The sequence below is a fragment of the Dama dama genome, chromosome 6 (genome assembly GCF_033118175.1).
Source record: "Dama dama isolate Ldn47 chromosome 6, ASM3311817v1, whole genome shotgun sequence".
NCBI lineage: Eukaryota > Metazoa > Chordata > Mammalia > Artiodactyla > Cervidae > Dama > Dama dama.
In genome coordinates, this window is record NC_083686.1 from 47473405 (window position 1) to 47545493 (window position 72089).

Consider the following 72089-nt stretch of genomic DNA (forward strand, 5'->3'; position numbering starts at 1 on the left):
ACATATTAACATATATATATGGAATCTAGACAAATGGTACTGATAAATCTATTTGCAGGGTAGGAAGAGTCTCAGACATAGAGAATAGACCTATAGACACAGCAGTGGACACAGGAGAGGATGGGATGAATTGAGAGTAGCAGTGAAATACATTACCATGCGTAAAAAAGACAGCTAATGGAAAGTTGCTGTATAGTGCAAGGAGCTCAGCCTGGTGCTCTGTGACATCCTAGAGGGATGGGAGGGGGTAGGAGGTGGGATGGAGGTTCAAGAGGGAGTGGACATGTGTATACCTATGGCTGATTCATGTTGATGTATGGCAGAAACCAATACAAGATTGTAAAGTAGTTATCCTCCAATTAAAAAAAAATTTTGTTTTTAATTTTAAAAGAAAAGAAGTGAGTCACCAAGTTTACCCCACCCTCAAAAAGAGGCCAGTTAGGTCCCACCTTTTGAAGAAAGTACCAAATCACTTGTTGACACATTTTTAAAACCCTCATAGCAAAACTGGAAATAGAACTGCCATATGACCCAGCAATACCACTCCTGGGCATACACACTGAGGAAACCAGATCTGCAAGAGACACATGCACCCCAATGTTCATCGCAGCACTGTTTATAATAGCCAGGACGTGGAAGCAACCTAGATGTCCATCAGCAGATGAATGGATAAGGAAGCTGTGGTACATATACACCATGGAATATTACTCAGCCGTTAAAAAGAATTCATTTGAATCAGTTCTAATGAGATGGATGAAACTGGAGCCCATTATACAGAGTGAAGTAAGCCAGAAAGATAAAGAACATTACAGCATACTAACACATATATATAGAATTTAGAAAGATGGTAATGATAACCCTATATGCAAAATAGAAAAAGAGACACAGAAGTACAGAACAGACTTTTGAACTCTGTGGGAGAAGGTGAGGGTGGGATGTTTCGAAAGAACAGCATGTATACTATCTATGGTGAAACAGATCACCAGCCCAGGTGGGATGCATGAGACAAGTGCTCGGGCCTGGTGCACTGGGAAGACCCAGAGGAATCGGATGGAGAGGGAGGTGGGAGGGGGGATCGGGATGGGGAATACGTGTAAATCTATGGCTGATTCATATCAATGTATGACAAAACCCACTGAAATGTTGTGAAGTAATTAGCCTCCAACTAATAAAAAAAATAAAAATAAAAGCTGCATTAGCGTTAAAAAAAAAAAAAAAAAACCTTCATAGCGACATCATGTTTCGCATATGGCCATGTGCTCGATACGTTTCTATTAAATAGATCCAAGGAACCTCCTTAGGTTGTGACATAGAACTTTTGGAAATTCTCTTATAATCTTTATCTCTGCCCCCAAAGATCGAACAACATGCAGGGCCTTCTCCAGTTCTAAGATGTATGTGTGCCTTCCTAGGCAACACTCAAATCACCATACCCTGTGGAGATGATGCTGTTGGCTGAATTCTCCCCATCACCCACTGCTTGGTGGTGGGAAGAAAATTCTCTGTGGGACCCCTCTGTGTGCAGAGATGTGTTCCCTGACAGATGTGGCCTGACTGGAGACATTAATGGAGTGTGTCCTGACTGGAGACATCAACAGAGTGTGTCCTTTACAGCCAGGAAGTGATATAAACACAGAGTAGAGACACGATTCTATCACAGCTCAGGGCAGGATGGCGATAGGCATGCTGCAGCTGCTGACTCAGCAGCTGTGTGTATACAGTATTCTTCTAACAATTAGACTTAATCCTTAAACATCTTCCCCCTGCTTTGTCTCAACAGGGATGTAAAGCTGCTTGATTTTTGTAAGTAATCCTTCCGGCTCATTAAAAAAAAAAATCCATTTCCTATTTTTAAGCATTAAAAACTTAAGACATTTTTGTTATTCTATTTCTCATAGTAAAACTTTCTTAGATTACCCCACATTCTATTTTTTTATTTAAAAAATTAAGAAAAACAATTTGGAGAAATGCTTGTATTTCGCAACATATGTTATATTGATAGGCTTCCAGGTGGTGCTAGTGGTAAAGAACCTGCCTGCCATTGCAGGAGACATAAGAGATTCGGGTTCAGTCCCGGTTGGGAAGATCCCCTGGAGGAGGGCATGGCAACCCACTCCAGTATTCTTGCCTGGACAAAGGAGCCTGGCGGGCTACATTCCATGGGGTTGCAAAGAGTCAGTCACAACTGAAGCGACTTAGCACACATGTTATACTGATAGTATTTCCCACTGGGTAGATACTGTATTTTTCCAAAATTGAGGGGTTTTTTTGTGTGTATCTTCCCACTTTAGTTCATCTCTTCTTCTTATCCTATAATATTTTTCTTTTCCTTAGGACTATTCAGTCAGTGAATTCTTATTTTAAATAGTTTATAGAAAGTATTTGGGAGTACTCATATGAAAATGATGATTGTTCTCAAAGTTGTGCCCCTCTTTGTAGGATCCAAATCTAAAAAAAAAAAAAAAGAAAAAGTAATTGATATGTAAAAACTATCCAAAAGATAGGTTCTTATGTAAAATTTCAACCATAATCTATTGTGGCTCACTTATCTATCATAAAACCTGCAGAGATGTGATTAATTTATAAAACAGCAAATGAAGAGGGGAAGAAAAGGATTCATGCCTCTGGAAAAGGCATATTAAGTTTAACCTTCAAAGTACTCATTCCCTGATTACAGATCAGTCCACAAACACAGCTGTTTAAGAATTATTGGCTGATAATATTTGTGAAAAATAAGTCTGGATTTTCTCCTATGCTCAGTTGGAATAATATCCATTTTACAGTTGAAAGGAAGTTATTCATGTTACATGTGTGGATCTATAAAATCTATTTTGGTACATTTGCAACTTTGAAGTCTTCTACAGTGCTCAGGTTCTACAAATTGATGATTTACTTTACCAATGAATACTTAGGTAATTATATAACTCTGGTTGGTATGATGAAATACAAAAAGCACTGGAAAGGAAGCCATGACTCCCTTTTCTTCATCAGCAATTGCAATATCCAAAAAGCCTCAATAATGTAGGAGATAGGAGATCTGTATACTTTGTCATCACAAAACAAAAATAAGAGATATTAAAATTTTGCATAACCTTTTTACTATTCCACAACGAAACCAAGTACTAAGGAAGTAATCAAGGATATACCCAAAGATGTAAAGAGTCCCTTGGAGACTTTCTGTAATAATGAAAGACTAAAGGTACAAAAACCCAATTGGGTAACTAAGTTTGGTATAGCCATATAATGGAATATTATGCGATCATTAATAATATTTTCAGAAGAGTACTTTTTTATAGAAGGAAGTTCATCATATACTCTTTGGATGAAAAAAATTAGATTAACAAATAGAATGAACATATACACACATGTATGTTTCATAAATTTACAAAGCTGGGTGATATACAGATACACAAAATGTCAAAGTGTTAGTCAGTCATTTCCGACTCTGTGACCCCATGGACTATAGCCCTCCAGGCTCCTCTGTCCATGGAACTCTCCAGGCAAGAATACTGGAGTGGGTAGCCATTCCCTTCTCCAGGGGATCTTCCTGATCCAGAGATCAAACCCACTTCTCCTTCATTGCAGGCAGATTCTTTATAGTCTGAGCCACCAGGGAAGCCCATATAGATAAATATACACATATATTTGTGTGATATATATAGATACATATGCAGATAAAAAAGCAAAGATGTATCCAAAAATATTACCAGTGATAATCTTTGAATTGCTGATTTCCCCCTAGAACATAAGCTCCACAGGACAAATATGTGGTCTTATTCACCACGCTGTCCCCAGTTTCCAACATATCTTGATGCTAGCATGGTACTGGCATCATGATAGTCAATGGCTATTTGCTGAATTAAGGAATGGGATTTTTTTTAACTTGGTATTCTTTGGCTCTTTCTATTTTATAAATTTTCATATGTACACATTTTTATAATAAGAAATTTTAAAGCAGGCCTTCTACTTATGCTTCTGTTATTTTCATATTTAAACTGAGTGAGAAAGCAGATCAAACCCTTTCACAGTCGGCTTGGACCAATCTGCAGATGTGATTAGCCAAAAACCCTTTATTTGGACTTCTTAACACTCCTGATATGAGAATAAGGAAACAGGAAAATTTTTTTTTCTTCTCAGATCTTTGAGCTTCCACTTAAGAAGTCACCTCAGTCAACAAAGGGTTTCCCTGATGGCTCAGTTGGTAAAAAATCCATCTGCAATGCAGTAGACCCCGGTTTGATTCCTGGGTCGGGAAGATCTGCTGGAGAAGGGATAGGCTACCCACTGCAGTATTCTTGGGCTTCCCTGGTGGGTCAGCTGGTAAAGAATCTGTCTGCAATGCAGGAAACCTGGGTTCTAATCCCTGGGTTGGGAAGATCCCTTGGAGAAGAGAAAGGTTACCCACTTCAGTATTCTGGCCTGGAGAATTCCACGGACTATACAGTCCATGGGGTCGCAAAGATACAGACAGGACTGAGCGGCTTTCACTTAGTCAACAAAAGGAGGGAAGATTTCTATTTTACTCCTGCTGTTACTGCTACAGATATTGTTGCCACCATTGCAGCTACTGGCTCTGGAGCATTTACCAGGCACTATTTTAGGAACTTCGTGTGTCATTCAAAGCTGAAAAACCCTCAAGAGTCAGGCACTAATGTTTTTCCCATTTTGCAAATGAGATTTGAAGTTCTGAGATGAGAGGTTAAGCAACTTGTCCACAGTTGCCCAGCTGTTCACTGATAAGGCTGAGGCTCGCAAGTGGGCAGCTTCACCCCAGGGCTCGAGCTCTCCACAAGCACATCGCAGTTACAAGGGCAAGGTCAAATACAGCGACTGAAGCCAATCCAGGCTGGGCTCGAGCTCTCCTTAAATCCACTGCCTACACTACAGTACAGTTGTGTCTTGTTGTAAGGAGAGACAAGGAAAAAAAGAGAATACCTAAATGTCACTTTCCCCCCATACAAAATGAGGTCTGAGATGTTTCTATAGCTATTAACTGGTAAAAGTAGTAGAAATGTCAAATAATACTAACAATGTATTGAATATATGATTCATTCTGAGCCTGCTTTGAGATAGATATTGCCTTTCATTATCCAGTCACGGGAGAAGCACAAAGTACTTACTCCAAATCACATGCTTTTTGGCAAACAGATTTCTCAGATAACCTCTATTTAAAACTAAACGGCACCCAATATGTTTCACAGGGTGGAATATCTGTAATGGAAATGAGTGATCCGTTCTCCATAGTCGCAATCATAATTGCACATTAGAATAACCTGCAAAGGCTTTTTTTTAACCCAAAGCCCAGGTATCACCAAGAGGCTCTAATGAATTGGTCTGGGGTGGGACCAGGCAGAGGGAGTTATTAAAAGCTCTCCAGGTGAGTGTTAGTGCAGCCAACACTGAGAATCACAGCAACCCCGTGATGCCAACAGGCTTCCTTCCCATTTGTTGGCTCTGTCACTGACTAGCCACATAACCCTGGTGAAGTTCTGTCATGTTCCTCAGCCTGAGCTTCCTTACCTCCAAAATGGGCATAACGAGAAGACCGATCCGAAGAGGATTATGGAGATAGCACCTGACACACCCAGGACAGGGTCTGGGTCGCAGCAACCCTTTAATATTAGCATTTACAATGGCGATGTGGGACCATGTGGTCGGTTGTACCTGAGGCTGGGACTTCAGCACGTTTCTTTGTCTCAGAGAGCGGGGACCATAACTTCAGCCCAAGTGAGATGTTATAAAGTTTACCAGGAGCTCCTTACGTGAATAAACCTCTAAAATCTAATTGGCAGCTCACTGTGAGGTACTATTTATGACCCTAGAGGGGATGCATGAGCTGATAGCTCTAGTTCACATAAAGGAACTCACTCACCTGGGATTGAAGTGAATTTTCTCTGGAACTTCCCTATGGTCTGTGACCACTTTCTGGTTGTCTCTATAATTAATTGGGTCATCAGGAATCCTAAATTTGGCTACCTGAATTTCAGAGTCACTCAGTTCAGCGTGGGAGATTCTTGCATAACCCAATCTGTAGCAGAAAGAGAAATGGTTTGTAAAGATTTTATCATCATACTGAAGTCTGATGAGATCTGGCAGATAATACTTGCACTAATAAATCAGTTTCCTATTTCTAACTGTATATCACTAGAATGAACTTGATTTACTACTCTAAATATTTACCAAAATATTTATTTTATGATATAAATGGATAAGGAACATGCACATAGATTTAATTAACATAATTGGCAACCTTACTCTACTTTTTTATAGTAACTAACAAATATTCTATATATATAAATTGCCTCTCACATAATTGTTTTGTGTCAGTGGCAGGAATTCTCCAGAATTCCTGGAGAATTTAGGAGCAAAATCCTCCATAATTTAGGAGCATAGTCCTAAATTTTTTTTTACCTTAAAAAAAAAATCCAAAGACCACATGCACATTTTCATTCACAATTAAACATCTAAAGAAAAGATTTTTAATGGCTGAAAGCATCAATTCTTCAGTGCTCAGCCTTCTTTATGATCCAAAGAACTGGACTGCCAAAGAATTGATGCTTTCAAACTGTGGTGCTGGAGAAGACTCTTGAGAGTCCCTTAAACAGTAAGGAGATCAAACCAGTCCTTCCTAAAGGAAATCAACCCTGAATATTCATTGGAAGGACTGATGCTAAAGCTGAAGCTACAATACTTTGGCCACCTGATGCAAAGAGCTGACTCATTGGAGAAGACCGTGATGCTGGGAAAGATTGTGGGTATGATCAGAAGGGGGCTACAGAAGATGAGATGGTTGGATGGCATCACTGACTCAGTGGGTATGAGTGTGAGGAAGCTCTGGGAGATGGTGAAGGACAGAGAAGCCTGGCGTGCTTGCAGTCCATGGGGTCGCAAAAAGTCGGACATGACTTAGCAATTGAACAACAACGTCTGAAAAACTGCACGTTTTTAATGTCTGGAAAAAGAAATGTACATCCTGCTTTTGCTTCAAGCTTTCAGTTCTCCAGGAATTTCAAAGCACTTTGTAGATGTTATCCAAATAGTTATCAGAAGCTCAGATGGAAAAATGGGGGAACCATGAACAGCCAAGAATTAGTTTTATTTATAGTTTGCCTCTTTAAAAGTCAGCTTCAGTCTGACTTTTATTCAAAGAACAAATATATTCATTTGTTCATTATTCAAAGAATAAATATATATCAAGTCCCTACTACATGGAGGCATTGTTCTAAGTATTGGAAACAAACAGTAACTAAAACAAATTTCTTGCCCTCATAGAGTTTCCATTCTAATTGAGGAGGACAAATATATGTATATATGTATGGTGATAAGTACCCAAGTACTGTGGGATAACAAGCAGAGGACAGAGGACAGAAAACACTTGTGGCAAAGATTATTATTCTATAATGAATGGTCAGAGCATACCTTTCTGACAGAGTGACATTTGAACAAAAAGCTGAATGAAGTGAGGGAGCAAGCCACACAGGTATTGGAGGAAGGGTGTTCTTGGGAACGGGAACAGCAAATGCAAAGGTCCTGAGGTCAAATGTACTTGGTTTTTCTGAGAACCAGCTCCACAATGACTGGAATGGAGGGTCGAAGGGGAACCTGAGTTTGCATGGGGTAGCAGATGATGCAAAGCCTTCCTAACAGACTTCAGAGTTTCTCTGAGAGTGAGAGGGGGCATTGTGCAGAGATGCAGTGGCTATGGTGTAGAGAGCAGACATCAAGGTAACAGTCAAAGAAGAGAGACCAGTTAGAAGGGCACAGAGATAACTTAGATGAAAGACCAACAGGGGCTTGGGCCACAGTGGCAGAGGGAGGAACACCTCTGTAGCCCCATCCAGAATAGAGACAGAAACCCAGAGCTGGAAGAAGTGGAGAAGCAAGCCTGCCCACACGGCAGATGAGAGCAGCACAATCTCAGCGTCAGACGTGGGTCTGAGCTGTCTGACAGGTTAACGCATTTGTCTAAACGCTCAAGTCCCAATTCTGTGTAGCTCCCTGTAATTTAGCATTACTCTGTCATAAATCTAGGTCATTTATTTCCCAAATCTCTAAGATCAAAGTTTAACCCATTTCAAAGATTCTGCCTTCAAAAATCCACTGAAGATAAGGAACCTGACAATCTAAATCTTCTACCAAAGCAGAGAATCTTTCACTGTTGTTCAGTAAGTATTTATTAAGTGCCTACTGAGAGCAGGGCATTGAATTAGATGATCCAGGTAAAGTTTATAGAATTGGTTTTCTGGACAGAAACTGAATAACAGTAGTCCCTAACTGCATTAATTTTGATATTTTCAAAATTACCTTCCCATCTGTTACAGACTAAATGTGTCTCGTCCCCCCAGATTCATATGTTGAAGCCCTAAACCCCACCCCCTGCCCTGTGCAGCCACATTTTGACCTCTAAGGAAGTAATTAAGTTAAATGAAGTGGGGTAGGTCCCTGATCCAATAGCATTAGTGTCCTTATAGGAAGCATATTGGCTTCCCTGGTAGCTTAGTGGTAAAGAATGCACCTGCCAATGCAAGAGATGTGGGTTCAAACCCTGGGTCAGGAAGATCCCCTGGAGAAGAGAATGGCAACCCACTCCAGTATTGTTGCCTGGGAAATCCCACGGACAGAGGAGCCTGGCGGGCTGCAGTCCCTGGGGTTCCAAAGAGTTGGACACACCTTGGTGACTAAACAACAACAAAAGGAAGAGATCACGGAACATGCGTGCTCTTTCCCTCTGTCCCCAAAACCATAAGAAAATTAATTTCTGTTGTTAAAGATACCCAGTCTATTGTACTTTTGTTATGACAACCTGAGCAGTTTAAGATACCATCTCTCACAGTCACAGTCACTATATGTGTGTGTGTTTGTGCACGCACATTGCGCTCAGTTGCTCGGTCATGTCTGACTCTTTGCCACCCCATGGACTGTAGTTCGATAGGCTCCTCTGTCCATGGAATTTTCCAGGCAAGAATACTGGAGTGGGTTGCCATTTCCTACTCCAGGGGATCTTCCTGAACCAGGGATTGAACCCACATCTCTTGAGTCTCCTGCATTGGCAGGCAGATTGTTTACCACTGTGCCACCTGGGAAGCCATATGTATGTATTTATATGTCCAAAAATACTGCCATCCCACTCTCCTAAGGAGAAAAGGAAGGTTTGGGGCCACAAATATACAAACAGAGCCCAGTGATTAGTTATTATGGGCACTGGTACTACAAATACCCCTGTTAGTTGGCAACTAACAATTTTTACATTTTGAACTTATACCTATTTCAATCTATATCATAAACTGTTTTCTAGAGACTCTAATGGCCAACATCCGCTGGATCATCAAAAAAGCAAGAGAGTTCCAGAAAAACATCTATTTCTGCTTTATTGACTATGCCAAAGCCTTCGATTGTGTGGATCACAATAAACTATGGAAAATTCTGAGAGAGATGGGCATACCAGACCACCTGACCTGCCTCTTGAGAAACCTGTATGCAGGTCAGGAAGCAACAGTTAGAACTAGACATGGAACAACAGACTGGTTCCAAATAGGAAAAGGAGTATGTCAAGGCTGTATACTATCACCCTGCTGATTTAACTTATATGCAGAGTATATCATGAGAAATGCTGAGCTGGAGGAAGCACAAGCTGGAATCAAGATTGCCAGGAGAAATATCAATAACCTCAGACATGCAGATGACACCACCCTTATGGCAGAAAGTGAAGAGGAACTAAAAAGCCTCTTGATGAAAGTGAAAGAGGAGAGTGAAAAAGTTGGCTTAAAGCTCAACATTCAGATAACTAAGATCATGGCATCTGGTCCCATCACTTCATTGCAAATAGATGGGGAAACAGTGGAAACAGTGTCAGACTTTATTTTTTTGGGCTCCAAAAGCACTGCAGATGGTGATTGCAGCCATGAAATTAAAAGACACTTACTCCTTGGAAGGAAAGTTATGACCAACCTAGATAGCATATTAAAAAGCAGAGACATTACTTTGCCAACAAAGGTTGTCTAGTCAAGGCTATGGTTTTTCCAGTAGTCATGTATGGATGTGACAGCTGGATGGTGAAGAAAGCTGAGCACCGAAAAATTGATGCTTTTGAACTGTGGTGTTGGAGAAGACTCTTGAGAGTCCCTTGGACTGCAAGAAGATCCAACCAGTCCATCCTAAAGGAGATCAGTCCTGGGTGTTCACTGGAAGGACTGATGCTGAAGCTGAAACTCCAATACTTTGGCCACCTCATGCGAAGAGCTGACTCATTGGAAAAGACCCTGATGCTGGGAGTGATTGGGGGCAGGAGGAGAAGGGGATAACAGAGGATGAGATGGCTGGATGGCATCACCGACTTGATGGACATGAGTTTGAGTAAACTCCGTGAGTTGGTGATGGACAGGGAGGCCTGGCGTGCTGCGATTCATGGGGTCGCAAAGAGTTGGACACAACTGAGCGACTGAACTGAACTGAACTGAATATCCCCATTAAAGTAACCACTTTAATATGAATTTAAACAGAAGTAGTATTTTCAATCTGAGATATCAGTCTCTTCTTTTGGTATTAAACTGCCCTTTGCTTTGTTTAAAGAAACACTGCCTTCAAAACAGATTTACAGTTACATGCTTGAATTTTGAGATTTTTCAGCTGTACTATTTTGGAATTTTATATATATGGATAATGTTCACTTTTTTATATGGGGTGATCTTTTTTAAAAAATATAATCTACCTAAAGAGCTCACCACAACATAGCAGTGGCTCTACCTTACCCAAGATTACATGATTAGAAGTCAGCAAAGCTGGCATTCAAGCCCAGGGTTCATGCTGTTTCTACCATGTCATACAGTCAAAAATGGTGCCATTCCTAACATGTTTTGACAGTTAACAGTTACCATGCTTAACAGCTTACACAGTTTCCTCTTTGTATAATTAATGTTGATTTGCTTAGCCATTAACTCTTTCTCAAATCATTAGGCCATGCCCTGAAGAAAATGTTAAATTGGGTAACTAACCAAATCAATCTTTATGAAAAGTAACAAAATTAATTAATTGCTTCCATAAAGTTTTTCCTTCCAGGATAGACCCAAAAGATCACAGTAATAACAGATTCAGAAGAACAACTCTCAAACACCTATGCTTACCTGATCAGCCCTCGATACATAATGTATTCACACCATCTGTCTTGATCTGTGCTGTCAATATCCTAACGATGGAGAGAGAAGAGAATGTTTAAAGCATTAAAAACAGTGCTCTATTTTTAATTGCCAGGGAAATGTGTGAACTGCAGTAATAAATATGCCTTTCTTTGTACATGCTATTTACTCCACCTGACTCCTACTGATGTTTTAAGGTCCAAATTATTTATTCATTCTACAGATACTTCCAAAACACCTACCTTTTCCCCTTCTAGCCCCTGTAAAACAGGAAGGTGGTCTAGAGAGGGAGTTAAGCAAGTAAATTGGTAATTACTACAGAGCACGTGGCTCCCCACAGCTTCCCGAGTCTCGCATCCCAAGCGGAACTGAGTACCTGCTCCTCGGTCATCCTGTGTAGTCCTGCAGGTCCACCAGCTACACCATTCTGCTTAACTGTCTACAGTCTCCAGTCTCCCCTGCCTGAGCAGAGAGCCTCTTAATCACCTTGGCTCCCTGGTGCTTAGCATGAAGCCTGGCATCTGGCAAGAGTTCAGTCTGTATTTGTTAAATGGACTCATTGGAAAAACACACATTTTGGGAGTAATCATGAGTCTCTTAGATGTAGAAAGCTTGAGACCAGCATTATTTTTCAATAGAAAATCAGAACACAAGCATTTTTTGCTATTATGTATTAGGAAAACTCTAAACAGGGAGCTTTTATACTAAAGAAAACTTCATTTTCTGCTTTTAAAAAATATACCTTACTTTTTACTATTTTGACTAAATTTTACTATTAAATATAATTTAAATATATTTTTAAATAACTAAAAGAATACACACAATTTATTATGTATTTATAAATTTTTTTCTTAAGACTGGTAGTGGACACATAAATGCTAGTTTTTTTTCTTTGGCCCCTCTGTGTAGCTTGTGAGATATCAGTTCCTGACCAGGGGTTGAATCCTTGGGCCACAGCAGTGAAAGCCTGGAATCCTAACCACTAGACCACCAGGGAACTATGGATTCTTATTAATTAATCTTTACTATTATTTACATATCACATACATACAATATGACTTTTGTATGTGTAGAACCTAGATGCCCATCAGCAGATGAATGGATAAGGAAGCTGTGGTACATATACACCATGGAATATTACTCAGCCGTTAAAAAGAATTCATTTGAACCAGTCCTAATGAGATGGATGAAGCTGGAGCCCCTTATACAGAGTGAAGTAAGCCAGAAAGATAAAGAACATTACAGCATACTAACACATATATATGGAATTTAGAAAGATGGTAACGATAACCCTATATGCAAAACAGAAAAAGAGACACAGAAATACAGAACAGACTTTTGAACTCTGTGGGAGAAGGTGAGGGTGGGATATTTCAAAAGAACAGCATGTATACTATCTATGGTGAAACAGATCACCAGCCCAGGTGGGATGCATGAGACAAGTGCTCGGGCCTGGTGCACTGGGAAGACCCAGAGGAATCGGGTGGAGAGGGAGGTGGGAGGGGGGATCAGGATGGGGAATACGTGTAAATCCATGGCTGATTCATATCAATGTATGACAAAACCCACTGAAATGTGGTGAAGTAATTAGCCTCCAACTAATAAAAATAAATAAATAAATAAAAGAAAAATTATAATAAATTTTAAAAATTAAATTTTTAAAAATTAAATTTAAATGGTTAAGACTCTGCACTTCCACTGCAGGGGGCACAGGTTCAATCTCTGGTTGGGGAGTTCCACATGGCACACAGCAGGGAAAAAAAAAAAAAGAAAAAAATTTTAATATTTTAATGATGAAAAAAGCAAATATATTTTAAAAGTACTGCTCTGGCTTGCCTTGGGAAGAGATAAAAATTTAGTCATTTACCTGTATGTAGTGGGAATAATCAATTAGGAATATGTTTTACTATCTTTTTATTTTACTAGATTTTTTTTAAAAGATGCTCTCAAATTTTAAGACTGCAGAATTTAAATACTCATTTCTTAAAGAGGAATATCTATTCACTCAAGCATTTATGATTAAAACTCCTCTCTGCATTAATAAAGTTCCTAATAGATAAAATTATATAAGAATCTGCTGCCAATCTTGACACAGTTTCTGACCATGACAGTGGAACCCAACAGAGTATTAAATTAAAATGAAATAAAATTCCTCTTCCCTGCACACACACACACACACACACACACACACACACACACACACACACACTCCCTCTCTTACTAGGATACAATCAATTCTTTCTTAAACTTGCCAAATATCATCTTGTCTAATATTCTCCTATACTTTATAGACCATGTACTTACATGTTTATCTAATACGATTTTATACAGTCAGACATACATAATACAAATATATAGCTACCCCTTATTGAGTGCATCCTATATACAAAGCTGAGGGCTTTTTAGACATTATCTTATCTTACATCCTCATGACAACCCCATGATAGGTATTATTATCCCTACTTTACAGATGGTTAACCAGAAAGGTTAAGTAACTTGCCCCAAGGTCACAAAGCTGGTAAATGTGACACCAGATAGGCTAGTGTATGAAGAGATTACATGGAGAGAGAGGCCCACCCAGCAGCCAGCAACCAGCACCAAGGCCCAGACAAGTGAGTGGGGAACATGTCAGAACCCCTAGCCACAGACACCAGCTGACTACACGAGTAAACTCAGGCAAGAACAGAACACCACTCAGCAGACCCACAGAGTCATGAGGTTATTAGGCCACTGTTCTTTTTAAGCCACTAAGGTTTGTAGCTTTCACAGTGATACACAGCAATGAATAGCTAATGCAGCGCCTGTGACTCTACACTCCAGATTTTCCTCTTATTCTTCTGATCTCTCAGTTCAGTTCAGTCGCTCAGTCATGTCCGACTCTTTGCGACCCCATGAATTGCAGCATGCCAGGCCTCCCTGTCCATCACAAACTCCCAGAGTTTACTCAAACTTGTGCCCATCAAGTCAGTGAAGCCATCCAGCCATCTCATCCTCTGTCGTCCCCTTCTCCTCCTGCCCCCAATCACTCCCAGTATCAGGGTCTTTTCCAATGAGTCAACTCTTCGCATGAGGTGGCCAAAGTATTGGAGTTTCAGCTTCAGCATCAGTCCTTCCAATGAACACCCAGGACTGATCTCCTTTAGGATGGACTGGTTGGATCTTCTTGCAGTCCAAGGGACTCTCAAGAGTCTTCTCCAACACCACAGTTCAAAAGCATCAATTTTTCGGTGCTCAGCTTTCTTCACAGCCCAACTCTCACACCCATACATGACCACTGGAAAAACCATAGCCTTGACTAGACAACCTTGGTTGGCAAAGTAATGTCTCTGCTTTTTAATATGCTATCTAGGTTGGTCATAACTTTCCTTCCAAGGAATGAGCGTCTTTTAATGTCATGGCTGCAATCACCATCTGCAGTGCTTTTGGAGCCCAAAAAAATAAAGTCTGACACTGTTTCCACTGTTTCCCCAACTATTTCCCATGAGGTGATGGGACCAGATGCCATGATCTTAGTTATCTGAATGTTGAGCTTTAAGCCAACTTTTTCACTCTCCTCTTTCACTTTCATCAAGAGGCTTTTTAGTTCCTCTTCACTTTCTGCCATAAGGGTGGTGTCATCTGCATGTCTGAGGTTATTGATATTTCTCCTGGCAATCTTGATTCCAGCTTGTGCTTCTTCCAGCCCAGCGTTTCTCATGATGTACTCTACATATCAGTTAAATCAGCAGGATGACAATATACAGCCTTGATGTACTCCTTTTCCTATTTGGAACCAGTCTGTTGTTCCATGTCTAGTTCTAACTGTTGCTTCCTGATCTGCATACAGGTTTCTCAAGAGGCAGGTCAGGTGGTCTGGTATTCCCATCTCTCTCAGAATTTTCCACAGTTTATTGTGATCCACACAGTCGAAGGCTTTGGCATAGTCAATAAAGCAGAAATAGATGTTTTTCTGGAACTCCCTTGCTTTTTCAATGATAAAGCGGATGTTGGCAATTTGATCTCTGGTTCCTCTGCCTTTTCTAAAACCAGCTTGAAGTTCACGGTTCACGTATTGCTGAAGCCTGGCTTGGAGAATTTTGAGCATTACCTTACTAGCGTGTGAGATGAGTGCAATTGTGCGGTAGTTTGAGCATTCTTTCGGATTGCCCTTCTTAGGGATTGGAATGAAAACTGACCTTTTCCAGTCCTGTGGCCCCTGCTGAGTTTTCCAAATTTGCTGGCATACTGATTGCAGCACTTTCACAGCATCATCTTTCAGGATTTGAAATAGCTCAACTGGAATTCCATCACATCTACTAGCTTTGTTCCTTTTGTGTTCTCTATAATAATGTGTCACCATCATAAACCCTCCCTCTGACCAAAGCCAAAATTAGGAGTCCACCTTGACTCCACTTCTGCCTTATCCACTAGGGCAGAGATTAACTCATCTCCCTAATATATGCCTTGTCCCATTCCAAAGTTGTAGGATTTTTAGCTAGGTCTAAGAGTATCAAGATTCAATATTGCAGCGCATCTCGGTGCTCTATGATGACCTAGATGGGTGGGATGGGGTAAGTTAGGAAGGAGGTCCAACAGAGAGGGGATATATGTATGATTATAACTGATTCACTTCACTGTACAGCAGAAACCAACACAACATTTAAAGTAAGTATATTCCAACAAAAAAAAAATTTAAACAAGAGAATCAATCTAGCACAACATTGTAAATAAACTATACTTCAACTACAAAAAGAGAAAAAAAATTAAATATTGCATCTCTCAGGCTTCCCAGGTGGCACCAGTGGTGAAGAACCCACCTGCCAATGCAGGAGACATATGAGACGAGGGTTTGATCTGAGTGGGAAAGATCCCGTGGAGGAGGGCATGGAAACCCACTGCAATATTCTTGCCTGGAGAATCCCCATGGACAAAGGAGCCGTGGGCTACAGTCTATATGGTCACACAGACTTAGACACAACTGAAGCGACTTAGCACACATGCACGTACACTGCATCTCTCAATTTCCTGAACAGTGAGATATGGCCAACGACTAAATTCTAATCAACGAAATGTAAGTATGAGTGTTGGAGTTTGCCTTAGAGAGAACTTGTATACGCTCCTGGCCCCTTCTTGATCCCCTCCTCTATCTTGCTAACTAGAACAAGGATGTGGCCATCTTGGAACATGAAGCAAATTTGGGCGTGGAGGCCTTGTAATAAGGAGCCTCAAAATAGAAGGAGCACATTCTCAATATCCCCAAGGACCATCCTCGCAGTAAATCACCTCGCAGACATTCACATAAAGAAACATACCTCTCTTATTTAAGCCACTGTCATTTTGCTTTCTCACATACAGAAAACTTGCATCATGCCACACTCTCTCACCTTCTCTTTAAGCACTTGATGAGATGGATAAGCCTTTTTGTTTGCAGATATTCTCTCAAGACAATGAACTAAGAAGAGACATGTAAAGGACCAAGAAATTTACATAGGGTTTAACTAAATATAACAATTACATTTCTCTTTATAAATTAATGCATTTGGGACTTTCCTGGTGATCCAGTGGCTAAGGCACGTCACTCTCAATGCAGGGGGTCCCAGTTCGATTCCTGGTCAGGGAATGCAATCCCACATGTCACAGCAAAGATCAAAGATCCTGAGTGCTACAACTAAGACCCAGTGCACCCATATAAATAATTTTTTTTAAAAAAGATCCATTGCTATTTTCTAACAAATAAATAAAAATAAAATAATGCATTTAACATTCTAGTGTATATATATATATATATCTCAAGGATTTAACTGTCAGTTTCCCAGAGCATGATTATATCTGGATACACCAACAAATTCAACCATTTGAGACCTGAGGAGTTAAGGACAAACTCAGTGTCATTTAGTGAGGCCCTGATCAGCCAGCCTTTCTATATGACATATTATCTTCTACCCTCATCATGATTAACCTGCACAATGTGACCGATTGTATTTTCTAAACATGGCTACAGTAATCCACCTTCCATAGAGTATTCTTATGTGAATTTGACACTCGCCTCACCAAGAGATGGGGTTTATGTTTTGTTCACTTGAATGTAAGCAGGCTTGTGATGACGACAGACATGATACTATATGACTGACAAGGTCGTACAAGACCATACAGCTTCTTCCTGGGTCTCTTGGGACACTCACTTTTAGAACCCAGCCATCATGCAAGGAGGAAGCCTAAGAAGCCTACAGAGAAGAACCAGGACTCTGAGTCCAAAGCCCCACCAACTTGCCCCTTACGAGTCATCTGCAAAGTGGCTCCTCCGTCCCCAGCTGAGCCACCTCTCTGTGGCACAGACATGAGCTGTCCCCACTGGGTCTTGTCCAATTTGCAGATTCATGAGCAGAGAGACGAACACTATTTAAAGCCAGTATGTTTTGGTAGTTTTCCATGCAGCAGTTAGATAATCAAGATACATATTAAAATGTTGGGTTGGGTTTTTTGAAACCTGAAGAAGCAACACTTTATTTAAGAAACTGGAACACCTATTAAGGTTGTGTTACCTTCACATTGCCGTGTTTAATGAGCTGTAGATAATCTCTGGAACCAGGTGCTGATGTGATATATCCCAGGAATATCACTTGCTCAGAGCTATTTTTCAGTAGTTTCGAAACAGCAATAGCTTGAAGTTTCCTGTCGAGGTCATCTCTGAAAAAATGCCAAAATATACCTCTTTATTGTATGTGCAAAACAATTCAAAAAAAATACTAGGTACCTAAGTTTCCAAATAATATCTTCAAACAGTGTGCAAACCCAGAATAATTCCTATTAGGACACATTAACTTCAGTTCAGTTGTCGTTCAGTCATGTCTGACTCTTTGCAACCCCATGGACTGTAGCACGCCAGGCTTCCCTGTCCATCACCAACTCCCGGAGCTTGCTTAAACTCATGTTCATTGAGTTGGTGATGCCATCCAACCATCTCATCCTCTGTCGTCCCCTATCCTTCTGCCTTCAATCTTTCCCAGCATCAGGGTCTTTTCCAAGGAGTCAGTTCTATGCATCAGGTGGCCAAAGTAAAGGGGTTTCAGCTTCAGCATCAGTCCTTCCAATGAATATTCAGGACTGATTTCCTTTAGGATGGACTGCTTGGATCTCCTTGCAGTCCAAGGGACTCTCAAGAGTCTTCTCCAACACCACAGTTCAAAAGCATCAATTCTTCAGTGCTCAGCTTTCTTTATGGTCCAACTCTCACATCCATACATGACCACTGGAAAAACCACAGCTTTGACTGTTATGTAAATGAGTAAGACAGCTATTGTGCTTCAACTGAGCAGCTAATAAAATTTTTACTAAGAATGATATAACCTTTCCCCACAAATCATTTGGAATCGAGTGGACTTAAATAACTAAAAGCAGCATTTGTTCAACTTTTCATCCGAGGAAATTATATTAATAATCTTAAGACTTGGTCATTGATATTAGAGCTAAAGATTAGGAGTTTAAAAAAATCGAGGAGTAAGAAGGAGAATCCTAATATTCACAGAACACACCAGGCTTGTTAACCTACTCAACTCTTTCAACTGAACACTTTCTAAAAGCCTCCATAGCTCTCCTGGTCAAATACTAGCTAAGCATGCTGCTTTTATTATGTTGAGCACTCTAAGTGTGTAACTGACAATCAGGCAGGTACATCAAGCTTTTGGGGGGTTATCGTCAGTCTGGGGAAAAATAGGGACATCATAGTTGGTATGATCCAGAGAGGAAAAGTGAAACCACTCTAGGCATTTCAAACGAAGTGAATTTAATATAGCGGATTGGCTACTAGGTGACAGGAAGCCAACTAGGACTCAGTGAGGCAACTGGAGTTGAGTGAGAAATGACTACCACCTTGAGGGCCAGAGGGACAACAGGAAGAGGTGATATTCCCAGAATCCACAAGCCAGTACTAGCTGATGGGAAATGGTACTATGGAGAAGGCTACTTAGAAGGATCTGCTACCACTGAAGGAGGAGTTGGAGCCACAGTGGAGACTCAGCTGCTGCCATAGACAACAAGGAAAGCAGAGAGAGGGAATGAGAAGTACTCTATCTCCTCCCCTCCTCCAGCCCTCCAGCCTTGCATTAGTGCATTCCATTGGCTCAACCTATTCAGAAGCCAGAAGGCAACAGACTCTGGGAAATGTGGTTTCCAGCACTCTGTAGCTGGAAGGGAGATGAACCAGGAATGGATCCAAGAGCAAACAGGCAGTAGACCAACACAGGCATTTAGAGAGTAAGACAGCTAATGTGCACACTTGGTTGCTCAGTAATGTCCGACTCTTCGCAACCCCATGGACTGCATGGCCTGCCAGGCTCTTCTGTCCATGGGATTAGCCCGGCAAGAATCCAGGAGATCCTCCCAACCCAGGGATTGACCCCAAGTCTCCTGTGGCTCCTACACTGGCAGAAAGATTCTTTACCACTGAGCCACCTGGGAAGCAGAAGACAGCTAATACATGACCATTAAGAAACAGCAGTGGGAAAGGAAGACAGAGAGAGATCACCAAGGACTGAGAAGATTGGAAAAAACTCACTGAAGTAGAAGACAGGACTACACTTATCCATTCTTATGCACAGACAGCTGAGCACTATCAAAAGATGTCTCAAGAAGTAGAAGAGTAAAAGAATGACCATTTGTTGAACATCTTTGCCCAGATCCATTGCCAACCCTTCTCTATGCCCTGGAGGATGAACCCAGCATATTTCTTCTCATGGGCTCCCTTGTCTGCTAATTTCCAGTGAGGTCTGGCCAAGTGAAGACACTAGCAGGAGATGAACAGGTAGGAAGAGAGAGAAGTTGGGATATTTCTTCCCCAGGAGCTGCATTCTTCATGCCCGGTGGCCCTTTTCTGGTTCAAGATCAAACAGGGCTCTGAGAACACTGTTTCTCTCTCTGTCCCTTCAGCCTTAAGTATCATAATGATTCTCCACTGTTAACTAGTGTTTGAGTTCCTTAGCATCTCTTACCTATTCCCCTGACCCTTCCAACATCTTTGTAAGTAGCCCCTTCATTAGGTCTGCAGTGAGTTCTGTTCCTCCTGACACCTTCTGACAGCTGGGATTCAAATCAAGTCTAGAGCCTGCCAAAGCTACTGCTCCACAGATAGAAAGTTTTCATTCAAATATGTTTTAGCAATATATTATTGGAAAATAATCTATGAATTTGGCTTTACATTTTCTCAGGAGACAAATTTCATCCAGTGATAATAATTAAAATGTGTATATATATATATAGCTATAAAGAAAGAGGAGGGGCTAGGAGAGAGGGAGAAACACAGGGCGACTGAATGCATGTTTTATGTTTCCTCATCTGTGGATGTGGGCTGAAAAAACTAATTTTATCTGATTTTCAGAGACAAGGGAGCTATAACTCACTGAGTTTACCTTACAACAGAACCAAAACTATAACTACAGACTACAGGTTCTGCACGCGTTTGTACATTTGTATATTTGTTCTTCTTTGTACATTTCTGCCTGTTATGGGGGGAAAAAAACACAGTAATTAAGTGGTGACTCAGTTAATTACCTAAAATAATACCAATTTTAGTTATGGTGTATACCTAAATAATTAAGGAATGCCACTGTTTTCTGTTAATTGGTTGTAAAGACATTTGTATAGTCGGTAATTTTAGAAATCCCATTGAATCAACTGATAACATGCATAAGCATTTTGTAATTCATTCTTAATATTAATCTGATTTCATATTTATAAGCCATAATGACTAGAAAGTGAAATCTTTAAATATTTATTCAGAATTAAAAATTTTCTGTAGTATTATAGAAAACAACGGCAACAGAAATATGTAATGGTGGCTTTACAAGCTATCTGAAGTGTGAACTTTCTCATGTCACTTGTTGGGCATGGCCGAGGCTCTAAGGGAAAAGACTGCACCCAGCACTGTGCTTGGGACATGACAGATGCTTGATTTGTGTTTGATAAATAATCTTTTAAGCTGCCCAATGTACCACACATTTAGAGGTGTCCAATTTAGTTTCATAATAATGGCCAGTATTAATTGAGCAGTTACTCTAGTCTTATACTTTTCATGATAAAACTATTCATAAATATATCTTATTTCATTCCCACAAGAATCCTATGAGATAGGATTATTGCTCCTAATTTAGAGAGAAAACTCAGACTTAAGGTAGTTAACACATTTGGTGATGGATACACCTTGAATTAGGATTCAGACCAGATTGTCTGATTTCAGGTTCTGGAGTTTCCTGTTCTTTGCCATTTAACCAGACTACTTCCCTCCCTGAAGTGACAACTCCTCAATAGACGTTTGTTCTTATCATTACTGCTATTGTTGTCATCATTATTAAATCACGAGAGTAAGCTAGCAAGCAAAGGTACATTGTTAGTTACAGAGAGTTAAATATATGGTTAATAGAGTTAGAAAAGGTAGTTCTTCTCTGCTCTTTTCCAAACAATTTGAGGGCTGTCTTTTGTTCTCTCTTCCCTCTCCAGTCTATTCTTCACATTTCAGAGGAGGTCAGAAGGAGTTAAAGGAGACAGCCAGGGGAAAGCAAAGGGAAAAGGGGAAGGAGTGTGCTCAACTATTTCTTAGGTTGAGACCTTGCCAGCTTTAAACACAAAAATGCCTATTTTTCAAAAGATAAACCCAATTCAACTGCAATTTAAGCTCAGTGGAGTGATTGCTGAATGCCTATACTTGTGACATGAAAATTGCTAGGAGAAATAGAAGGCATTTCTTTAAACAGTTTTTTACAGAGATATGGACTGTCTATACCATCCATGCTCCAAACACCTTCTCATTTCTAAAAAGACCAGCAAGAGTCCAATTAGCAAAGAGTCCCCATTAATCACATTTGAATGTCTGGCTTATATTACTTATGCTCTGACTTTATTTCACAAAAGTCAGGTGCACTTTCAGAGATGCACATGACACTCTGAGGAAAAGAGAGGTGACGGGAAGTAAGAAGAGCAGACACACTCATCTTGTTTGGGTGAAACTCGCGCACAACGTTGGGTTTTTTGTACTGTTGTTGTTTCAGTCACCAAGTCGTGTCTGATTCTTTTGGGACCCATGGACTGTAGCCTGCCAGGCTCCTCTGTTCATGCGATTTCCCAGGCAAGAATACTGGAGTGGGTTGCCATTCCTTCTCCAGGAGACCTTCCTGACCCAGGGGCCAAACCCACGTGGCCTGCGTCGGCGCTGAGCCGCCGGGGCAGCCCTCTGCTGTGCTGTCGGCTTCATCCAAACGAAACAAATGTGGCTGTTACCTTTGTTTGTGCTTTGTCCATGCTCTCTACCTCGTGGTAAAGCTCTGTGACCTTTTGGGTCATGCAGACAGACAATGCCCATTTGCCATATTTTATAGCACTAAGCACGTCGCATGTGTGTTTTCAGTGACTATTAGAGAATGTTCAGTATCGTTGTTAGTCACTCGGTCGTGTCTGACTCTTTGCGACCCCATGGACTGTAGCCCGCCAGGCTCCTCTGTCCATGGGATTCTCCAGGCAATAACACTGGAGTGGGTTGCCATTTCCTTCTCCAGATGTTCAGTATGGTAGAATATAAATTATATACCTTTATCTTGGCTTTAATAACATAATGTTGGCATTATTTGTGATTTATTCAATGCTAAGCCACTGGTTGTGAGTGTTATTCTTTGTAGATAAAACTCATTCCCCATTCCTCATGTCACCTTGGAGGGGAACCAACTTAGAAAACCATCTTGGCCTCTCTCCTCTCATCCTTTACTTCTTGGGAGGATTTTTCTAATAAATCAAGTTTGGAAGAATGAACTAAGAACGCTTGTCTCAAACCCTTCCTATCTCTTCTTGGAACCTGCCGGTTTGCCAACAGGGAGTTTTCTTGTGTTATTCTCTTCACTAAGGGGAGAGTGTGACAGGGCGGCCTCAGTCCCTGCCTCATGGTTCTGCTGCTTTGGGGGAGCTGGCATCATGGATTACTGGAGGGATGGATATATTAGCAGGTCCATGTGGCCACACTTAAGCCATGTTGTCCAAACAGGTTTATCAGAATCAAAAGAGATGTTGATCTCCCTGCCAGATTCCTCTGCCTACCTCTCAGCTGATTGGAAACATGAGAGGAAAAGAAATGTCATTTAGTAGCTCAAATCCCTCTGGTACTTCCAACTGGAGTAATCCTTAGAAAAAGGGAATTCCATCTTTCTGTAGTCTGGTTTACCATGGGTTTCCAGCACTTGCAGGCTCTGAGTTAGGTCTACCTGATTCCTACCTGTGTGACCCTGGTTGGATAAGTCATATAACCTCTCAGCTTAGTTTCTCTGTTAAATGGGACTATATACTGTTATACAAAATGTAGATTAAATATAACGGCGCACTTAGCACAACACCTAAGAGCTGGCTAACACGGCCATCACTGCTGTCTTGCACACCATTAAGGACTGCACGCATCTCAAATGTTTCTGTGCCTGATTTTTTTTTTTTCCTTTTTTTTGGCCACAGCGTGCAACTTGTGAGATCTCACTTCCCAGACCAGGGTCTGAACTCAGGCCCCAGCAGTGAAAGCCTGGAATCCTAACCATTAGGCCATCAGGGAACTTCTATGCCTGATTTTTAAAACTAAAAAAAAAAACACCAGAAAACCACTCTGAGAATAATAATTTAAAAAAAAAGAAAGGTCAATGCATGGAAATCAAAATAATGTGTTAATAATATTTTTTGGCATTTGTGCACTATGAGAAAGACCAAAGAAACCCACTCATAATTGCCAAAGTGGGTCACAACAAAATCCACCAGTTTGTTGGAAATGTTGACGGTCAGCGTGATGGCTGGTGCAATCTCGCCCTCTGGTGATGGAAGAAGGTGATGCTCCGATTTCACAATTGGGTATCTTGACAAAACCATAATCCTGTATTTTAATGGAAAGAAACATGTGCATCACTATTGGTCCCACCATCTCATGCCAACAGGACTAAGAATATGTGTTCTTAGGGATGCGCACACGTCAAGCATCTCACCAGGGGTACTGAGAGCAACAGTGTGGTGAAGACGGACGGGACCTTCTATAGAATGATTCACTGCAAGAGGACTATTCAGCATGTCTCACTGTGTCACCAGGCACAACGCTATCAACTCTGTCTCATCAGTGCCATGGAGACACGAAAAGGGCGGGATTAGGGCCACACAAATGGACACACTCCATGTTACTTGCATTATTAGTCTGGCAACTGATCTGCATAAACAATTCTAATGTTAATCAACACATTTAGGAATGTACAATCCTGCCAGCCAGGACTCAGAGCAACAATTTACAAAATTAGAAATTACAAATGGTCCAATAAAGACAGGAAAACATGTTCCACCTCACTCTAAGTCAGAGAACTACACATGGAAAGGGTGACCGGAGCTCAGACCTCAGCCGGCTTCTCCTCCCTGGCTTCGCACACAGTCTGGCCCCTCGTGAAGTTTCTCACACAGAACCATCTCTACAGTGATGGTCCTGAACGCACATGCCCAGCTTCTGCTGGCCACCTCGGCCCTCCAAGCTGCCCACAACTGCCCAATGAACATCACTTGACTGTCCCAGGGCATCTCGAGCTTAGCACAATCCTGCTGTTCCCCTGGTCATTCCCGTCCCATTAAACAGCATCACCTCCTACCAGGGACTCAAGTAAAAAGCCCAGGAGCTGCCCTTGTCCCTTCCTGGCATCCAAACCACCAGGAAGCCCTGGGAATGCCCTGATGGTTCAGCGCTAGGACACGGTTCTCTCACTGCTATAGGCCTGGGTTTGATCTCCGGTCAGGGAACTAAGATCTCACAGCTTGACCAAAAAAAAAAAACAAAAACAAAAAATCAAACACAAAACCCCCCAAACCCCCAAATCAGGAAGTCCTGTCAGCTCTGCTCCAAAAGAGCTCCTGAGTTTGCCCTCTTCTCCATCTCCACAACTCCCACTGTCATTTCTACCTGTGTTAGCACCTCTGCCTCATCACCTGTCTCCCTGCTCCCACTCTTGCCCCCAACAATCTGGTCTTCCAGGAACAGCTGGAATGATCTTCCAAAAACATATACCAGATCAGACTGCTCCCATGTTTAAAATCCTCCAGCGGTTTTCCATCAAAACTGAGTTAAGTCAGTGCTAAGCATGGTTTATGGACCCTGTAAGGCCAAGGGCCCACTCCTGACCTCCTTTCTAACTAGCTCCCCCTCAATCCCCGTGCTCAGGCACACCACACGTGATCTGCCTCGAGTCCACACTGGCTCCTCCCATAGCTGTCCTAGTCCTCCCCATTGTGGGGTGGGCAGAAAGACCCCTCCTGACCACGCTGCCCACAACATCATCACCCACTGCCCTGCCTACCCTGCCACTCTCCTTTTCTACACAGCACTCACCACTATCTCAAATTATCTTGTTTATTTCTGTGTGTACATGATTATTTTCTGTCTTGTCACACTGGACTGTAAGCTCCATGAGGACGGCATGCGGGGCAGACACGTTTAGTGCTGTAACCTCAGTTCCTACGTGGAATGGTTTATACTAATGAAGAACTGAAAATATCCGGCAACAGAGAGACTGTTGAAACAATGATGGAATATGCCTATCTTCAGCACCTCCTCATCCCCCAAGAAGCATCACTGGGACATACTCCTAGGGATAAGGCATAACAATATCAACAATAACAACAAGCCTGTAATCAGTACTACATGATTAAGGGCCCAAAAAATTTCTTAACGGCATTAGAATCATACAAACCACTCCAAGCTTATGTTGCCTACTCTTTTATATGTTCAGGATTCATTCTCAAGGTACACTCACCCCCAAGTGTGATCCCGTGCACTTGGACCAAAGTCAGTGTAGAAACCCAACTTCTCCCCTAACCACATGGTCAGGTCATTGTTTCCAATATAGGGCTTAGAAGCATCACTCTCCAAAATTGTTATGAAATCTGCACCTGTTCAGCAGGGAAAAAATGGACGTGGTAATTAACCACAGCAATGTAAAAGCAATTATCAAAACTTGATTCTTGTAATCCCCTACCTTTAGTCATAGATCAAAAAACCAAGTAATTCCTAATGAGTTACTAAAGTGAACTGGCTCAAATCTGAGCTAAAAACATATTTACCATATTTAGAATGTATGGGACACCTTGTGGAAATGGGGGAAAAGATCAAAACATAACTTTCCAAAATTTTCAAATATTCACATCTTTTCCAAAATTTCAAATATGCTTAATGCCTTTCTCAAATATCTGATTTATGTTTGGACACAAAATAGCGTACAATAGTGTTTTATTCCTGGGCAAACACTTCCATGGTACTGACACAGAGGTGAATTTATTCAGATACCCTGGTTGGATGTGCTGCAGAAGCCTGTAATCAGTACTACATGATTAAGGGCCCAAAAAATTTCTTAACGGCATTAGAATCATACAAACCCTCAGCTATTTCTCAGAAGACAAGCTTATCTTTGGGAATAACTCCACGCAAGAGACCTCTAGTTGACCTAAGAGCCAAACACCCACATATTTTAAAGGAGGCTTCATCCAAAGATGAGCGCCCCAGGGAACGGAAACAAGTAAAACTGGCCCTCAGGCTCTTGAAAGCAATTTGCTTTGCAAATAAGCATCACTGCACCCCATTCTGCCTTTAAATCTGACGGTTTTCTGGTCCTCAACAGCAGGTTCCCAAGCGACAGGAGCCCCCAGCAGGGGCATCTCCAAGAGCAAAGGCATGACAAGACTCTTCTGCAGACACCTGGAATGAGACCTTGTCCTAGAATCACTATTTAAAGACCCAGAGGAATCGGGTGGAGAGGGAGGTGGGAGGGGGGATCAGGATGGGGAATATATGTAAATCCATGGCTGATTCATGTCAATGTATGACAAAAACCACTACAATATTGTAAAGTAATTAGCCTCCAACTAATAAAAATAAAGGAAAAAAAAGAAAAAAAAATTGCTTTCAAGCAAACACAGATGTGGATACAGAAGCTTCATCCTCCTGTAGCCACCCACCAAAGTAAAGCCTTTTTAAGAGACTAGTTTATGACCCAGAACATCCTGCTCCGATTACTTATGATCTTGCATAAAATGAAAATAACAATAATAGTTTCTCAAAGCCTGAAATTAATTCCAGTACAACTTACCCGTTTGATTGAGCAGTTGAGCTGATCTTTCTAGACTAGACCATCCGTCATTGTCAAAGCCAAACCTGAAAGGCCAGATGGCAGCAGAGACCTCTGTGGCTGGTGCCTGAGGAATTGTTTTAATGATAATTTAGGACGACTGAACAATGGCAGTTTCAGTGAACCACTTTTCTCCACCTCTGTCTACCCAAATTCATTTTTCAGCAAAGGAATTTTCAGGCATTTGCCCACAGCTAATGCATAATCAGGGCTTCCCTGGTGGCTCAGACAGTGAAGAATCCGCCTGCAATGCAGGAGACCTGGGTTTGATCCCCAAGTTGGGAAGATCCTCTGGAGAAGGGAATGGCTACCCACTGCAGTATTCTTGCCTGGAGGATTCCATGAACAGAGGAGCCTGGTGGGCTATAGTCCATGAGGTCTCAGAGTCGGACATGACTGAGCGACTAACATGCAATGCATAATCATAAGGAGATATTTGCTAGTCGGTGTTATCATAATAAAGTTGTGAGTTTCTAGGTTAGGCTTGGAAGTTAGGAGGAATGTTTGGAAAGGGATATTTATAACAGCAAAGAATTAGAAACAATCTGGCTATTGTTTCAGTAGGAAAAATAAGAAAATGAATGAAAAAAAAGATCATACATATACTGGAAGACTACTCAGCCCTAATGAATGATTTGGGGTTGGGGTTACCCTTGCATTAGAGAAGAAAGGGATCACAGAAGGGTACACAGCGTCCTTTACCATTTCTGCAGAGTGGCCTGCCAATTCTGCACTGGCAAGGCTGAGGTTCAGGAGCATAGCCCCCTCTGAAAATTCCTCTTTTGAGTCCATGGGCCCAGTCAGAGAATGCGGTACCCAACCCTAACTATTTCAAACTAACTCCAGCTGACCAACAGCATGGATCCCATGAAAGAGTACGGCCAGATTAGACCAACTATACTACCACAACTGAGAAAAACAAAGTGGAACATAAAAATTCAGGTTGAGAGAAGAATGAATGCCACCTCTTGGCAGAGGAGGGCCAAGCGGCTCGGTGTGCTGCAGCAGGCCTCTCATCTCTACACAAGAAAGATGACTCCATTTAGCAACGTTCTATAAAGAGAATGGAGCCATCAGCAAAGACTTCCAGAGGCATGATTACTTTTTCACATCACTACATACCTATGATTCACTCTGGCTTTCATCACTCCAAAATCTGTTATTCTTTCATTATTCCCATGTCAGTAAATGTCACCACACTCCACCCAGTTGCTCAAGCCAAAAGCATAGAAGTCATCCTCGATTCTTCCCTTCCCTTCATCCATCTACATCTAACCCATCAGTAAATCCTATCAGCTCTACTTTCAAAATATATTCTAAGTCTATCCACTCCTCTCCAATTCCAGTACCATGGCACCCATCCAAAATTCCAGGGTCTCTCCCCTGGACACTTGAAAAAGCCTTATAACCTATCTCCCTGCTTCCACTCTACAATCTGTTAATCCATTCTTTACAAAGCAGCCAAATTTATATATACAGGCTTCCAAGGTGGTGCCAGTGGTAAAGAAACCTGCCTACCAATGCAGGGGATGTAAGAGATGCTGGGTCAGGAAGATTCCCTGGAGGAGGGCACAGCAATACTCCAGCATTCTTGCCAGGAGAATCCCATGGACATGGGAGCCTGGTGGACTATAGTCTATAGGGTCACAAAGAGTCTGACACAACTGGATTGACTTAGCACACATGCGCACACACACACACACACATACATATATATCATATCATATCTCTTTGTGCTAATGCTTGAAATATTCTGGTGGCTTCCACTGCAAGAAAACTAAAATCGGAATTCCTTCCTGTGCTCTATAGGCCCTACATGATGTGATCTCACTTGTGTCCCAATCCTCATCTTCTGCCACGCTGCCCTTCGCTCGCCAAGATTCAGCCACACTGCCCACTCTGATGCCCTTCAAACACTCCAAGTCTGTTTCCTTCCCATTCTTTACTTGTGTTCCTTCTACCTGAATCCTTACTCCTAGCTCTCTTATCTCAACTCAAACGTCACGTCCTCAGACCAGCCTTCTCTAACCACCCAGACCAGTTACTCTCTACTCCATCATCTTACATGCTTCAGAGCCACCAGATCTAAAGTGATAGTCTTTATTTATTCGTTCCTCTGAATACCATCTTTCTCCCCAATTAGAATGTAAACTCCATGAGTTTACATTACCACGAGGGCAGGAATCTTGTCCAACTAGTTTACCTCTATATCCCTGATACCTGGCACACAAGAGACATTCAATAGGCATTTATCAAGTAACATTCATATATCACATGAGTTAATCAATGAATGAACTAATTAAAAAAAACAGGCATTAAATCTAAATGAAATGATTCCTTTTTAAAAGAACCCCTTACTGACATTGGGGATCTTCTTCTAATTGACATCTTGTTACAATAACTAGATTAACAATTGAAGGGCAAAAGAAAGAGACCATGTAATGAACTATTTACTTTTTAAGATTACTGAGTTCTTAGTATGTACCAAGTACTCTGTGACGTGCTGGACATACAAAGCTAAATGAAAGGAGCATGGGCTTCATCCTCACTATAGCTTTTTAATTAATGGGAAAATTTGCTTGATAATTCAGATTGCCAAAATTCAAAGTTAACCCTCAAATTCTATTTTTGGCAACCTATAATTCTAACTGCATTATGAAACATATCAAACTTTTAATCTGAACAGATAGAAAGCACCACATTGCAATGACTTACTCTTGCTTCTGCCCACCTGCCTAGAAGAGAAAAGAACAATAAAACATTAAACTATAGACAAGAGAGGAAAAGAAGAGATGAGAAAACTTCCATGACCCATCAATACCAAGCACAATCCACAAAATCTAGAATTGTCTTTAAGATTTTTCTTAAAGAATCATATATGTTGCCTTCAGAAATATCTACCAAACAGTTCAAAGAAGTCCACTATAAAATAGTTTTTTATCTCATAGTTTGGATATGTTAAGTCATCAAATGACAAAAATAACTTTATATAACAAATCATGATGAGTTTAACTCTAATATATGGGTCTATCCTGTCCCAAGAACATAACTTCATAAATCAGTTCCACTATGTTGTCAGCCGGTGATCTAACGGTTTGCTGTTGCTGTTTTTGTTGCTGTTAGTCGCTCAGTTGTGTCCAACTCTTTGTGACTCCATGGACTATAACTACCAGGCTCCACTGTCCATGGGATTATCCAGGCAGAAATACTGGAGTGTATTCTCATTTCCTTCTCCAGAGGATCTTCTTGACCCAAGGATCGAATACTGTCTCCTGCATTGCAGGAAGGTTCTTTACCACTGAGCCAATGGGGAAGCCCAACCTAAAGGTTAAGAATGTGGAATCTAGAGCCCTGAAGTCCTCAGACCCAGGTGTAGGGTTCAGTCATAATGGTGAAGTATACAAATGCATGCATATACACAGGCATCATTTAAAATTCTATATCAAAACTTTTAATTACTTACCCCTTTGCCCAATTTCTTCTCATAGGCTTTATGCCGTAGTCCTAATCCCAACAATCCCACACCAACAAGCAGCCACAAAACTGAACATAAAACAGAAAATAATTGTTTAGAAGAAACTAAGCTTATTTTTTAATAGTTTTAATGAAATTATTGAATTTATTGAATGATTATCTCAATAGATGCAGAAAAAGCCTTTGACAAAATTCAACATCCATTTATGATAAAAACTCTCCAGAAAGCAGGCATAGAAGGAACATACCTCAACATAATAAAAGCTATATATGACAAACCCACAGCAAACATTATCCTCAATGGTGAAAAATTGAAAGCATTTCCCCTAAAGTCAGGAACAAGACAAGGGTATCCACTCTCACCACTACTATTCAACACAGTTTTGGAAGTGTTGGCCACAGCAATCAGAGCAGAAAAAGAAATAAAAGGAATCCAGATAGGAAAAGAAGAAGTAAAACTCTCACTGTTTGCAGACGACATGATCCTCTACATAGAAAACCCTAAAGACAGAGAAGGCAATGGCACCCCACTCCTTACTCTTGCCTGGAAAATCCCATGGATGGAGGAGCCTGGTAGGCTGCTGTCCATGGGGTCTCGAAGAGTCGGACCTGACCAAGCAACTTCACTCTCACTTTTCACTTTCCTGCATTGGAGAAGGAAATGGCAACCCACTCCAGTGTTCTTGCCTGGAGAATCCCAGGGACGGGGGAGCCTGGTGGGCTGCCCTCTATGGGGTCGCACAGAGTCGGACACGACTGAAGTGACTTAGCAGCAGCAGCAGCATCATTATGTTCAAAGGTGTAGCAATGACTGACTCTTACTTGGGTTTTAGATCAGTAGGAGAGGCTGACAGCGGCCTGGTGCTCGCCTGCTTTGAAAGCAGGGCCAGATGTGCCCAGCTGCAGTGATGTTTTATAGTGGGCTTGAAGAGAGCAGTATTCCCCCTGAAAGGGGATTAAAATCCTTTCTTGTCTGAGAGTTCTAAAGAAAAACATACAGGCATAGTTTGAACCAAAAAAAAGAAAACCCTAAAGACTCTACCAGAAAATTACTACAGCTAATCAATGAATACAGTAATGTTGCAGGATATAAAATTAACACACAGAAATCCCTTGCATTCCTATATGCTAACAATGAGAAAACAGAAAGAGAAATTAAGGAAACAATACCATTCACCATTGCAAAAGAATAAAATACTTAGGAGTATATCTACCTAAAGAAACGAAAGACCTATATATAGAAAACTATAAAACACTGATGAAAGATATCAAACAGGACACAAATAGATGGAGAAATATACCATGTTCATGGATTGGAAGACTCAATATTGTGAAAATGACTATACTACCCAAAGCAATCTATAGATTCAATGCAATCCCTATCAAGCTACCAATGGTATTTTTCACAGAATTAGAACAAATAATTTCACAATTTGTATGGAAATACAAAAAACCTCGAATAGCCAAAGCAATCTTGAGAAAGAAGAATGGAACTGGAGGAATCAACCTGCCTGACTTCAGACTCTACTACAAAGCCACAGTCATCAAGACAGTATGGTCCTGGCACAAAGACAGAAATATAGATCAATGGAACAGAATAGAAAGCCCAGAGATAAATCCACGCACCTGTGGACACCTTATCTTTGACAAAGGAGGCAAGGATATACAATAGAAAAAAGACAACCTCTTTAACAAGTGGTGCTGGAAAAACTGGTCAACCACTTGTAAAAGAATGAAACTAGAATACCTTCTAACACCAAACACAAAAATAAACTCAAAATGGATTAAAGATCCAAATGTAAGACCAGAAACTACAAAACTCCTAGAGGAAAACATAGGCAAAACACTCTCCGACATAAATCACAGCAGGATCCTCCATGACCCACCTCCCAGAATATTGGAAATAAAAGCAAAAATACACAAACAGGACCTAATTAAAGTTAAAAGCTTTTGCACAACAAAGGAAACTATAAGCAAGGTGAAAAGACAGCCCTCAGAATGGGAGAAAATAACAGCAAACGAAGCAACAGACAAAGGATTAATCTCAAAAATATACAAGTAGCTCCTGAAGCTCAATTCCAGAAAAATAAATGACCCAATCAAAAACTGGGCCAAAGAAATAAACAGACATTTCTCCAAAGAAGACATACAGATGGCTAACAAACTCATGAAAAGATGCTCAACATCACTCATTATCAGAGAAATGCAAATCAAAACCACAACAAGGTACCATTACACACCAGTCAGGATGGCTGCTATTCAAAAGTCTACAAGCAATTAATGCTGGAGAGGGTGTGGAGAAAAGGGAACCCTCTTACACTGTTGGTGGGAATGCAAACTAGTGCAGCCGCTATGGAGAACAGTGTGGAGATTTCTTAAAAAACTGGAAACAGAACTGCCATATGACCCAGCAATTAATTTTTTAGAATCCAAGGCTGAATGCCAAAGAATTGATGCTTTCAAACTAATGGTACTAGAGAAGACTTTTAAAAGTCTCTTGGACTGCAAGGAGATCAAACCAGTCAATTCTAAAAGAAATCAACCCTGAATATTCATTGGAAGGACAGATGCTGCAACTGAAGCCCCAATGAAGCTGATATGAACAGCCGATTCATTGGGAAAAAACCCTGATGCTGAGAAAAGTTGAAAGCAGGAGGGGAAGGGGGTGACACAGGATAAGATGGTTGGATAGCATCACCGACTCAATGGACACGAATTTGAGCCAACTCTGGGAGATAGTGAAGGACAGGGAAGCCTGCAGCACTGCAGTCCATGGGATCACAAAGTCAGACACACTTCACAACTAAACAGCAGCAACAATGCAGTATACTGGGGCTTCTCCGGTGGCTCCGTGATAAAGAATCCACCTGCAATGCAGAAGACACAGGAAAGGCAGGAGACTTGGGTTCAATCCCTGGGTTGGGAAGATACCTGAAGGAGGGTATGGCCACCACTCCAGTATTCTTGCCTGGTAAATCCTGTGGACAGAGGAGCCTAGTGGGTTACAGTCCATGGGGTTGCAAAGAGACATGACTAAGTATGGATGGGTGTGTGCTAAGACACTATCTGCAAATGTTATACATTCAATAAATGTTTTTATTTAATCTAGTATATTCTGAGGTGAGTCAGACTGAATAGTAAACTAATTTGATATTTGTTTCTGCTCATCAGTATTTCAAACACTAACATATTTAATTTCCAAAAAAGAACAAGAAACAAAATAAATAGTCTCAATGATTTCAACAAATATTCTGGAAATCCTAGTTAAATCTACATTAGAAGTGAAACAAAACTAACACAGAGTATTTATGGTTGAAATGATTCAATAATCATGTATCTCCTTTAAAGTATTTCATAAAAAAAAAAAAAGGTATGAACAACATGGGCAAAATGTTAATAACTGTTGGAACTGGGTTAAAGGGTACATGCAGGTTCATTATACTTTTTAATCTCACATGTTTGAAAATTTATATTCATAATAAAATGCTTTTTAAAATAAAGCAAAACTATACTCACAAAGTTTCACGTATTTTTCACTCTTCCTGAAAAGCACTTTAGGACTGTTTTTTGTTTGAAAATGAAAATCAATGCTTTTCTTGGGACCAAATAGCATATTCAGCCCAATAATTAGCATCACTGTCCCTGTCAAAAAAGAAAGATGAATATATTACATTTTGATCCAAAACTATTTCCAGTGGCAAATTCCAGGAGCCTAAATTCCATTTAAATGGATATATCCTGAAAATTCAGTTACTGAGTTATCTCAGTACCTAAGCAGTTACTCCAATATTACTTTTAATTTTTGGGATAATCATTAGAAATCAGGAAGGGTTCTAGAAATTAAGCTGTACATTAAAAGACCCCAATCTTTTCTTGATAAGGGGCTTCTTATAATTTCCTGAGTATTTCATAGTTGTTAGGTTGGCAGTAGTTTTGGTTACTGACTATTGATCGTCCAGGGAAGGGTGGGACAAAAAGAAAGTCATCTTCTGGACTGCCTCAAGGACTTGGTCTTCTCCACCGAAGGGACTACATGCACCAAGCTGAGGAGCACAAGCAGAGGACACTTAATATGAAGAGTATTAATAACAAGAAGAGGTTCTTAATATGGCAGCATTCACGGCCTGGATTGTGTGTCCAAGCAGAGGATGCATGCTGGAACTCACACGGAGCCGAGAAAGATGAGCTCAACTGGGATGCATTTCTGTGTAGCTTACACGTGAAGTCTGCATATTTCTAACATGGTATAAAATGAGAATTAGAGGTGTGACTGAACAATATATAAATTAGGGAGTCAGGTAAAAGATGCTTAGGTGGAAGGCTAAAAAAACAGTTATGTGCTAGGAAACAGCAGGAGAAACCTAGACGATACATTTATAACTAGTTTCTGATCTAATACAGATTCTTTACAATGGTTATTCAAAGCTACTCTGAACTTCACCGATGTTCCTCAGTTTCTGTGGCCTTATCAACATAATGTCACTATTACTAAAAAGAATTCTTAGGTATTTGAAGCTGTAATAAAGCATGATTTCTGCAATTCCACAAGTAGTTAGAAGGAACTCAAAATGCCTGTTGCTCATAACATTCTAAAGAAAGAAACATACGTTTAGAATGGCTCTTACTTTTGTTCCATTGCTCCACATGGCAGACCCCCAAGCAAGATGGAGTAAGAAAAAAAGCAGGGCATTGGACAGGAAGATAGAGCAGGACAGAGCACACACACCTGAAAGAAATCAGAAGAAACACAAAGTTCGCAAAGCCAAGACTATCGCAGAGGAAATAAAGCAGTGTATGTCTCTGATTGGGTCACAGCTTTGATATCTACCAAAAACAGCAAATCCTCAAAAGTTGTTTTAAAGTATTTCACATAATTAAAAAATACCTCTTCCAAACTGGCCTGTCCTGACAAATGTCTAGCTCACAGAGAAGAAAAGTTTATGTGCACATGCACAGAGTGGTTGGATATATTCCACGGGCACGAGGGGGACCGACAGACAAACACAAGTCAAGCCCAGACTTCCACGCAGCATTCACCCCAGCATAGCTCCCTAAGTGTCTGTCTAATGTGATGCGTGGTGTTTCCCCCACAACACAGACGCTCCAGGTGGCCAGGATTCTGTCTCTTAAATCTCCGGTACCTGGCACTAGGCCTGGACCACAGTAGATGTGCAATAATTTTTTAATGAATAAATGAACAAGTAGAAAAATGTGTGAACAAACAAGAACTGAGTGTTAGTTGCTCAGTCGTGTACAACTCTGTGACCCCCGTGGACTGTAGCCCACCAGGCTCCTCTGTCCATGGAATTCTCCAGGCAAGAATACTGGAGTGGGTTGCCATTTCCTTTTCCAGGGTTTATCTTCCTGATTCAGGGATCGAACCCAGGTCTCTGGCATTGAGGGCAGATTCTTTACCATCTGAGCCACCAGGGAATCCCTTATTAAAATATGTTTTATCTCCTCAATTTTTCAAAGATTTTATCTTGGAGGCATTGGATGTGTTTTACTTAAAACTAAAATGACAGGCAACATTTGATCTGTGCCTACTTGGTACACATCAGTAATTTCATTACTGCCAGAAGACAATTTCTGAAATATTAAACTGAGCTAAGCCTATGAAATTTAATTTTGGTATGTAAGGTCATAATAATTGAAATGGAAGATATGAACTCTGTGATTTTATCATTTACATTTCACTTATCATTTATCATTTACACTAAGATTCACATATGCAAAATCTATATTATTGGTAAAAAGAGGGTAAATAAAAACCATACATAAAATTCAGGAGAACCAAAAAAAAAGTACTTCCTATATACATATTTACAAGCCTACCATCAAAATAGCAATATGAGCACCATGCTCATATTTTTTCCTTACGTATCATATAATACAGTGTTTCATGGGCCTCTTTTATACCTTATTATGAGTTAAACTTGGTTTTTTCACAGTTATTTATTTCCAACGGTTTCCCAGGTGGCTCAGTGGTAAAGAAGTCATCTGCCAAGCAAGAGACTTGGGCTCAGTGCCTGGGCCTGGAAGAGCCCCCGGAGAAGGAAATGGCAATTCACTCCAGTATTCTTGCCTAGAGAATCCCGCGGGCAGAGGGCTACAGTCCATGGAGTTGCAAAAGAGTGAGACATGACTCAGCAACTAAACAACAAATTTACTTCCAAGGCCTTTGCAGTAATAAATATTACTGAAAGTCATCAATGAAATAAGAAATTTCTTTCTTTTTTCAACTTACATTTTTTAAAGCCACACAGCATGTGGGATCTTAGTTCCCCAACCAGGGATTGAATCTGCACCCCTTGAAATGGAAGCAGGGAGTCTTAACCACTGAAACGCTTGGAAGGTCCCAAGAAATTTCTTTTTAAATAGTAATTTAAGACATTCCTCCAGTGTTGTTTTTTTTTTTTTTTTTTAACCAAAACAGTCTATTTCAATAAGAAAGACAAAATCATCCTATTTATTCTAATCAGTCATGTAAAGTGTTAAATCTCAGTCAGTCCTGAAGGGAATATTTGAGTAGTGACTTGAATGCAGATCTTTCAAATGTACTCACCCAAAAGCACATCAGATCTTTCTCGGGCATACACACCTCCTGGGACAAATTTAAAAGCCGTGCACCAGGCACAGAAAAATATTTCTAGAAGATAAAATATCATGGCAGTGGTCATGGCTTTCCCAGGGCTTGAGCCTGAGCTGATAAGGTGTCCAAGCACTTGAGGCCACATGGATGCCGTGAAGAGGGCGAGCACACAGCCAGACACAGCGGCTGCCCATGTGGGCAGGTAAAGGAGTCCTGCCGCCGAGGTTGCTCCTGTTTGTGAGAGACAGAAAGAAAACCAGTCAGACAGGAAAGCAGTAATAGTCTCTTCCACTTTCTTTAAAAAAAAAAAAAAGAATAATAAACTTATAGGATGCTATTCAGAGCCAGAAGGGACCTCAGGGGGCATGCTGGTTCAATTTCTAGACTGATGAGAAACTAAGGTCTTGTCAAGGTTAATATGCTTTGCTTAAGGTCACGCAGCTAGTTACTTGCACGACTGGAGGTGGAATGTAGGTCCAGGAAATCTCAGTCCAGTGCTAGGTCTTCGAGAAGAGCAGTGAAAGAGAAGAAGGCATTTTTAGGTTATTTGTGTTAAGATTCATACAGCAAAAACTGAAAAAAAAAAAAATGAAATTATCTGAAATACCAAGAATGTTAATTTAATTTAACCAGCCAGATCTAGGACATTAGAAAACAGGTAAAGCCAGTGTAGTTTCTGAACATTTTTGTTAAGAAATTTTCTAAAGCAGGTTCCATCCATGTAAATGCTGCCCCTCAACCCACAATACATAAGTTGACCTTCTCAATCTCACAGTCCTAAAGGAAGCTGTGACTGAGATTGCATTCCTGGACTCACTGCTTTATAGTTCTGCAGGTAGTTCATTCATGCACACATCAGCCTCTGAAGTGCTGGGGGCTGTGGAATCTGCCTGGTCCCTTGGAGGCACTTGGTAAATGTTTGCTAACTCACTGAGCCAGATCTGAAGGAATATGACCTTTCTCCATATTCCTATGAAATCGGCTTTGAGATGGCAGCACAGCACCCCATTTTGGAACCATCAATATAATGCCTTTGCACAGAATATGACATTTTCTAGACACTGGACATTTCTGTCAATAGTATATATAATAGAGACCCACCCTTTAAGGATGTCTACAGTAGCCTCTGACTGCTTGGGGCGAGAATTCCAGGAAGAGAGTCCAGCCAACATCTTAGCACCCCATGGCTCTCATCCACGGTAAGCACCCCTGCACCATCACAGGACACGGCCATGGGACTGTCCTCCCCCGCTTCAGAAAGAACATCACTCAGATGACAGTGAGAACCCGGCTCCAGGGCCCGCTACAACCCACAGAGTTTAATTCCACCGTTAGACCTTCAAATTTTTAACATGGTTATTTCAAGAGCAATTTTTTTTTAATTTGAAATAAATAAATGTAAAGCCTATTCACCACAGAAGTTTAAGAATGCAGAACTGTAAAGAAGCAATTAAGGCTCACATAGGACTGAGATAAGGCAATCCCTGCTAATACTCCTATATATTTCCCCTGTGTCATTTTCTGTATTTATACAGAAGTATTTTTACATAAAAAAAATGAAACCAAGCCACATATTAAGGATTATATTCTGCTTTTTGTGGGACATTATATCAAGAACATTTTTTTCATGTCATTAATATTTTTCTTCTAAAACATGTTTATGTATGTATATTCTTCCACTGGATAAATACACAACAAAAAATAAACAATCATTTTCTTATTGACGGACATTTAGAAAGCTTCCAACACTGTGAGGAACACCTTTCTTTGTCAATTAATCTCTCACTACATCTCTTATTGTTTCCTTAAAATAATTCTTAAAAAGATTCTTAGAAGTACAACTACCGCGTCAGCAGACAAAAGCATTTTAAAGAGTCAATACTTGTGGTGCTTTCCTGAGAGGTTATAGCAGTTCTCACTTCCTCCAGAAACACTGCCGAAAGCATTTCTTTCTAAAAAGTTTTACCAAATTAATGATGAAATTTATAGCATACTTTGATTTTCATTTAGTTGATTATTCAATTCAGTTCAGTCACTCAGTCTCGTCTGACTCTTTGCGACCCCATGAACCGCAGCACGCCAGGCCTCCCTGTCCATCACCAACTCCCAGAGTTTACCTAAACTCATGTTCATTGAGTCGGTGATGCCATCCAACCATCTCATCCTCTGTCATCCCCTTCTCCTCCTACCCTCAATCTTTCCCAGCATCAGGATTATTAGGGAGAGGGACTTTTTCTATTTACCAATTTAAGTGAAAGTGAAAGTCACTCAGTCATGTCCGACTCTTTGCAACTCCATGGTCAATGCAGTTCATGGAATTCTCCAGGTCAGAATACTGGAGTGGGTAGCCTTTCCCTTCTCCAGGGGATCTTCCCAACCCAGGGATGGAACCAGATCTCCCACATTGCAGGCAGATTCTTTACCAGCTGAGCAACCAGAGAAGCTCCAAGTTTACCAGCTTACAATGACTGTTTTCCCAAAAAATGAGTCCTAATTAGATACTTTAATCTATGACATTGTTGCATCCATCTTACTACAAAGAAGGGAAAGAAAATCTCTCTTCAAATTACCCTTGACAGTGATCACTTTCATTTTTAATTTCATTTCTATTTTTAAACAGGCTACATATTTTCAATCCACTAAAATTGTATTTTTAAGTAGGTTATTAAATTCAAAACCCAAAAATCTGGAAGGTGAAAAAGAGTCCCTCTGGTCCCCTATGAGTTCCCCTTAGAGAAGACGACCAATGTTAGTATTTTCTTTGCCATCCTCTGGGAGGCAGTCTGTACACAGGAAGAAAAAGGCATATGTGTACATTTTCCTCCCTTTTTGTACCCCACTGGGAGCATATGATACACTGTTACTTTGCCTGTTTCTCTTAACCATGTAGCTTAAGTAGTGTTTTGTTTGAGGCTGAGTCCTCCCAAATTGTCAGGAAGCATTTAACAGGAGGCTTTCTGTGTGCTGTTTTGGATCTGTCAGGAAACCTTTGGCCCTTATTAATTCCTAATTAAGAGGAGAGGCACACCTTTCCTGGGGCTGAGGAATCCAGGCATTTCCTTCATTAGTTTCTCATTATGGTGATAAGTACCCTCTTCTCTCTTTGATAGGGATCGCCTTATGTTTTGTAAGTCTGGAATTTTCATCTTTATCTTTGTTGAGAATAACTACCTTGTAAGACAGTATATATGCCCACACCATGTTGATTAAAACACCTTTGCTCCATCAGAGCTTGGGTCCCCGTGTCTTTCTTTCCTTCTCTCTCTCTTTCAGGCTAATTCCTTGGAGCACGGAGGCCCGCTGAGCTCCCTTTCTTGCCGGGGCTTCTAAGACCCTCTCGAGAAGGCGCCTGTGCCTTCACCCCCTCGAGAGGGCGCCTGGTGCCACGTGCAGCAGTGCAAGCTCTAAGAACAGGGCTCTATTGGCTTTCCGCGTAAACCAGGGGAAATCAGCCTCTTTCTCTCTCTTACTTTCTTATCTTCGACTCCGGACCACCAGGTTCCGGTCCATTAAAGGACCAACACCAAATAATCTCCCCCAAATCTTTATAATATCTAACACAACAAGCAGAATTCATAATAATTGAATATTCCAATGATATTTATAATAACCAACATGTTCATTTTCAATTGACCAAGTTCCTTATACAATAAAATTATAAGCATTCTGTATAGTACCCTGGGGTCCTATCAGTGCATTTAGGACATAGATGTCTTTTTAAATAGAACTTTGATTTTACTAATTTAATTGGCATCAAGATCTAAAGTTCCTGCCTCTTCGCATCTGGGAAATTCTATTGGTCGCTGCCATAATGAATTTCATACTTGGATCTAGCTGGGACTTAAACTGTACAATGAAAATATATGATTTCTTTTTCTTCACTCTAGTTTGAGATGTTTTCCAGAGATGAATCACGGTGAAAAGTGGGCACCATCTCCAGATAATTAAGTGTGAGCTCCAGCTTACTTTAGGTGAGCACGCAGAGAGGGTGATCGAGTTCATGAATTACAGCCCTGCTTTCCTCTCTAGTGCAAATAGCCATTAGAAGCCTTAAATTGGCTCGCCCCTAGGGCCTTTTATTTAATACTTCAGAGAGATAGTCAAACTAGATTAGGTTTAATGCGTCAGGCTCTGCTTACTTATCTGGGGAAATAAATATAAGCATAAAACTATAAGTTCAAGGCTTCCTGTTCTTTACGTTTCTGTGGACCTCAGTTTTCCCAGGTTTAAAATGAAGCTGCTAATTACATGCCCAACTAACATTTTGCTCCTATGCCATGAGAAAAGGCATGATATAAATGCTGAACAACTTTCAATGCATTTCATGTTTTTTTTCCTAATTGCATACAGATTAAGAAGCTATATATGCTCACTGCACACTCAGCACTGAAAGGTTCTCTGGCCATTTTTGTGTGCAATCACAGGAGGCATTTCTTTGATGAGAAGAAAGGCTACTCCTAACATCATATTCACACCAAGTATTCCCTTAAGGAATGTCTACCTGAAAATACACAAACAAGTAAAATCAGCTCAACAGTTTGCTCACACAGCTCCATGAGGATGAGGACCTGGTTAACCTCAGGAATTGCGCAGCCTGCGGGCTGACACCGGAGAAGGCAATGGCACCCCACTCCAGTACTCTTGCCTGGAAAATCCCATGGACGGAGGAGCCTGGTAGGCTGCAGTTCATGGGGTCGCGAAGAGTTGGACATAACTGAGTGACTTCACTTTCACTTTTTCACTTGCACGCATTGGAGGAGGAAATGGCAACCCACTCCAGTGTTCTTGCCTGGAGAATCCCAGGGACGGGGGAGCCTGGTGGGCTGCCGTCTATGGGGTCACACAGAGTCGGACACACCTGAAGTGACTTAGCAGCAGCAGCAGCAGCGGGCTGACACACGCCTCCATGCGGGGCTGACGGCACAGTGGGTGTACAGAAGCATCCTGGGAGGTGGTGAAGGACAGGGGAGCCTGGACCACTGCTGTCCATGGGGTTGCAGAGAGCTGGGCGTGCCTTAGCGGCTTAACAGCCACAAGCACCACCACCTATGAGGTTATTAAACCTTATCTTCCATTATCGTTATATGTTATCTCACAAACCCATACCCAGCATCTAGTACAAAACTCTGAATCACCTGCTTAATTAAAATGTGTAAGGACATCTCGGTTCACATAAACCAAATACAGCATCTGCACTGTCACAGAGTGGATTTTTCTTTTTTAACTTAACACTAAAACTGACTCTAACCAGTCCCGCCTTTTAAGGGGAAGGGAAAAGAGTTGCATAATTCAGTCACAGTAACAATGAAGGAGTCTTTTGGGCCTAGAAAAGAGAACAACAGTCTCAAAGGCCCCTTGCTGAATCATCTAACTTCGGAGAAAACAAAGCATAACTTTAGTTCCATCCTGATGCTCCAGGCCAGTTGCATCTATCTGGGACTTATCACCCCCTGTCCGGAAACCTACCACCCCCTACACCCACTCAGAAGACTTATCTCCCCCTGCCCAACTACAAGTGTCATCTCAACAAAAGAATACTCAAAATATCCCGCCTGATTGACGTTTCCCTTATCACTTCCACAAACCTCCCTATAAGTATGAAGCCTCCCTGATCCCTTTCGGCACTCAGCCTGGTCGTTAGGCCGACTGTCGCCCCTCCTTGCCTGAATAAAGGTAACCTACTTCTGTTGAGGTCGTCTTTCCTTTTCTGCCTCGCCAGAACTGTACCTTACAAACAAAACAGTCACAATCATTAAAATAAGTAGACCGGGGACTTCCCTGGCCATCCAGTGGTTAAGACTTCACCTTCCCATGCACGGGGCGACGGTTCAATCCCTGAGTGGGCAGCTAAGATCCCACATGCCTTGGGGCCAAAAAAGCAAAACATAAAACAGAAGCAATATTGTAACAAATTCAATAAAGATTTTAAAAATGGTCCATACCAAAAAACCTTAAAAAAAAAAAAAAAAGTAGATCTTTCTGGAAATATGATAGTCTTCATCAACAGTCTACAATCCTAAAGGATGTGACTGGGCAGATAGGCTTTTGAATAAACAAACGTGGACCCTCCCAAGGCTGAATAGAGGAGTAAGGAGTGAAACTGTTACCCGTAAAAGAGAAAGGGAAATTGAACTTCACTGTGAAGTCCCAAAGGAGCACATTCCTGAAAACCAGAGAAGCAAGACAGGGGGAGAGGTTTGGCCACATGGCATGTCCAACCCTCCATCTTCGCAGACCATCAGTAAAACTGCTACAGACATCTGTACCCAGATAAGTTACCTAGGAGACAGGGAGAGGATGTCAGCATCATCAGGCAGATAAGACAGCTAAGGAGGAGTGGGGGAATGAGGAGGAGGAAGCAAGAACCTGGAGCCAGTAACCGCTGGTAAGGGTGGTGACATCTGAGTTCCAGGGGCTGCAGCTGGTAAAACTGTCCCACCCGCAAGAGCACACGCCTGTATGGTCATCTCCTTCCATCCCAGGGGCACGTACTCATGAGTAAATTGGACAACCAAGCATTTCTGCAGAGAAACCACACACCTGTAATCCACCAGATTAAACTGGAACCAGGAAACCATGAACAAGGTGAAAGCATCAATCCACTCGCCAAGCCCAGCAGAACTGCACCTCTGTAAAAACAAACAAAAAAAAAAAACAGACATGTTACAGGACATCTGACGCTGTTACTATTCCATTGCCCCAAATATAAAACGGAAATGTATCTTCTACCTCTAGGCCCATCCAAGAGACAACGTGAGTGTGAAGCAACCAATGAGCTCACGTAAGTCCACTGGGAAACAATATTACAGACGTCCAGAACACTGACATAAGAGCACCTCTGACTTGTCATGAATGACATCTGCGGTCTTTCATGGTCAATGTCAACAAAGCAACTGAGCTTTCTCAGACTATTATAGCTCATATTGGCCATGGGACATTTTAAATGACTCTGCCGAAGTCAAAAAGAAAAAGTCACTGGGAATAGTTTCTATTTAGTGTACCTCTTTTCATTCTTTTCTCAACCTCAGTCCTGCTTTTATCAATAGTCTCTGCCTTCCTAGGACTGAGGTGAGTTTGATAAATAATTATAAATTGTGTCTTTGAAAATAACCACAAACTATTTCATTCTTTAACTACTTTGGCAAAAACTTGTAGGAGATGGGGAGGAAAAAAAGAATTGAACTAAACACAACTTCCCTGGTGGTCCAGTGGCTAAGACTCCACACTCCCAACATAGGGAGACCAGTTTCAATCCCCGGTCAGGGAACTAGATTCCACATGCTGGAACTAACAGTTTGCATGTCACAACTAAGAGTCTGCATGCTGCAACTAAAGATCCTGGATGCTGCAACAAAGACCCAGTGCAACCAAATAAATTTTAATAAGAAATAAATAAACATAATATTAAAAAAAGAATTTAACTAAACTATAGCGAGAAATTACAACATGGCACTCAATGAAGTAGTAGTTTATTTATAACATAAATAACATTTATTTATAACATAAATAAACTAAAAAATATAGAGTGCTTACTAGATAGCAGGAATTGTTTGAAGATTTTTACATATACTAGCTCAGCTAATTCTCACAGGTCTGTAAAGTAAATGCTATGAAAAAGTGAAAGTGTTAGTTGCTTAGTTGTGTCCGACTCTTTGCGACCCCATGGACCGTAGAACACCAGGCTCTTCTACCCATGGAATTCTCCAGAAGAGAACACTGGAGTGGGTTGTCATTCCCTTCTCCAGGGAATAACCTAAACCAGAGATCGAAACCAGGTCTTGCCTCATTGCAGGTAGATTCTTTACTGTCTGAGCCACAGGGGAAGCCCAAAGTAAATGCTGTAATTATCCCCATTTCACAGAGGAGGACACTGGGGAAAAGAGCACTTGAGTAACCTGCTGGATATTAGACATCGCTGCCCACACGGGACAAAGAATCTGAAACAGGCCCTCCGGCTCTGGAGTGAGGCTCTCAGCCACTCTCCTGCCTGCTCCCTCCCTCTAAGGTGAAGGATGGCCCTTGGTGTTCAGAAGACAGCAAAAAGCCTGAGAGGACACGGCTGATCACTGTCTATCTCCAAGTCAACAACAAACGTTGACGAGGACTTACTGTGTGCCCCGCTCTGTCCCAGGGGCTTGGGCTGCGTCTGTGAACAAAAAGCCCTTGCCTTTACATGCTCACAGTCCGAGGAACCGCTCACCTGGCCACACACAGTCCTCGATCGCCCCTGTCACCTCCCAGCGTCCCCTCAGCACAGGGGCAAACAGACCTCAAGCGCCTTCATCTCCAGAGTACACAGTGATGTCCTGCTTGTCGAGCTGCTCATGCAGAGGAGCAAGATCTTCAACCACACCAGCCAATTTCTGCATTGCTTCCAAACCCAAACTCACCCAAATGGGTTCGGATCTGGCCCTGGATGGGGGTGTCCACTCACTGCCCATCTGGAGACAAGGGACACCTCTCCAAAAATCCAGTGGGTGAGGAACACGAGGCTGCCAAAGGCAGCGCCCGCCAACAACCAGTCCAGAGAAGAAGCCACTGCCTTGGCTGCCTCACCATTCTTTTTCCGTTGAGGTTTACAGCAGGCACCATCTAGAATAAAAAACAGAAAAGGGTCAGTTACACAGAAATTTACCCTCTATATTAGCAGACTTTAAACAAGTAGGAAATGGTACCTGGCTTCAAGGAGCTTACTTTAGAGGGGAAGGTGAGACCCCATAACAATCAGAACATGCCGGGAGGCAGGCAGTGGGAAGCTAGATCAGGATTTCAGGAGAATAAATCATTTTGGAATCTGACAACTGAAAATGCAGAAAGGTATGTACTTCTTGTGAAACACACAGTTATGAGCTAAAATATCCGTATGAAAAGTGAAAGGTAAGTTCAGGAAACAAATGCAGTCCACCTGGAACGGAACGTTCCCAGTATACCAGGCTGCTTCTCCCAAAAAGAACAAGGTCCTCTTCTAACCCTCTGAGCCCCCAGAGTGTTAACAGTGCATCGACTGAGCAGTTACTGCGGCCAGCCCCTCACATGAACTCGTTTAATCTTCACAGCAACTTTACGAGGCAGGCTCTATTACTAACCCCATTTCACGGACTGAAAAACTGACAGGCCCAGAGAAAACAGATCCAAGATCACATAGCTGGTAGAGAGAGCCTAGACAGTACCTGTGTACTTTACCCTACTGTGATTCCTAGGACTGTTTAACAGTGAGGTCTCAGTTTGTTGCATTAGTGACTTCACATACAGAAATGTACCAACTGCAGAAAATGCTGGCAAAAGAACGCCTTTATAGGAACAGAGAGCCTGCTGGGTCGATGCTTCATGATGCTGGGAAGCCTGCTTCAGGACAGAAGGACACCTGAGAGTCTGCCTGTGGGAATGAAAGCATGATTTCACAGGCAGGAAGAAAGCCGTTCTGTCCAGAAAGGAGTGAAGGGGAAGAGGAGCAGAGCTGAAAGCTATGGGTGTGAAGGAGAGGGTGGTGAAGACAGATGGTGACCAGGGCCTGGAGGCCAAGGAGACAATCTTTGGAAAAGACAGCAGCTTAAGCTGAATTTCCCGAGTAACAACGCTGCTGCACACTATGGTGTGTGACTCTCCTCGCAAGACGCAGCAAATCTTCAATCAAACTACCCCCAAAAACATCGCCAGGGATGATGAGGTATCCTGGGAAAGCTGGAGAGGAGTCGAACTTCGTAAATGGGGCACAGGGCAAAATCCGAAAGGGACTAACAACTGGGTCACAAAAATGTAAAACAGAAGCGAGAAAGAAAACTCCAGTCCAGAAATGTAAGGGGTGTCCTGAATCCAGATCCTCACCAGGGTGTCCCTGTGAAGTTCGCTGCCTGAGTTTCTACTTCACATGTGAGCATTTTATAAAATACAAAACATGTATTAGGGCTCTAGAACCGAGTTCGAAATGTTCTAATCAATATCAATGTCTCTTGATCAATTTACGTGCATGATGTTCCCCTGTTCTCACTATTCCCACTTCATACCAAAATTGGAGGAGTTAAACAGACTCTTTGTTCATGGTGAGCTAAACTCTCTAAACTTTTATTAATCTGTGAGATTTCTCCTTGTATTCACAGAAGTACAGTGACTCATTAAGAGTTACACACAAAGCCAGGAGCAAGTTAAGTAGAATCTAGCAACACTCCTTCCTTTTCTTCAGAAGTCTGGAGTTAGCATGTAATGCAAATGTCCAGGTTTGCTTGCAAGCTCCGGACAGGTGATTCAAAAGGTGGTATGAATATCCATGGAGTTAGTGGTAAAGAGCCTGCCTGCCAATGCAGGAAATGTAAGAGACAAGGGTTCAATCCCTGGGTTGGGAAGATCCCCTGGAGGATGGCACAGCAACCCACTCCAGCATTCTTGCCTGGAGAATCCCACAGACAGAGGAGCCTGGTGGGCTACAGTCCATAAGGTTGCACAGAGCCGGACATGACTGAAGCGACTTAGCCCGCACATGAATATTCAGGATTTCCTTTATTTTTACATTTCAGGTTTGGAGTTTAAATACCTTCAGACTTAAGGGCAGGGCAGGGCAGGGCGGGGTGGGGTGAGGTGGGGTGAGTTGGGGGAGGAGCAAAAGGAAAACACAAACCAAGAAAAAAAGAAACAAACCCCTGCAGTTCTCATAGTGTTGGAGAAGACTTGAGAGTCTCTTGGACTGAAAGGAGATAAAACCATCAGTCCTAAAGGAAATCAGTCCTGAATATTCATAGGAAGGACTGACGCTGAAGCTGAAGCTCCAATACTTTGGCCACCTAATGCGAAGAGCCAACTCATTGAAAAAGACCCTGACACTGGTAAAGATTAAAAGGCAGGAGGAGAAGGGGACAACAGAGGATGAGATGGTTGGATGGCATCACTGACTCATTACACATGAGTCTAAGCAAGCTCCAGGAGGTGGTGGTGGACAGGGAAGCCTGGAGTGCTGCAGTCCATGGGGTTGCAAAGAGTTGGACACAACTGAGCATCTGAACTAAACTGATGCAGTTCTCACAGCCCTTGCTAACAAATAACTTTTCAGAGTGTTACAGATGGGCTGGGGTCAGTGAGGAGGCAGAGGGCTGGCGGATATCATCCTGGAAAGCCCTGTTCAGAAGACAAGAGGAGAAGACAGTGCTGAAAGCCAGCAGGGAACGTGAGGCCTGGGTCTACTCTCCCACTCCACAATGAGACGTCAGAGACGAACGGTTACCGCCACCCTCTATGCTGCCAAGGCAAAGGTGCCTTCTGCCCAGATGATAGCCCACTTCCTAGGCCAGCTACTCCTGCAGAGGGAGGAAAAGCAGACTTGTGACCTTCAGATAAGAAAGGTAAATAAACTGCAAGAGAGAAAAACCCCTAAATAAACTGGGCCTATGCTTACCTGTGTAAATGCGATCAAGTGTGGCAATGGTACTTAATGTCAGTATCACTCTGTTGGACATCTGATAAGTCCAGACTGGGTTTAGTGACGTGTACCAAATGCGGAGAACAAGAAGAAGAATCTGTCCTAAAATAAATCCCCAGATTCTGAAGTACCTGTAAGTACAGAAATATTTTTAACAACTTTTTTGTGAGTGGTTTCAATGTACTCCTTCCATTGTGAATTTCACAGTGTCACAGGAGTATATGAGGTAGTTTTGTTGGTAATCTACACAACTCAGCCTTTATATAGCCCGTTGCCTGGGCAGCTCATTATAATTTCTCCACTCTCACAACATTATTGAGAGTAATGGCAAATACTCATATTCTGGTTTTGTGAAAAGGAAAAAAAATGAGATTTCGACAAGGCCTTCCTGAAAGCTAAATACTATATCTTGGAATGCCCGGTCCCAACTTCCCTTTGGTAACTGACTACACTTGTTGCACAAGATGCAAGTATACCTTTGCAAGCCACTTCCTGTCCACCACGTCACAGCATGCACCACCAGGGAGGAAGACAGACCAAGCGCAAGGACCATGAGCCGAAGTTTGGCATTGGGAGCCTGGAAGGAGGCGATGCTACCTACAAACAAATTGTAAGGAGAGCTAGACATTTCTGGTAAGCAAGCCCTGCTAGTTATGCTCTGCCTTTGATAGCTGTTGTGTCTAACACCACGTCTACACTCAGGAAGGTAGAGTTAATGTATAATTTTGTGTATGTATAAATCTTTTTGAGCATTTTTATTGCGGTACTATTCATACCATAAAATTCACTGTGTTAAGATGTATGACTCAGTGGTTCTTAATATGTTTACAAAGTTGCACAACTACACCTGAAAGGAACACTACATTGTAAACCAACTAAACTTAAATAAAAAACTTTTTTAAAAAAAAGTTCATGTTATAGCACATGTCAGAGCTTCAGTCCTTTTTAGGCTAAATAATATTCTGTTGCATGGATATACTGCTTCTTGTTTATTCATTCATCCCATTGATGAGCATTTGGATTGTTTCCACTTTTTGGGTATTATGAGTAATATTGCTAAGAACATTTATGTACCAGGTCTTATGTGAATGTTTCCATTTTTCTTGGGTCTAACTCCAAGGGGTGGAGTTGTTGGGTCATATGACAACTATGTTTAACATTTTGAGGGACTGCCAAACTGTTTTCCAAACCAACTGCACCGTTTTACATTCCCATCAGCAATGTGTGAGGAATTCAGTTTCTTCATATTCTTGTCAACACTTAATATTGTCTATCTTTTTAATCAGGGCTATTTTAGTGACTCAAAGTAATTAAGATCAAAACTAATCTAAATCAATTGTATTGGGCTGGTCAAAAAGTTCATTTGGGTCTTTCAGATCTTAAAGAAAACCCAAATGAACTTTTTGACCAACCCAATAGTATGAACTAGTTTAACGGTTTAATAGTTAACCATGTACTGATTAACCTAAAATATCTTAAGGAATAGCAATGAGACAGCATGTAACACTCAGATCATCTTTGTAGTTGTGTAAGAATCCCTTCGGACTCTGTAAAAAACAACATTGTTTCATCTTCTTAAGAAGTATCTGAAGTCAGAAAAAAAAAAAAAAAAAAAAGTACCTGAAAAGGGAGTTTAAGGCAAAGCATGACTTACTTCAGCCTCTCTTTAGCATCATCAAACTCAATGGACACCTGGGAAGAGCATATGACACAAACTGGTTTCTTCATCCTGAAGTCACTTTCCTACCCACTCCCCTTTCTCAAATACAATTCTACCTTTACTGAAGTAATGGGCTTTCAGGGAGAAAGGAGATGAAAGGGACCAACAAGAAGTATCTCAGACACCACACTCTCCAGTTATTTCCCATTACATCACAGCCTCCAGAGGCTACTGAGCCAGAACTAGACTAAAAACAAAAAACTGTCCCAGAAACTGTGTGGTGAGTGGCCCTGTAGGTAAAGCTGTCACAGGCAGCGCTGAGCAAAGGCAACAAAACAGCGCCCTGATGAGATCCACATCATAAAGCCAGACAGGGAGTGTGATGAGGCCAAAGTCATAAAAGAATTCATAAAAGGGTTCTGTGAGCCAAGGATAGTTTAACTCAGTTACTATATATACTCTGGAAGAAGGAAGTTTCATCTTTATTATTTCTGGAGCTGAAAATTTCATGATCGTTTGATATTTCTTTTCATTCTTATGGACATCATCTTTTAAAAGGATGCACTTTCCAGTGGTCTTTCCCACTGCAGTTTAGGGCTTCGGATCTTTGTGGGCAACCACAGAGCTTGCTACACTCCCTAAACCATGTTGTGCCTTCTTCAGGGACTGATGTACAGAAAAACAGAAGATGAATTTCCTAGTGATTTCAGTCACTGTTCCTAGACAGAAGAAATACACACAGCATGGTTGGTTCATGAACAAATGCCACTTGGAAAACTCAGAGAAACCAATTGTGTTATAGCAAAAGGGCAAGGCAGGCAGTACTCTTCAGCTACAGATTCAACCAGACTGGAGTCTGGTATTTTTGTTTTTCAAACTTTTTCTCCATGACCTCACATTCTTACTTTTTTTTACCTCCAGAACTTTCTCAAGGCCTCTCAATATTTATTAATATAATAACCTCAAGTCTTTGTGATAGTAAGTGTATATTTCTTTATTACTGGGTTTTGGCAATGTAACGTATTGAAATCCAGAATTCAAATACTATGAAAGGTACACAGTGCAAAGTTTCATCTTTATATCTGTCTCAATATCAAATTTTTCACCTTAGAAGCAACAAAAATTATATCAGTGTTTTTTAAAATGCCTTTGGACCTATTTAATGCATGTTCAATTAATTACTAAATATATTTCATCTACCCTATTTAACATACTGTTTAGTGCTTCTTTTTTTCTCACTTAATATTGAAGAACATTCCATTTCCTTACATAAATGTTCTCATTCTTTAGTATAGCTGCATAGTATTCTACAGTACTCCCAGTTTCATAACCAAAATTTATTTAACCTAACCTATCCCATATAGATGACATTTAGATTATTTCTGACACTGTTATTATAAATATTGCTACAGTGATTAAATAACCTTTTATTTTTATCATTTGACACACACATAAGTTTATCTATAGGATATATGCCCAGAAGTGGAATTATTGAGTGAAAAATACAGATTTGTAATTTTGATAAACACTGCCAAATTATCCTTTGCAGAAACTGTGCAAATTTACACTCCCACCAGCAGTGCATGAGTGCCTGTTTTCCCATGCTTACAATAGTGTTATCCAAGTTTGTTCCTTATCAATCTGATATGAGAAACTATCTATAAATATATATATATATATATGATTTGTATTCTACACCCTTTAGTATCTTTTAAAGATCCAATTATATTTCCTTTCCAGTAAACTGATCATATCCTTTGCGTTCTCTTCTACTGAGTTATTGGTCCTTTTATTGAAAGTGAAAGTCGCTCAGTCGTGTCCGACTCTTTGCAACCGCATAGACTATACAGTCCATGGAGTTCTCCAGGCCAGAATACTGGAGTGGGTAGCCTTTCGCTTCCCCAGGGGATCTTCCCAACCCAGGGATCAAACCCAGATCTCCCCCATTCCAGGTGGATTCTTTACCAGCTGAGCCACAAGGAAAGCCCAAGAATACTGGACTGGGTAACCTATCCCTTCTCCAGTGGATCTTCCTGAGATCATACTCTTTGCTTTCTCTTCTATTGAGTTATTGGTCCTTTTATTACTGATTCGTAAAAACTCCATGTATTAGTGAAATTAGCCCTTTGACTAGAAGAGTTGCAATATTTTTCCTAACTTATTGATTGCCTTTGCTTACTACAATGTTCATCATACATAATTTCCATATTTTATGCATTATCATTTAACAACTTTTTAATGACTTCTGAGTTTTGTATCATAGTTGGAAAAAAGAACAAAAACATATTAAATACTTTCACATTTCCCCAAGGTATCTTTCCCCTCTTCAGTTCAGGGGTCTTTAAAATTTTTCAATCTGACAGAAAAGTTAAAAATGTAAATATGTTGACTCTTGGTCTAGACTTACAATTCTACTAAAACTCTTCAAGGCAGTAATAAGAGAAAGTGACATCTTTTATTTTTTACTTAATCATTTAGCATTCAAAGAACAGTCTACATATTTTCCCTGGATTTTTAACTAAAAAAAAAAAAAAGAAACTTAAGGAATCACTTTTAAATCTTACCAACAGTAATTATCCGCAGCAAGGCTAGCATCCATTTCTTATTAACCAGTTTCCAGACAGGAGTAATTGTGACGACTAATGGAGAAAGAAATGCTACAGCAAAACCTTCCAGCCCAGTGAGTTCCAGTGTTTGCAGGGGAAAGTAATAGATCATTGGGCCCAGGTCATGGCAGAGAGACCAAGAAACATATCCTAGGAGGGAAAAAGGGAAAAAACAGTTTTTAAGAGAGAGAGAAAGTCTGTTGCAGACAACAGCCCTTCCCTCCGCTACAACTCAGCTACTTTCCTGGTGACTTAACCTGCTAATGCAGGGGACACATGCAGGGTTCAGTCCCTGGGTTGGGAAGATCCCCTGCAGAACGGAATGGCTACCCACTCCAGTATTCTTGCCTGGAGGATCCCACGGACAGGGGAGCCTGGCGGGTTACAGTCCGTGGGGTTGCAAAGAGCCGAACACAATTTAGCAGCTACACAACAACAACAACGACTACTACAACTGCTCTGACTGGCTGCCCTCGTTCATGACTCTGGCCTTAACTGGGTTCCAATAAGAGAACTCCACCCCCTTCTCAGGCCCAGGATGAGAATGGCTTCCAGCTGTTTTCAGCCCCTCAATACCCCCGGTTTGTCTCTTTAACCTCATTCATCAGTTCAGTTCAGTTCAGTCACTCAGTCGTGTCCGACTCTTTCAGAACCCAAGAACTACAGCACGCCAGGCCTCCCTGTCCATCACCAGCTCCTGGAGTTCACCCAAACTCATATCCATTGAGTCAGTGATGCCATCCAACCATCTCACCCTCTGTCATCCCCTTCTTCTCCTGCCCTCAATCTTTCCCAGCATCAGGGTCTTTTTCAATGAGTCAGCTCTTCGCACCAGGTGGCCAAAGTATTGGAGTTTCAGCTTCAACATCAGTCCTTCCAATGAACACCCAGGACTGATCTCCTTTAGGATGGACTGGTTGGATCTCCTTGCAGTCCAAGAGACTCTCAAGAGTCTTCTCCAACACCACAATTCAAAAGCATCAATTCTTCAACGCTCAGCTTTCTTTATAGTCCAACTCTCACATCCATACATAACTACTGGAAAAATCATAGCCTTGACTAGACAGACCTTTGTTGACAAAGTAATGTCTCTGCTTTCTAATATGCTGTCTAGGTTCATACATGTAGGTAAAGTGAATGTAGCTCAGTGGTGTCTGACTCTTTGCAACTCAATGGGCTGTAGTCCACCAGGCTCCTCTGTCTGTGGAATTCTCCAGGCAAGAATACTGCAGTGGGTAGCCATTCCCTTCTCCAGGGGATCTTCCCAAATCAGGGATCAAACCCAGGTCTCCTTCATTGTAGGCAGATTCTTAACCACCTGAGCCACCAAGGAAGCCCTGTAAGGTGGCAATCCCTTTATTAAAGGCTCTTCATCTCAGCCATCTAGGTTCAATCTGGTTTCCTGTCAGGACCCTGAAAAAACTTCCTCAACTAAGTTGACCTTTCTTCAATGAGAAATATGGTGAAAATCAAAAAGAGCAAAAAACAATAGAACTCCTTCCTCCCACTCCAGACTACAGCCAAAGGCAGGTTAGTTAGGAAATAATCCTTTTCTTGTGAGTAGGCTATTTTAAGCCTAAGCCTTAGGAGGCAGTGTGGGGTAGTGGAAAAACCAGATTTGAAGTTACTGTCACATCTGCCGACCTTGTAATCTTCTCCAGTGATGACAATTAACCAATGGACATTTAACACATGTGAGGCTCTAAGTATTCACAGGGATCTTCTTTCTGATCCCTCAGACAACCTGTGTCCTATGAAACTGACACTATTTCTACTCCTCCTTTACAAATGCAAAATCAAACAACAAAAACTCTGGAGATCCTGAAAGCTGAGTAACTGCCTAAGGTCACAAAAGTAGCAAATAGCAGTGAACTGAAAACCAAGGAATCCAGTTCCAAACTATTCTTAATCACTGAAAACGGTACTTTTAACCACTTCACAGAGTTATTAGGATTAAAAAAAGAACAAGTACACAGAGTACCTAGCACCCTAGGTACCTACTGAGTGCACAATTCTTTTTACATCGTGTACACTTGTGAGATACAGACTGGGCCAAATAATGAGCCTCCCCACTACCCCCCACCCCCCAGCATTACCAGCTCCCAGAAAACCCAGTTCTTAGGAAGGCACCCCTTCCTTTCATTGTGAACTACCAATCTCCCAAACGTTTGTCTGGGAGTTCTGATTTCAACCACACAACTCAGACAACATTAACAACAGCAGTTGGTCCTGGTACTTTTTGCAAAGCTGCTAAGGAAGCACACGACGGGACTCGTGTCCCATGTCGGAAATTTTTGGCCAAATGCCCACATGTGCGACCACCACCCAAGCCCACTCGTGCCGGGCCAACCCAAGCAGCACGGCCCTGAGTGTTACAGCCAGGGGGCCGAGGGAGGGGGGAACGGAGCCCCCTTCTGAAAGGTGCCACTTCCTCCTCCAAGGGATCTTCCTGACCCAGAATGGAGTCCCCTGCACTGGCAGGCAGATTCTTTACCACTGAGCCGCTTGGGAAGCCAAAGCTCGGTACTGAAATTTATTCAGGTAAAGGTCATGGGTGAGGGGACTCGGGGTGCCCGTTGGGCGCAACACCAGGGTGGCGCAGGAGCTCGGGAAGCGCCGGGGAGCGCCGGATCCTCGGAACCTCAATCTAGGGCTTTTCTCTCTATTTTAGATTCCTTCAGCAGCAGAAGGTGACAGGGGGCGATAAGCATCTCTATTCCGGGCGCCGAGCTTGCCTTCCTTCCTCCCGGGGCTCAGCCAAGCCCGCCGAGCATCGTGGTTCCCTGCAGGGCAAGGGGGACCGACCGGGGAATGCGCGGCGGGCGGCCTCGGCTTACCCAGGAGGCTCTCCAGGAGCACCTCTCTCCATGGCGAGGTCATGGCCGCAGCCCCTTCGTCCCGGGCCAGCCGCCGCGTCCTCCCGAGTCTGCGCCCACGCCCCCGGCCCCAGCCAGCCCGCACGCCCGGCCCTGGCGAGGGTGGGGCCCGCCGCCTCCGCCCCGCCACGCCCGGCCCCGGGGCTTCTCTGAGCGCCAGGTGCCCCGCGCCACCGCAGCAGCCAACGCGAAGAGCCGGGGGCCTCCCACCTGCCCCCGGGGTAAAAAACAGATCTCTCGGCCAGCCAGCGGAGCAGCCCCGGGGATGGCGCGCTGCGAGCGCGCAGGAGGACGGCATCGTGGCAACTCTGGACCCGCGGTGCTCTTTAAAGCAGGCCCGAGGGCGCGTGGCGAGGGGGCAAAGCTTAGACCGGGATGGGGAGCTGAGCAGCCAGGGGTTCTGGCGCCTCCGGCGGGCAGGTGCCAACAGGACCTTGGCGTTCCTAAGGCCCGGCGACGCTCTCGGGCGGGCGGGCACCTGCGACGGCCACCTGTGTGCGCTTCTCCTTCTTAGCTTTGGCAGTTAAGAAATCACATTCTGGAAAGGTGGTTGAAAAATTCTACAGATTACAGAATTTTCTTTGGCTTTCAGAGACGTCCCAACGCTTGCTCATGGGAAAGAAAGCAACTAATGGTAGTGGAAACTCTGCCCTCCTCCTCTCTATGGATAATGATCTTTGAGAGTGCCCATCCCTGAGGAGACAGGGAGAGACATTCTAAGAAACAATGGAGCCAGTGAACCAGGCCGGTTATTTCTTGCTCAAATACTACCGCACCCCAGAGTGTTTTGGAATTTTTTTAGAACCTTCTCAAAGCAGATGTACTTTAATTCGCTTTAATTTGGGGGGTGGGGACAGTTTGTCATTTAGCATTTCTGGAAGATTTGCCATGGAATTAAGCAATGATGGATTGTCTAAAAGCATAAGAATCGGTGAAGAGAAGTTATTGGGGTAAGTCCACAGCAGTTTTAAGCAGAGTTCTCATTGTCAGTAGATAAAGATCAACAGAATAGAACTGAGAGTTCTGGAAATAAACCGGCTTGTTTAAGGTCAAATGATTTTCAACAAATACATGAGGGAAACATTGGTCTTTTCAACAAATCAGTCTAGGATAATTGAATATCCACATGAAAGAGAACAAATAGGACACCCCCCCCCCCCATTTTCACACAATAGATAAAAATTAATTCAAAATGGATAAAAACTTAAATGTAAGAGGTGAAACTGTAAAAATCACAAGACAAAGGAGCAAATTTTCATTATCTTTAGTTACATAGTGAATTCTTAGATACAACAGCAAAGCACAAGTGAAAAAAGAAATAATAGTTAGACTTCATGGAAATTAAAAGGTTTTGTGCTTCAAAAGACAGTTGAAGAAAGTGAAAAGACAATGTGCAGAATGGGAGAAAATATTCTAAAATCATACATCTGGCCCATGCTAAGAGTCCCTTGGACTGCAAGGAGATCAAACCCGTCAATCCTAAAGGAAATCGGTTCTTAATATTCATTGGAAGGACTGATGCTGAAGCTGAAACTCCAGTACTTTGGCCACCTGATACAAACTAACTCACTGGAAAAGACCCTGATGCTGGGAAAGAGTGGAGGTGGGAGGAGAAGGGGATGACAGAAGATGAGATGGTTGGATGGCATCACCAACTCGATGGACATGAGTTAGAGTAAGCTCCGGGAGTTGGTGATGGACAGGGAATCCTGGCGTGCTGCAGACCATTGGGTCACAGAGTTGGATACGACTGAGCGACTGAACTGAACTGAATTAAAGTCGCTTAAGTCATTTCCTACTCTGTGGGACGCTATGGACTGCGGCCCACCAGGTTCCTCTATCCATGGAATTTTTCAGGCAAGAATACTGTAGTGGGTTGCTTTGCCCTCCTCCAGGGGATATTCCCAACTCAGGAATTGAACCCGAGTTTCCTAGATCTCCTGCGTTGGCAGGTGGGTTCTTTACCACTAGTACCACCTGGAAAGCCCTCATGCATCTGATAAGGAACTGGTATCTGGAATATACATTTTTAAAAATTAAAACTCAGTAATAGCCACTTTAAAGATGAACAAAGGACTTGATAGGCTTTTTTGCAAAGAACATCTACAAGTAGCCGATAAGCAAAATATATTCAGGAAAGGATATTTGACATTATTTCATTAGGGAAATACCAATCAAAGCCACAGTGATATACCACTTCACACTCCCTGAAAAGACTGTAATGCAAAAAGTCAGATTATAACAAGTATTGAGAACATATGTATACTTATGGCTGATTCATGTTGACATATGGCAGAAACCATCATGATATTGTAATTATCCTCCAATTAAAATAAAATTTAAAAAAATAACAAGTGTTGATTAGGTTGTGGAAAAAGTGAAAACTCTTACATTGCTTATGGGAATGTAAAATGGTGCAGCCACTTTGGAAAACAGTCTGATAATTCTTCGAATGATTAAACATAGAATTACCTTATGACATATCAATTCTACCTCTAGGTGTTTATGTATGTGTTAGCCGCTCAGTTGTGTCCGACTCTTTGCGATCCCATGGTCTGAGGCCACCTGGTTATTCTGTCCACAGAATTCTTAAGGCAAGCATACTCGTACTAAGTCGCCTCAGTCTGGTCCAACTCTTTGCAACCCCATGGACTGTCGCCCGCCAGGCTCCTCTGTCCATGGGATTCTCCAAGCAAGAATACTAGAGTGGGTTGCCATGCCCTTCTCCAGGGGATTGTCCTGACCCAGGGATTGAACCCAGGTCTCCTGCATTGCAGGCAGATTCTTTTACCACTGAGCCACCGGGGAAGGCCCCTAGGTGTTTATGCCCAAGAGAAATGAAACATACCTAATTTGTGGACAAAGAGTAGTATTACTCATAATAGCCAAAAATGGAAACAACCCAAATATTCAGCAACCGATAAATGGATGAATAAAATGTGGTATAAGCACACAATAGAATGTCACCCAGCAATAAAAAGGGATGGAGTACCAACACATACTATGACATAGATGAACCTCAAAAACATAGTGGTAAGCGACTAAACAACAACAAGGTGAAAGGAGCCAGCCAATAAATAAATCACATATTATATGATTCCATTTGTATGTTCTGAATAGGCAAATTTGTAGTGGTCTAGAGTAGAGGACGGAGAAGGCAATGGCACCCCACTCCAGTACTCTTGTCTGGAAAATCCCATGGACAGAGGAGCCTGGTAGGCTGCAGTCCATGGGTCGCTAAGAGTCAGACACGACTGAGCGACTTCACTTACAGTTTTCACTTTCATGCATTGGAGAAGGAAATGGCAACCCACTCCAGTGTTCTTGCCTGGAGAATCCCAGGAATGGGGGAGCCTGGTGGGCTGCCGTCTATGGGGTCGCAGAGAGTCGGACACGACTGAAGTGACTTAGCAGCAGCAGCGGAGTAGAGGAGTGATTTTTTAGGGTTGTGGGAATGGATAGTGAAGGAAAAGGAATTAATTAGTATATAGTTTCTTCCAAGGGGGATGAAAATTTTCTAAAATTAGATGGGTGACGGTTGTACAACTTTGTGAATATGCTAAAAACACAGCACTGCACATGTTGAATGAATGGGTGAATTATACGGAGTGTGAGTGACATCTCAGTAAGACAGCTTTTAACATGCAAGTCATTCTAGTTACATCACGTAAAAACGTTTTGACTGGATCCCAGTCATTTAGTATCACCCATTCTTTAACGTGTGGTAGACTTCAGGGACTGAAAACATCAGACATTGCACTTTCCTTTCTCTTTGCCTAAATATGTTTCTTCTCCAGGCACCTAAATGAAAAGCATTTAATTCTGTGCTGTGTATACCTAGTGGGTGCCCTTCAAAATTTGTCCCTTTTCAAAGCTAAATGGTAGGAAAAACTTTGCTTCTACTAAGGATGCAAAGTGTTTTCTTGTCCACTTAAAGCTCAACTTTTGTCTTAGTGGTTTTTGGGGGTTTTTTAAAGTCTTTAATAATTTTGATCTCAGGTGACCTCAGCCAGCAACACCTTGAAGCAGGACTTAGGTTCCCAGTCAGGGACTGAGGCTGGGTCACGGTGGAAAGAGCACCAAATTTTAACCACTAAACCAGTGGTCAGTGACAAGGGCCCTGGCCCTTCAGCTTTGCAGAAATGATTCCCCTAAAGACGGAAAGTAGTGAAATAAGTTTTACTTATTAGAAGGAAAGAGTACAATATATATGGATAGACACACAGGCAGACTCAGAGGAAGAGTCTGTGAGTTGTACCCTCATGTCAGTTTAAATCACTTATATGGGGCATTTCTTCAAGGTTTCCTTGAGCCAATTATTATTTATCTGGTTCACAGTCCATATTTGGTGTATTTCAGGATCCTCCCATGCATGTATACATGCATGTCTTAGCCAAGATGGATTCTATCTCAAAGGCCTATGGGTGGCCTGGCCTTAGTTAGCATCACACCCATTTGACCTCCAAGCAGCCTTTCTGCACATGTGTGGTTGGGATGGTCTCCTCACTTTAAGAATGAGAAATATATGGTCTGAGCAGGGCCGTCTCCTCTCTTACTTGTCCTGCTATTCTTATTTTGGAGTTTTGGTCCTTAGGGAGTAAATCTCCAATCACTTTACCCTGGGGGGTGCCCGTCTACCCCCTGTCTCAAATCCCCGCTGAGAGATGTAAACAAAAAAAAACTTTATTGGGAAAATGAAGAGTAAAGGTCTATCTTCTGTAACTTCTTCAGGCTAGATAGAGGCTTGTAGACCCCACCTAGTTGGGGTCATAGAGCTCTCACTCTGTCTTATTAAATGGGCCCCAGTGTGACTTCTGTTGTGGTTTCAGCAGGATCTGCTGTGGGGAGTGGCTGGAGTCCCTGCATAGCATCATTGTCCTGTGATGCTCTAGAGAAAACAAACTAAATAATTAGATTAGAGAAGCAGGGGCTAAAGATCAGTAAGACTATTATAATGAGAGGCTCAAGCAAGGGTAGGAATCTGGTTGTACAAGGTCAGCGCATCTTTCTCTATTTCCAAAATGGAAGCTCTGAACCTGTTGGTCCCAGGTCTCCTTCTGGGAGGGCTGGGTTAGGCAAGAGACATTAGATTTTCTTCAGTAGGAAAATGAACAATTCTGACCCTGCACATTACTGTTTGGAGACTTGGGTCTCTAGTAGAAGACCATTTTCCATCAGGAATTTGGCTATAATTCCTTATGGGATGGATAAAGGGGCCGCCATGGCCCATGATGAACTTTGCTCTGGGTAAACAAATCCAGCATTCTGTCAACCTAGTAGAGGAAGCAAGAGTTTGTGCAATGTGAACCAGAGTTTTCTGTCCAGCCTATAGATAAGGGAAATACACATAGAAAAGCTAAGGCAATTAGTAGCTTCGTAGTAGCACCAGTCAGGGTCATATTTAAATCACCCAGCATGGGCAGAGAAGTTCAGTGAATTCCAAGAGCAAGAGTGAGAGCAGAGAAAACAATACTTATCTGAAGTTACCAGAGCATATCAATTACTCTGTATGTGGACTGGAGTACCAGGAGGCAAAATGAAGATAGTAACTATGGGTACTTAGCCTGTACTTAGCCTAGAGTCTGTTTTAGGTTTTTTAGTACAAAGTGAAAGTCGCTCAGTCGTGTCTGACTCTTTGTGACCCTATGGACTGTATGGAATTCTCCAGGCCAGAATACTGGAGTGGGTAGCCTTTTCCTTCTCCAGGGGATCTTCCCAACCCAGGGATTGAACCCAGGTCTCCTGCATTGCAGGCAGATTCTTTACCAGCTGAGCCACAAGAGAAGCCTAGAGTCTAAGAAGTGTTTATTTTCTTTTTGAATAGTAGCTTCAGGTCTTCTAGTGGCTCACCCATCCACCTGGAATTTTCAGGCTGTTCTGGTCTTCTGGATCCTGTAGAGACTTAGAGGAAGAGGTGGATTCACAGGGGTGGCTGGAATGTGGTTCTTCAGGTTCCTGTAACCTATCACTGGGGACAGGTTCAATCCTGGACAGATGAACCCAGCTGGTGACCCTCTGGAGTTTGACTGCTATAAGAGTGCTCAGCAAGACTTGGTAAGGACCCTTCCGTTTGGGGAGTAGTTGGTTGCCAGGGTACTCATTCTTCCAGGTCTCTAAAAGTACCCAGTCTCCACATTTTACAACAGGGTGGCTGGGACTGTCATCTGGAGCGGGCTGCACTCTGTTGCCATATTCTTGTATAGCCTTCTGGACCTGGCCCAGATTTATAATGCACTTAAGATGAGCCTGAGTTTCTGGGTCAGTTAGCATGTCCAGAGTAAGGAATGGCCTTCTGTATGTCACTTCAAAAGGGCTTAGCTTAGTGGTTGTTTTAGGAGCTGCCCTGACCCTTAGGATGGCTATTGGCAGGAGCCGATACCCTGACTTTCACACTTCCTGACAGAGTTTTTACCCAAGATTTTCTTTAGCGTATGATTTCCTGTTCCACTTTTCCTGAGGACTGAGGTCTTCAGAATGAATCGAGATGGTATTAATTCCTAAAACCTGCGAAAGCTGTTGCATGACCTTTGCTACCAAAAAGGTCCATTGGTCACTCTGAAGGTGACGGGGCAATCTGAATCTAGGAATAATTTCCTTTAATGGTGAATTAGTCACTTCAGCTGCCTTCTCTGTTCTAGTGGGTAAGGCCTCTATCTGTCTAGTAAAGGTATCTATGTTGTGCCTAGTCACTCAGTCGTGTCCGACTCTTGCAACCCCATAGACTGTAGCCTGCCAAGTTCTTCTGTCTGTGGGATTCTCCAGGCAAGAATACTGGAGTGGGTTGCCACTTCCTTCTCCAGGGGATCTTCCCAACTCAGGAATCGAACCCAGGTCTTCTGCATTGCAGGCAGACTTTTTACAGACTTAGCTACGAAGGAAGCCCCCAAACATATCTATAGAGACTAATAAGTAGTTGAAGCCCTGGAAAGAGAGCATCTGAGTGAAATCTATTTGCCAGTCTTCTCCTGGGTACGTCCCATATCACGAGACAAGACTAGCAAGAGGAAGAGGCTTATTGCTTCCTGGATTATGAGTGGCTCAAAGGGCACAGGCTCAAGTAACTCTTTTGTCTCCAGGAGCCCTTTCCCTGTAAAAAGTTGTCAGTTCTTCACATCGGGTGGCCAAAGTTATTGGATCTTCAGCTTCCAGCATCAGTCCTTCCAATGAAGATTCAGGACTGATTTCCTTTAGAGCTGACTGGTTGGATCTCCTTGCAGTCCAAGAGTCCCCTCCAACACCACAATTCAAAAGCATCAATTCTTCAGCATTCAGCTTGCTTTATGGTCCCACTCTCACATCCATATATGACCAGTGGAAAAACCGTAGCTTTGACTAGATGGACCTTTGTTGGCAAAGTAATGTCTCTGCTTTTTAATATGCTGGCTAGGTTGGTCATAGTTTTTCTTCCAAGGAGCAAGTGTCTTTTAATTGCATGGCTGCAGTCACCATCTGCAGTGATTTTGGAGCCCAAGAGAGAAAATAAAGTGGTCCCTTTACATCCTCTCCTGGCCAATCATAACATATTAACCCAAATTCCTGAGGACACTACTAGACTCCTTACCCTTACTCTAGTGGTGTCCTCAGGGATTTGGGTTAAAATGCTGTGATTGGCCAGGAGGGGTTGTAGAGGGACCACCGTGGTCAGGTCTTGCACCACCCTGTATCCCCCTCTGGCTTAACAATCAGAAGAATAAGAGTGTTGCACAGAGACTGGCAGGGCACCAAGAGGCCGTGTTTAGAATTTTATCCACATGGGGTTGTAAACCCTTCTTCACTTCCAACTTTGTAGGATATTGTCCCTTGTTAGTATAGGCAATTTCTGGCCTAAGGCTAATCCTTAGAGGTTGGGCATTTATGGCCCTTCCAGGGAGTCCTTTGTCCCATACTGAAGAGTCTACTGCCTGTAGTATATAGCTGGGAATAGAATTGCTCTTATGGCTGGTCTGTCTTAGAGTCAAAATAAGGGGCTTCTCAATGGCCTCCTAATGGACACCAAGGGAGCTCAGGAGGTCCCTCCCAAGGAGAGGGGTAGGACACTGAGGTATAGCTAGAAAGACGTGTGAAATCAACCACTGGACAAGTGAGAGGCCCAGTGAAATAATGGGTGCAAAGCTTTCCATTGACAACAGTCACAGTGCAGCTTTTGGAGGAGAGAGGTCCAACATGAGAAATTAAGGCAGAGTAAGTGGTTCCCATATCAATTAATCAATTGTCACGTAAAGGACTACCCAAGGCTCATTGATAGAGATAGACTTCTCATTGGCAGGTGGGGGGGACCCATCAGAATTCCCGGGCCACCTCGGTCATCCAGCACGGCTGTCTCAGGAGCAGGAGCCGCCTTCTCCTACAGGACTGAGGGCAGTCTCTCTTCCAATGAACTCTTTGTTTGCAAGTTGGGCATGGTCTGGGGGGCTCTTTCTGGCAATCCAGGCCCAGTGGCCAGTTAACTTGCATTTATAATGTTGCTCCTTGTTGGTCTTAACTCCAGACAGATAGCTGGACTTTCTCGGACCCCTTGGGTTGGCCTGGGGTAACAGGTGTGGCTGTCAGCAACGGCTGTCAGTTACACAGGAGCCCTGGCCTATCTCTTCTCACACTGGGCTCTCTCTTCTCCTGAGCTTGCTCTCTGTTATTAAACACCCAAAGGCCACATCCAGGAGTGGGGCATGGGCGTTTGTGAGCCAAATTGTAACTTTAGGAGTTTCCTATTATCAGGGGCAGACTGGCTATGCTCCCAGCGGGGACTGACCTTCAGAGCTGGAGGGCTCTTTACTGGTATGTTTCCTAAATGTCTCCATAAGCCGCCCGTGAAGAAGGACTGGATTTCCCTTTTCTTCCTGGGTCACTCCTTAACCCTTTTCCTAGTTAACTGACTTTTTTATATATACTTTCCCATCCCTTCTAATTGGATCATGTGCTTCTGGGAATTATAATTCCAAGAGGGTTCCTGATTTGAGACTGCATCTTCACTCGTAGCATCATGTTCAGGTTGATTTCCGGCAAGCTGGTCAGCACGCCCCGAGCTACTATCCAGACTTTCTGTTTTCCTCAGGAGTATAGCAGGTAGATAGAACTCCTTGCACATCCTTCCAAGTTAAATCATAGACCAGAATGAGGGCATGAAACCTTTCAACAAATTTACTAGGGTCCTCAGAAAATCTACCCAGTTCCTGTTTGCACTGGGCTAACTCGGTTAAAGAGAAGGGCACCAGTATTCTGATTGTCCCTTCAGCATTTGCCACTTCCCTAAGACAGTACAGTTTCTCTGGTCCTGGGCGATAGGAAGCTCCACTGTGTGTTACCCCAGAAGGACTAGTCTCTGTTTCTTAAGGTAACAGAGGGTAAGGAGAGACATAGGGAGGTGGAGTTTGAGGGACATAGGGAGGTGGAGTTTGGGGTTAGTCAGAGGGGCCAGGAGAAGTAGGTGGCTCTAGAGAAACAGGTGACTCTGGAGAAGTAGGTGGCTTGGGAGAGGTCGGAATACTGTCAGGAGCAGGGAGAGCCCGGTTGCCCTGCTGAGAGACAGGGGAGCTTAGAAGGGGAACACCCAAAATGTCAGGAGAGTCTTCTGGTTGTCCAGGTTTTAAATGACAAGAGCTGTATAGGGTGGGATTTTGGTAAAGGAGCACAAAGGCCTGAACATAGGGAATCTCACTCCACTCTCCCATTCTGCAGCATTAAAGATCCAGTTGCAGAATGGCATTATACTTTAGAAACTCATATTCAGATCATTTGTCTCTGTTCCCCAAATTATACAAAGACCAGGCACTGCTGTAGTAGACCTGAAGTTTCTCCCTTTTTAATCCTCTGATTTCAAAGAATTTCCAATTCTTAAGGATACACTCCAGAGGTGTTTCTTCTGGCTTAGAAAGGGATTTTCCCATGTAGTACTCTACAACCAATAAAAAGAGAGCACTCCTAAAATGGAATCCTAGAAGCATTGACCAGGAAACCTGAAGGGATTTAGGGTGTTCCCCAAATTCCCTTCAAACCCGATTGGATTTCAAGCATCCTCTATGCGCCAGTTGATTTCTGATCAGACGTCTCACACCCTCCTTGTGACCTTGCACTAGGTGCCTGCCCCAGTACAGCCAGAGAAGCGTTTTTGAACCAGTCCAGATATGTTTCCAGGACTTTCCTGAAGAGAGATCCCTTGTCTGTAAAGCTTATGCTCTCCAGTTTATGCTGGAGTGTATTTCTTGAGACTGAGCATCCACAAAGTTTATAATTTGGGCTTCTGGTTAGCTGCCAGCCCAATAGGCTGTCTGTAGCAATGTGCAGGCTGCCAAGGCTTGGAGTGAAGGAGAGCCAATAGATGCAAAGAGGAACCCTTGGAAAACTTGGAGATAGGCATATGAGAAACATGCTCGCTAGCCCAAAACCAAAGGATGGACTTGGACACACAAAACACAGCGAAAGCAAGACTTTTAGTGACTGTCTTGTAAGATCAGGTGTCTGGTGAGCAGGCACACCCAGGACAGTTTCAGCAATAATTTATTCTCTAGTGCAAGTCCCTCCCCCAGTTCCTCATTGGCTGAGTACTATTGGGTGGACAATCTTCCCAGAGGATGCCTAAGTTTATTCCCTTCCTCCTTATGATCTGGCCCCTCACTAACATCTTGTTTTCCTCTTTCTCATGCAGTTATTCCTCTTCTTATGTTTTGAATTCACCAATAGAATGAGCCCGCCCGAAACCCTAGGTATCCCACCTTCCTTTTGTTTGCCCAGACTTTCCAGTTTTGTAACTCCTGCGGTCGCTACAGCAGCAATGTCATTATTCAAGCTAGTTATTAATAGTTCCTCATTCTTAAGTTAGCCTTTATTCTTGAAAATGGACCATTAAACATGAATGTTTCCTATGGGAACTAAGGAAGATGGCATGGGGTTCAAGGCTTGAGGGCCAGGCCAGGAGGCAGAGAAATTCTCATAGTAGATTTCTGGGCATACAGTGAGGTGAGAGACCAGACAGCAGAAGAACCCCAAATGCCTCTACATAGTAAGGTGGATTCTTTTTTTTTTTTTTTTATCAAATGCATATTTAATTAAGAAACTAATAATGCAATATTACCCAAATAAAATGTAAGCACATGTTCAATTATCATGTTCTACATTTCAGAGAAGAGGCGTTAAGGATTTATGCCATAAGTTTATTTACAAACATATCTAGGGTGCTGAGTTCAAGGGCTTGATCCTTTTAAGAGACTGTACCTCTTAATATGTTCCTCTTCCTATCTGTCTCATGGATTACTTTTTAAGCATTTGGTGTCTTACTATAAAGAAAGGTGCAGCAAATCCAGACCCAAAGAACAAAGTCATCATAGCTAGTAACCTCCACTTGTTTTCCACTGAAAATGGTATATTCTTCCCTGGACCCTCCTCGTAGTGGCTCCGACGAACCACAGAGGTTGTGAACCTCTGCATGCTCTGTCCCAACATAGTGCTATTGGAAGCTCTACAAAAGATCCAGAGACTGAAGGCGGAAGAAATGGCGGCCGCAAACCGCGCGCTGCTTCCTCATGACCTTGTTGCCCCAACTGTAAGGATCGAAAGGGAAGATGGGAAATGCTGTAAGGTGGATTCTTAACCACTGGAACACCAGGGAAGCCCAAGGCCAATCATTTCGATTTGCCCAATTCACAGTCCATAGCTGGTATATCTCAGGACCCTCCCATGTGTGTGCACATATCTCTTAGCCAAGAAGGATTCTACCTCAAAGGCCTGTGGGTAGCCTTGTATTAGCATCATTCTCCTTTGACCACCGAGGAGCCTTCTGCACATGTGAGGGTCAGGGAGGTCTCCTGACTTCAAGAATGAGAAATATGTTGTCTGGGCAGGGCCCAGCCTCCTCCCTTAATTGTCTTGCTATTCCTGTCTTGGAGTTTTGGGTGAATCTCCAACAGATTTACCTGCTCCCCACCGTGGAGAGGGTAGGGTGTGGTGAGGGGTGGGGATAGGGTTGATCACCGCTAACTACAAAGGAGTCTGGAAAATGCTGTCTAGCTATGAGCCCAGAAAGGAAAGAAACCAAGTTTTGGTGAGCAGCCGTCCATTTCTGCTGTAAAAACCTACCTTATATATCCTGTGGGCCTTGTGCTAAGCTTGTTTGGCAATTATATCAATTACCTCTCCATCCTGAGATCATTGCCTTTGCTAGGTTTTCTCTGGGGGTTCCCTCATAGCTCAGTTGGTAAAGAATCTGCCTACAATGCAGTAGATCCCAGTTCAATCCCTGAGTCAGGAAGATCTGCTGGAAAAGGGATAGGCTACCCATTCCAGTATTCTTGGGCCTCCCTTGTGGCTCAGCTGGTAAAGAATCTGCCTGCAATGTGGGAGACCTGAGTTCAATCCCTGGGTTGGGAAGATTCCCTGGAGAAGGAAAAGGCTACCCACTCCAGTATTCTGACCTGGAGAATTCCAAGGGGGTTGCAAAGAGGTGGACACAACTGAGAAACTTTCACTTCACTTATTCAGATTTTCTCTCATTCTGACTTTTTTTCCAACTGCAGAAACAAGATACGTACTCAGGATGCAAAGGGCCATCTCATCAGAGGTTTTTTTCCTCCTCCCTTTTTTACAAAGAGGTAATGTTTTAATTTATAATAATTATTATGATTTATCATTTTGTCCCTTGGTGGCACATAGCAAGAAATTTTATGATTCCAGATCCTTTCCTTTGTACCTTGTAAGTTTGAATTATATTGTCCCTGTAGTCAGTTAACTATGAAGTTGCTTTTAATTTATTTCCCAAATATCGTAAGTCAAATAGAATGCTCATATGAATTTTTAATTACCTTGTTCTTCATTGAATGTCATTGCTATTTAAATAGTTACTGTATATTTTTTTACTCTTCACATATAGGATGTGAGTTACTTGTATAACTGATAACAGCATCATCCAGTTTGCCCTGCTCTGTGAATGCATCCATTATATGTAAATTCATTGCTGCTACCTCAGTTTTTGTGTTTACAACCTGCCTGGTTTAAATTTCATTTCAAAGGCCATGGCCTTTTCATTTTTGTCGGAGTCTGTTCTAGGACCTCAAATCGCCATTTGCTTTCTTACTCTGCATGGAAATGAATGAAGCCCATTATTGGCACTGCCCTCTGCTTCCTCCTGCCTCCCTTATTTCTTGCAGCATGAGCACATCAAGTTCAGTCAGAACATGTTGAGACTATTTTTCTTTTTATCAGAAGACAAGAATCTCTACTAAGAGATAGTACTTTTATGGTATGATAAAGATGTTCTGATCTAGCAAAAAACAGAAGTATTTTTCTTTGAAGAGGTGAAATAAGGAGAAACCATCCATGTTACTTCAGGCTCTCAATTATGCTTATTAATTTTTTCAAAAAAAGATTATTCTCTGACTCTAGGATAAGCTCAGTTCCTGTTTTACATTGACAAGTGTTTATTTCTCACTCGAATCATGTGTCCACAGTGGGTTGACTGCACCTATGCTCCATCATCGTGCATCTGGGACTCAAGCTTAGGAGAGAGCCTAGCTGCAGGTCTCCTGGGAGGATCACATCACCTCCACCTACACTGGCCAAGCCAGTCTCAATGGGGCAGAGTCTGCTCGAGGAGGTGGAAAGTGTTTTTGGATAATAATGCAGTCTATTACAATTCTCTTTTCTTAAAAAAAAAACAAGAAGAAGATATGTATAGTTTGGTTAGTTGTTTAATTTTAGTTAGCCTTTGATTAGTAGTTATTTAATTATCTTTGTTTCTTTGCCTTTTTTTACCTAATACATTATTATATTTTCTCATGTTGATAAAGTGTCTTGTGCACAATAACTATTAACAGCTGGTTAAGACTCCATAGCATGGTTATATCTAATTTACTTAACGTTCCTCTTTTGATATTTAAGTGGCTTTGTTTAGGGTTACATTCAAATGGACAGACTCAATACCTAGAAATCATGAACACCTTTTTTTTTCATACAGTCTATTCAAAAGAGAGAGAGGTTATTAAGAGGTTGGGATTAACACACACATACTACTATATATAAAATAGATATAAAATAGACCTACCATATAGGTCCTTGTTGGATACTCAGTGTTTTATAATAACCTATAAGGGAAGAGAATCTGACAAAGAATATACACATATTGATACATACATAGGTGAAAATGAAAAGTCACTCAGTCATGTCCGACTCTTTGGGACCCTATGGACCGTAGCCTGCCAGGCTCCTCCGTCCATGGGATTCTCCAGGCAAGAGTACTGGAGTGGGTAGCTGGTCCCTTACCCAGGGATCTTCCCAACCCAGGGATCCAACCCAGGTATCCCTCATTGCAGGCAGATTCTTTACTGTCTGAGCTATCAGGGAAGCCCAAGAATACTGGAATGGGTAGCCTATCCCTTCTCCAGGGTATCTTCCCGACTCAGGGATGGAACCGGGGTCCCCTGCATTGCAGGCGGATTCTTTATCAGCTGAACTACCAGGGATATATGCATATATATCACTGAATCACTGTGCTGTATATATACATATAAATATATGTATGTATGTATATGTCTGAAACTTGTACAACTTTGTAAATCAACTATACTTCAATTTAAAAAATAAAATTAGAAAAAATAGATATCAAAAAAGAGAGAGACAGGTTATTTGTCTTTGATAAATGGAAAAAGTAATGAACTTCTCTAAGAAGGTGGTGGGTTTCGACCCTGTTTTAGCCAAGTCTCAAGGCACTGGGTTTTGTTTGCGATTATCAGACTTTAGACTTTCTATGGGGAAATGGAGGAATACCCTTTGCCTGCCTTTCTCCACAGATAAGTGTCTTTTCTCGAATGGAAGCTCCCTATGGCAGAGAAGGTTAGCTTTCTACTAAACATCCCTGCTGGTCCTCCCTGTGACGCAGTAGAGTTGCTACTGGAAAGGGGCTGCCAGACAGGGGCTGTGTTTCCCAGCTCCCCTGCCATCTTCATGGAGTCTTGAGTGACTAGTTGTCACCAGCAGAAGGTGACCAAGTGATACGTGTCACTGCCAGACAAGGAGATTAGAAAGTGTTATTTCTCCTGTCTCTCCCTTTCTGCTTGTGATAAGGAGGCCTGCGGGAAAGGCTGAGCCACCAGAAGAAGGGAGCCTACGTCCCTGAATCACTGCAAAGAGGAAAGCCAGCCCTTTGACGGGGGCGCGCGTCTCAGGCTGCTCTGTGTGACTGAGCCATAGTTGTGTTGGGGCTTATTCATTACTCAACTAGCACTGCCCTGACCAAGACATCCCATCCAGTGCTTTCTCCAGAGGCTAAAGGGTATACAAATTAAAGGGAATACCTTACAGATGTAAAGAACAGACTTTTGAGCTCTGTGGGAGAAGGCGAGGGTGGAATGATTTGAGAGAATAGCATTGAAATGTGTATATTATCACATGTGAAACAGATCGTCAGTCCAGGTTCGATGCATGAGACAGGGTGCTCGGGGCTGGTGCACTGGGATGACCCTGAGGGATGGGTTGGGGAGGGAGGTTGGGCGGGGGGCGTTCAGGATGGGGAACACGTGTACACCCATGGCTGATTCATGTGAATGTATGGCAAAAACCACCACAATATTGTAAAGTAATTAGCCTCCAATTAAAATAAATTAAAAAATAATAATAAAGGGAATACCTTTCAGCAGTCATCCTATGCCCCTCTGAGCACAGGAAAGAGAGAAAGAGGAATATTCAAGTTACAAAATATGAGTGTTGTGCTCAAAATAATTTCTCCTCTAGAAATTGTTATGCTGCCTTGAATGAATATTTGTTTAGTAAATAACACCTAGAGGGGTCAGTACAGGCAGGGAGCCTATCTGCTCAACTCCCAGAGTCCTTTTTCAGATTTTAAACTCAGCTTACAGGTAAAATACCACGCTCTTTTGAACTGGCAAAGTGAGGAGCGTAATACAACTGTTAAGAGGGGACCTCACACCAGTCAGAATGGTCATCATCGAAAAGTCTATAATAATAGAGGCTGAGAGGGTGGGGAGAAAGGGAACCCTCCTAGACTACTGGCAGGAATGTAAGTTGGTGCAGCCTCTGTGAGAACAGTATGGGAGGTGCTTAAAAAACTGAAAATAGAGTTACAGTATGATTCTGCAATCCCACTCCTGGGCATACATCTTGAGAAAACTCTGATTTGAAAGGTTACATGCACCCCCATGTTCAGAGCAGCACCAGTTACAATAGCCAAGACATGAAGCAACCTAAATGTCCACTGAC

At 42.2% G+C, this 72089-nt stretch overlaps 2 protein-coding genes across 2 annotated transcripts; both read right to left on the reverse strand.

The window, feature by feature from the left end:
• Nucleotides 1-2061: 2061 nt before the first annotated feature.
• CWH43 (cell wall biogenesis 43 C-terminal homolog) lies at nucleotides 2062-55971 on the reverse strand. The gene is made up of 16 exons (XM_061145988.1): nucleotides 55851-55971; nucleotides 52972-53163; nucleotides 49224-49344; nucleotides 48724-48878; nucleotides 45731-45932; nucleotides 43881-43969; nucleotides 37314-37571; nucleotides 34265-34390; nucleotides 30738-30817; nucleotides 27236-27341; nucleotides 25907-26042; nucleotides 23848-23997; nucleotides 17654-17798; nucleotides 11121-11182; nucleotides 5873-6028; nucleotides 2062-2448 (listed from the first exon to the last, which is right to left on the reverse strand). The coding sequence occupies exons 1-16, from the start codon at nucleotides 55891-55893 to the stop codon at nucleotides 2370-2372; spliced, it is 2100 nt and encodes a 699-aa protein (XP_061001971.1). The 5' UTR covers nucleotides 55894-55971; the 3' UTR covers nucleotides 2062-2369.
• An 11137-nt stretch (nucleotides 55972-67108) lies between these two features.
• LOC133058574 (cytochrome c oxidase subunit 7C, mitochondrial-like) lies at nucleotides 67109-67325 on the reverse strand. The gene has a single exon (XM_061145283.1). The coding sequence runs from the start codon at nucleotides 67323-67325 to the stop codon at nucleotides 67134-67136; it is 192 nt and encodes a 63-aa protein (XP_061001266.1). The 3' UTR covers nucleotides 67109-67133.
• Nucleotides 67326-72089: the final 4764 nt, after the last annotated feature.

What these genes read in the sequence shown, in the direction of transcription:
- LOC133058574 (XM_061145283.1), bottom strand. Translation starts at nt 67,325, where the DNA reads ATGTTGGGACAGAGCATGCAGAGGTTCACAACCTCTGTGGTTCGTCGG.
- CWH43 (XM_061145988.1), bottom strand. Translation starts at nt 55,893, where the DNA reads ATGACCTCGCCATGGAGAGAGGTGCTCCTGGAGAGCCTCCTGG. An exon ending in AAGATCTGATGTGCTTTTGG is followed by an intron (nt 34,391 to 37,313) that starts GTGAGTACATTT and finishes CTTTTTTGACAG; the next exon opens with GGACAGTGATGCTAATTATT. An exon ending in TTAAACACGGCAATGTGAAG is followed by an intron (nt 11,183 to 17,653) that starts GTAACACAACCT and finishes CTCCATCGTTAG; the next exon opens with GATATTGACAGCACAGATCA.